Source organism: Fringilla coelebs (assembly GCF_963513975.1).
Source record: "Fringilla coelebs genome assembly, chromosome: 12".
In the NCBI taxonomy this organism is placed as follows: domain Eukaryota; kingdom Metazoa; phylum Chordata; class Aves; order Passeriformes; family Fringillidae; genus Fringilla; species Fringilla coelebs.
In genome coordinates, this window is record NC_140038.1 from 5518588 (window position 1) to 5579535 (window position 60948).

The 60948-nt window shown below is 53.6% G+C and overlaps 4 protein-coding genes across 5 annotated transcripts; 2 read left to right on the forward strand and 2 right to left on the reverse strand.

Annotated features, from left to right (window-relative positions):
• The first annotated feature begins 1500 nt into the window (after nt 1–1500).
• Nucleotides 1501–19677, forward strand: SORD (sorbitol dehydrogenase). 2 transcript variants are annotated; one of them, XM_084213626.1, is made up of 9 exons: nt 1501–1646; nt 4654–4687; nt 5426–5590; nt 8349–8508; nt 11045–11163; nt 11362–11427; nt 16407–16582; nt 17402–17523; nt 18588–19677. In XM_084213626.1, exons 1-9 carry the CDS (start codon nt 1587–1589, stop codon nt 18751–18753), a joined length of 1068 nt encoding a protein of 355 aa, XP_084069752.1. In that variant the 5' UTR covers nt 1501–1586; the 3' UTR covers nt 18754–19677. The 2 variants fall into 2 exon arrangements, with proteins under 2 accessions (XP_084069752.1, XP_084069753.1); XM_084213627.1 differs by lacking the exon at nt 5426–5590.
• A 1471-nt stretch (nt 19678–21148) lies between these two features.
• On the reverse strand, nt 21149–39112 carry LOC311158233 (dual oxidase 2-like; the record flags this gene model as incomplete). The annotated part of the gene is made up of 33 exons (XM_084213500.1): nt 21149–21271; nt 21706–21834; nt 21934–22089; nt 22269–22427; nt 22568–22800; nt 22923–23076; nt 23285–23412; nt 23543–23592; nt 23711–23810; nt 24036–24266; nt 25079–25257; nt 26003–26098; nt 26542–26611; nt 26771–26946; nt 27122–27215; nt 27480–27705; nt 28125–28310; nt 28486–28688; nt 29304–29417; nt 29642–29779; nt 30542–30660; nt 30814–30980; nt 31386–31549; nt 31714–31816; nt 32169–32256; nt 33139–33235; nt 33354–33414; nt 33497–33663; nt 34158–34359; nt 35384–35571; nt 36740–36904; nt 38293–38376; nt 39049–39112. The coding sequence occupies 33 exons, from the start codon at nt 39110–39112 to the stop codon at nt 21149–21151; spliced, it is 4614 nt and encodes a 1537-aa protein (XP_084069626.1).
• A 5585-nt stretch (nt 39113–44697) lies between these two features.
• Nucleotides 44698–49356, forward strand: DUOXA2 (dual oxidase maturation factor 2; the record flags this gene model as incomplete). Its single annotated transcript, XM_084213448.1, has 6 exons — nt 44698–44844; nt 44956–45013; nt 47063–47197; nt 47365–47578; nt 48622–48836; nt 49163–49356. The coding sequence occupies 6 exons, from the start codon at nt 44698–44700 to the stop codon at nt 49354–49356; spliced, it is 963 nt and encodes a 320-aa protein (XP_084069574.1).
• A 2133-nt stretch (nt 49357–51489) lies between these two features.
• Nucleotides 51490–57266, reverse strand: DUOXA1 (dual oxidase maturation factor 1; the record flags this gene model as incomplete). The annotated part of the gene is made up of 6 exons (XM_084213502.1): nt 51490–51698; nt 52261–52475; nt 54909–55122; nt 55290–55424; nt 56207–56264; nt 57120–57266. The coding sequence occupies 6 exons, from the start codon at nt 57264–57266 to the stop codon at nt 51490–51492; spliced, it is 978 nt and encodes a 325-aa protein (XP_084069628.1).
• Between the last annotated feature and the right edge of the window lie 3682 nt (nt 57267–60948).

A 60948-nucleotide genomic window follows, 5' to 3' on the forward strand; every position in this document is an offset into this window, starting at 1 on the left:
GCGATTTTGACTCTGACTCCAATAAATATTCCAGGGAATGATCCTGAAAGAAAAAAAAAAAAAAAAAAAAAAAAAAAAAAAAAAAAAAAAAAAAAAAAAAGCATGAGACTTCATGTGCCTGGGAGGCGAAACATTTTTAGGGAAACTAAATTCATCAATATATCTATTCATGCAAGGAAGAGGACAAAATAATATCAGAAACACAGGCCATTTTTAGCTGGTTCTGGCAATTTTACATGGTAAATCCTGTATATTTTCTATGTTTCCAAGGAAAGCTTGGAAAGCTTTCAGCTAGGGAATGTTCTTAGAATGCTCTTCTCTCTGGTGACCTATGACAGGAGCCAAGGGAACAGCTGGAGCTGTGTCAGGGGAGGGTTAGGTTTGATAAGAGGGAAAGGCTCTTCCTCAGAGGGTGCTGGGGCACTGAACAGGCTCCCAGGGAAGGGTCACAGCCCCAGGGCTGCCACAGCTCAGGGAGAGTTTGGAAAATGCTCTCAGGGACAGGGTGGGATGGTTGGGGTGTCTGTGCTGGGACAGGACTTGGACTCAATGCTCCTTGTGGGTACCTTAAACCCAGGATACTCCATGATTCAGTGACACTGAATAATAGGGGATAATCTATTCAAGGTGTTTGTCAACTCCATTTGAGCAGAAAACATCTTTTTCCCCAACACCCAGAATCCCTGAAGTCTCCATTCCCCCCCGGTAAGCTATTTCTGCAGCTGAAATAACCACATTCCAATTGTGTTGTGTCCAGGGCAAGCCCACAGGTCACATTTTATTGAATTTTAGTCAAAGTGCAGGGTGCAGTGCTGTCACCAGCATGGTCTGGAGCTGGAGCTGAGGCTGGGTTGAGCATGGAAGCAGCGATTAGGGCTGGAATTGGGGTCAGGACTGAGGATGGGGCTGGGGCTGGAGCTGGAATTGGAGTTGGAGCTGGGGGGTGAGGCTGGAACTGGCCCAGGAGCCCAGGCTGGAACAGGCACTGGGGCTGAGGCTGGGATTGGGCCTGGAAGCAGTGATTTGGGCTGGAATTGGGGTCAGGACTGGGGAAGGGACTGGGGCTGGAATTGCACTTGGAGCTGGGGCCTGGGATGAGGCTGGAACTGGCTCGGGAGCCAAGGATGGGGCAGGCATTGGAGCTGCTGGGGCTGGGGTGTGAAACTGGGGCTGGGGTTACAGCCTGGAGCTGGGGCTGGGGTTACAGCCTGGAGCTGGGGCTGGAGCTGGGGCTGGAGCTGGGTGCCCTGGGCCCGGAGATGGGTCTGGGGCTGGAGCTGGTGCCAGGGTCGGGGCTGGGGCTGGAGCCGGGGCTGAGGCCTGCAATCGGGGCTGGGGCCTGGAGCGGGAGCACCGGGGCCCGGGGGTGGGCCTGGAGCCGTGGCTGTGGCTGTGCCCGGCGCTGGGGTCCGGAGCCGTGGGCTCCGGAGCCGTGCCCGGAGCCAGCCGTGCCCGGAGCCAGCCGTGCTCCGGCCGTGCCCGCTCGGAGCCGGGGGCGGTGCCGGGCCCGCGGGCGGGCGGGGGCCGGAGCACGGGCGGCCCCCCCAGCAGCGATCCTTGGACCCGGGGCCGAGCCGAGCCGAGCCATGGCGGTGCCGGGGCAGAACGTGGCCGTGGTGGTTCACCGAGCCGGGGACCTGCGCCTGGTACGGCCGCGGGGAGCCGGGGCCGGGCGGGGGCGGCGGGGCGGGAGCGGCCCCGCGGCCTGCGGGGAGCCCGGGGCACCGGCGGGGTCCGCACGGCAGCCCCGGTTCCTCCCGGTTCCTCCCGGTTCCTCCCGGTTCCTCCGGCTCCGGGAGAGCCTGGACCGGCCCCAGCTGCCCCCGGCCACGGCAGGGGGGGGTCGGGGGCGCGGGGACCCAAATTCGGGGGGGTTCCGTGGCTGGGCCCTCCCCGCCGTCCCCTCTGAGGGGAAGCCCGCGGCCGCTTCGGGCTCTGCACAGCGTTACGGGGAGTGACCCGGACAGGATAAAAATAATAATAATAAAAAAAAGCACCGGCCCTCGTGTGCTTGGGAGGCGCAACATTTTTGCGAGAGAAATAAATTCATAGATACATTCATTCAAGCACGCTAGAAGCATGCTCATTCCTTCTGCTAGGAGGATGTAACAGTATCAGAAGCATGATTCATTTTTAGCTAGTTCTGGCAACTTTTTGTGTATATTTTCTGTTGTTCCAATCTTGGAAAGGTTTCAGCTGCAGACTGCGCTTCGGGGACACAGGAGGGGATAATCTTGAGAACTTTGCCAACACTGGGGGAAGAACCTTTTATCCCTGAAATCCAGGATCCCCAAAAACCTTCTCCCTCCCCTAGTTAGCCATTCTCACTGCTGAGAACGCAGGGAGCAGGTGGAGGTTGGTTGTTGCTTCTTTGGGCTGCCAGAGCGCAGGTGAGCAGCAGGACAGAGGGTTCAGGGGAAGCAGGTGCTGGAGAATCCTCCTGGACAGGAGGAGCTTTTATTTTGTACTTTTTTAATACTTTAAGCTCATTCTGCCTCTCTGCCTGCTAATGCTCTGCTCTTTCTGGGTGCTGAATCACCATGGCGCTGCTGGAGAGCCGTGTGCTCCCGATTGGGGAGTGCCAGAGGGGGGAAGGAAGATTTCCACGGGCAGACATTGGCAGGCAGCTTTCTGTACACAGAGCCCTGGCAGGAGGGCCCTGGGGAGCACACAGACTTTGGACACAGGCCTGGTTCAGGGGATGATTGCCAGGGAAGGGGTTGATTCTTTACCAATCCCGCCCGCCAGGAGCCACACGTGCCCTGTAGGTGGCTCCTGGTGGCTCCCAGGCACCTTTGACACAATTGTGCTTTCCCTACAGCCCCACGTAGCCTGACTACCAAAAGATATCAAAATGGGCTGAGGACTGAGGTGGTTCCTCTAGCTCAGGAGGGCATTTCCAAACCCCTGTGATTTAAAGGTGTCTGAGCTTGTGAAGGTGGACACTGGCTCCATCACATCTGTGTGGCTGGTCTCTAAACTGGCTTACACCCAGATGTGTGAGTTTCCCTTGGATATTTGTGCTACTGGAGACCTTAGAGCTGGTCACCCTGTGTGCTCCTCCTGGGTTTCCCTGAAGTTTCTTCACGTGAGCACGTGGATGGTGCTCACTGTATTGACCCACTGGTGGTAGGAGTAGTCTCAGCAGTGAACTCTGAACTTGTTATCTGTTATTGATACCCAAAGCTGGGTGACTCCATCTTCCTGTAATTCCCACACCTTTCTTGTTTTTTGGGCATGTTTCCCATGGGCAGAGTTGCTGTGATCCCTGTGCTGTATGAAAATGTGTTGGCTTTGTTTTTGTTGAGCCTCCTCTTGTCCTTAGGTAGTTGCACAGGCTCCTCTCTGCTGCCCATGGAGGATTTGTTGGTTTTATACTTGTGCCATGGCTTCTCTTTCCATGTCTCCTTTCACAGAAAATATTTGCTGCGTTTACTTTACCAGTCACCATTTTCTGAACTTTCCAGTGATCAACAGACAAAGAGCAGAATTTGTGTCTTTGGTGCTCTCCACTTTGGTCACTCCTATTTTCTCCAAATCAGGCTGGAGAATTCACTTCCCACCAAGGTGTCTAGGTTTTCTGGGCACAGTTGTTATTGCCAGAAAAAAAAAAAAAGGTGGTTTTAGATTTTTTTTCACACACATTTTCAGCTAGAAGTTGGCTTTGTCTCTCAGTGTGGACTTTCTGCTCAGTCTGAGGTGGGCTGTACCACTGCTGTGTCACCACATTCTTTGCTTTTTGCATTTCTATAAAAGAGGTTACATCCAGATTGACCTCTTTTAGAAATAATGCTGCTCTGGGCTGTGTCCTCAGTGTAACAAAACAAATCCCCCACACAGAAAAATTGCAGCTACAGGTCTGAACATGGAAAATTTCAGTCAGTTTAGTCATATGAGAACATGCTTCCAGAGTTGGTCTTTTCATAATGTTTAGAATGCTGAAGTACAAAATAGGAGTGGAGGAATATGCTGGGATTTAAATAGCTAAAATGCAGAACAGTGCTCCTCAAAGTTTGAGCAGCAAATGAATTTTTAAGGGTTTACTGTTGGCACTAATCTGGGGGGGCTTTTCTTAAAGACACAACCCTCAGGGTAGGTATTGTATCGCCCTGATGTTGTAAAACCCAGTGAAATCATTCCTTTTGGCTCTGTGATTCTGTTATTCTATCATTATGTAGTAAAAAAAAAGTTTTGTATTATTTAAAATAGTAATTTAAGTCCTGCCATACTAAGGTTTTATAGAACCTGTAGTTCAGAATCTTCCTGGTTACAAAAGGTGGGGTTTTTTGTCAGCCAGTGGGATGGATGAAGGATTCAGCTGAAATTTGGGGCTGCTCCAGTGCAGGGAAATTTAGTATGTGTCTCTTGTCTGGGCTGGGAAAGGGAATTTACTACAAAATAATTTGGAGGGTGGATTTACAAGCTGGCAGTGTGCTTACTCCTACAGCTACCTGTGTTATCCACTGTGCATGGAAAGTGAGGGGAGCTTAGGAGCAGGCTCCATGTGGCACAGCTGTGTCTTATGGAGCAGACAGGACCAAAAACCTTGTCTGCTTTTGGATTTACCTGAGCTCACCAGAGCTAAGCTTCCACAGATATCCCCAGGCATCTGAACAAGCAGCTAAATGTTTTTTTTTTTCCTTTTGTCCATAGGAAAACCGTCCAATCCCAGAACCAGGTCCTAATGGTAGGTCTATAGATGACTGATTCTGGCTGCTTCCTTTACTTCTCTCTTTGTTTTCTCATTCTCTTTAGTTGCTCCTTGATAATACAAAATATTTCTGATGAAGTATAAAATTATCCAAAAACCTATTGTGTGGCTGAAACAGATAATGCTGCTTTTCCAGCTGAAGAGAAGAGCTGGAGCAGTCACAGATAAAGCTCTTTATCTGGCTTTTTTTGCTTCCTGTTCCATCAGTTTGTGTTTGTCACAGTAATTGGATCTTGGGACATTCCAGATGATCTTATGCTGGACTAAACATTAATAGAATGGGCATATGGGCTGATAGAAATTCGATTCACCAACTCTCTGGGGCTGAAATCATAGCTTTGGGAGAAGGGAAAATTAAATGAACTTGCTATTTTTTTTTTAATTTTTTTTTTGCTGCTCCAGCAATAATAACATCCCTCTTAAATTGCATTATTTGTTGACCGTATTTTCATTGCCTTTTATCAGCTTTTGTCTTCCCCTGTTTGAGCCTTCTTGCTTTGTGAATCATTGCATAGCTTTGTGTTTCAGCGGGTGGCTCACGATCGTGCCGCTCTCCCAACGTGTGCGCGCACGGTTCTGCTGTGCTGATTGAGCGCCAGTAAATTTGGATGTGTCCATACTGGCTCGGCCTTTGCTCTGGGGCCCACGTGCTGCTCTCCCAGAGCCTGAGAAGGTCGATTTTCCTACAAGGAACCTTCCCTCCTTTCCTGGCAGAGGTGCTCCTGCGCATGCATTCCGTTGGGATCTGTGGCTCCGACGTTCACTACTGGCAGCACGGCCGGATCGGGGATTTTGTTGTCAAGGATCCCATGGTGTTGGGACACGAAGCTTCCGGGACTGTTGTAAAAGTGGGCTCTGGGGTGACTCATCTGAAACCAGGTATCTGGAACCAAACCCATTTGTTTGTTTTCCTCCTAATCAGTTCCAAGAATGTGTCGATAACAGGCTGGGTTTTTTTCTGTCATGTAAGTTTATCTGGAGTTCTGAACTCACAGTGTGACCTCTTTCAAGAAGTGTCACTGTGCTGCTGTTATTCACCCTTCTTGGCCACTGGTATGTGATATTCCTTAGGTAGCTGTATGCTGGGATGTGTTGAGCTGGCCTGGCTGTATTTTATATTTTAATGCAGAGCAGAGTATCTGGTACGAGGTGCCTTTCAAGGGAGCTTGATAAAACTTCAGAAACCACATCTATAGCTCTTGCCAGCAACCTGCTGTGAGTGTTTCTTCTCTGTGTGTGCTCTTGAAGGAGCAAACAGCCTCCTGCAGTGCAGAGGGCACTGGAGCCACTGCTCCAGGCCCTGTGGTGGGACCTCCACAGCTCACTGTGCTCATGAATATCCTAAAAAATGGACTGAGCAGGGAATTTTGTAAAGTTTGCTGATGGCAGCAGCTTAGGCAAGGGGGGGAGGATGCGGGAGAGAGCCAGCAAGAGTTACAGAGAGACCAGAGAGGTGCCAGAGAGATGCAAGTGGGATTCAACACAGGCAAAGTGACATCCACAACAGAACAAACAAAATCAGCTTCATATCTAAAATGCTGTGCTGACCATCACTGCTGAGGGGTGAGACCTTTGGCTCTGACACTGTGCATAGCAGCATTGGATCCACAGCAGTGAAAATGCAAATCACTGTTAGGAAGGAGACAGAGGATGTCAGTGCACATCTGGAACTCTGCATGCAGTTGTGTTCTCCTCCTTTCCAAAAGGATGTAAAACAAGAGAGAAAGGTTCAGAGGAGGACAAGGAGGTAACAACATGTGGAGCAGCATCTCTGAAAATGTCCAAGTCAGGAACTCGAGCTGAGAGCTGGAGAGACAACTCAAAGATGTGAGGGCTCATGGAGGGCTGGCAGAACAGGCTGCCCATTCTCTGGTTGCTCCAGCACCAAAGCAAGGCACAGTGAGGTGCAGCATTCACCTGAGATGGAGCAGACCATGTAGTTTACATGGTGGAAGGAGAAGTTGTCGAGTGTTACTAAATACAAACAAAGCCCTTGAAACTCGGGAGGCCTCTCAGCTGCATATAATGTGAGAGTATTCAGTATGTGCCTGTCCTGCCTCTGTCCTCTCAGACACCTGTTGTTGGCCAGCTCAGAGGGCATGCAGTGGCCTAGATGGCTCTTTACTTCCATCCTGCTTATTATCCCTGTGTCTGCCTGAAAACCTGTTGGTGGAGAGGTTTGGCTCTGATTCTTCTGCCAAATAAATGTGAGGCTTTGTGTCCCTATGCTCACGATGTTTTCTCTGGTCGATCCTGCTTTGTGACTGCAATTAAATAATGGTTCTTTGTCCTGCAGCCTGTGTCCTTCCAGCACCCTGGGCTACTCTGCTGTAGCACCAAGCTGTCTCTGTTCCCAGATAAATCCTGCCAGGCTCCTGGGTGTTCTGCACCTTAAGCTTCCTTCCCTTGAGGGTGGGGAGGCCCTGGCACAGGTTTCCCAGAGAAGCTGTGCCTGTCCCATCCCTGGAAGTGTCCCAGGCCAGTTTGGACAGGGCTTGGAACAGCCTGGGTTAGTGGAAGGTGTCCCTGCCCACGGCAGGGAGTGGAACAAGCTGAGCTTTAAGGTGCCTTCCAACAGAAATTCTTCCATGATTCTATGCTTCCCAAGGAACAGCCCTTTCCAGCTGGCAGGGTGGTGGCTAGCCAAGCTCACCTGCTCCATCCTCAGTGTTTCCTCTTCTACAGATTCAGCAAAATACCTGGTCACAGTGTGATTGCCTGGGGGCTGCCCCCTCATCTGCTGAGGCTGGCTGCCAGGCAGCTGGAGGAAGGCGTGTGTGTGGGGCTGAGCTTGCATCCGTGCCCCTGAAACACCATCTCTTCCCAAGTACCTGGGAAGATCTCAGTGATGAGTTTGAAAAATGTGTATTATATGATTGGCTTTTTGCAAATATTAAAATTAATATTATATGTGTTATGATAGAAAGTTATGCTGTGTTAATTTTTTAAGTTGTGTTATAGTTTTAGGTTATAACATAATGTGAAAGTAGAAACTATGTAAGTGAGAGATTTTTTTAAGGAAATGAATGAGGTACTAGCACCAGATAGCAATCACAGGACACCTAAATCTTTCAGAGAAAAAGAATTTATTGTCCCATTATCAGAAGAAACTTCTTCCTGCCTTGCTCAGCCCTTGACGCAGTCAGGATTATGAGGAAGAATTTGACACTGACCAGACAGAATCCTTTGTTTGAATGGAATTTATGCATCATGTATGAGGTATATGAATATGCAACAGGCTATTGCTTTTAAGACTTAATCCTCTGTTAACTTGGGTCCTTTTTTGGGCTTGTTTTGCCCAGAAAAAGGTATACAGACTGTCCACAACTCTTTGCTCTTATTGTCTTGCATTGTCCTAAATCTCAGATTTTCAAATTTTTATTACTCTAATTCTATTACTATTTTCATAACCATTTGATTATGATTGAACTTTTAAAATTTAAAAAAACAAGTGATTGTCATTTTTCACATGAGGCTGCTGTGAAGGGAGCATTGGGAACCAGCCGGGTGTGTGCAGCCAGACCTTCCTCACGTCCCTCCAGCCCGTATGGTGCCAGTGTTTCTGTGCTTTTTGGTGCCACTCCTGCTTGTGTGCCACCCTGTCCCTGACCCACTCCATCTGCTTTCATCCTGGCAGGTGACCGTGTGGCCATCGAGCCGGGTGTGCCAAGGGAAATGGATGAATTCTGCAAATCTGGGCGCTACAACCTGTCCCCGACCATCTTCTTCTGCGCCACGCCGCCCGACGACGGCAACCTCTGCCGCTACTACAAGCACAGCGCAAGCTACTGCTACAAGTCAGTCCCTGCTCCCTCCACGGGGAGAAATATACACTCCCTGGGGGGAGATTAGCTGCAGCAATCACCTCTTGGCCCTTTGGAACACTCTTTATGTGATCCCAACAGGTTTTATTGCTTTCTGATCCATAAATAACATGCCTAAGCTTGGATGGCAGCCACTTTGCAAAGGGTTTGTCAGGCAGACAGTTTATCCCCTCAGGTGCCAGACATAAACATTTCTTGCATGTCTCCTGGGATGTCACCACTGGTTTACCCTTTAATTATTTTCCTTTTCCCATTTGCTCCCTGCTCTTGGTTTCTCTCCTGTCTCTTTTCATGCCCTTGCCTTTCTAGGCTGGTGCCTGAAGGTCTTTGTCTGGTTCTTTGAGCTGAGTTTTGCTGCTGCTTTTCAGGAAACACCAGGGGAACTGCTGACATCTCACTTGTTTGAAACAAAGTCATCCCACTTTGAGCAGAGCAGGAGCAGAAAGCAGTAGCCCTGCTGAGCTGTTTTTTCATGTGACTCAGAGTGTCTCCACTAAGCTACCAGCATTACAATATATCTGTTTTCACGTCCAGTTCAGCAAACTTGAATATATTATTAATTGTGGCAGCACTGGCACATTTGCTTAGAAGCAAATCTGTGTTTAAACACTCTGGCAAATCATAGAATCCCAAAACAGTTCAGTTTGGAAGGGACCTCAAAGCTCGTCCCCCTCCACTCCCTAGCATGGGCAGGGACACCTTCCACTATCCCAGGTTGCTCCAAGCCCTGTCCAACCTGATCTTGAACACTTCCAGGGTTGGGGCAGTCCCAGCTTCTCTGGGCAACCTGTGCCAGGGCCTCAAATACTCCTAAGACTTGAAAAAACTTGTACAAAAACCTTCTTATACCCACTTAAATGCCTTTAACAAGGAGTGTCCCCCTGAGGCTGCTCTGCCTATGGAGCTTGTTCTTTTTCAGTGTGTATGGAGCTGGTGCTTCCATGAGCAGGAACATCCTTGGGATTGATCTTTGGTGTTGGCACAGAAAGCGTTCAGGATCATGTCAGTCTGAAGGAGGCATTTGACTGTTCTTCTCCTGGGAATCCTCAGGCAGGAAGCTTTCAAAGCAGATACCAACAGCTGCTGTCAGGATGAGGTGCTGGTCTGGATGGGATTGGCATCTCACTGTCATCAATTTCCTGTGTATCAAAATAACATTTTCTGACAGCATCACAAGTTTTTGCTTGAGAGGAAAGGGTTAGTTTGTAGCTGGCTTCTTCTAGGCTTTTGCTTTTTCCCTCCAATTTGAGCAAATATTACTTTGGCTATATATATATTTTTTTTTTTTTTTTTAAACTTTGGGATGCAAAGCCTGCTCCCAGTTTCAGATCAGCAGTGCTGTGGCTGGCTCATGTAGAGCAGATTCCCTGGCACGCAGTCACTCTGCCAGCACAGATTTGCTGAGAACAGATGATGGCTGAGCTCAGTGAGCTTTCACACATTTGGGCAGTTCCTGTGTGTCCTGCTGGCAGACAGACTCTGTGTTGGGTGCTCCGAGTAACTTGATGGAGGTGGGATCATGCCCTCCCCATTGACAGGGCAGTGCCCAGCAGTAGCAAACATGATGCCAGACTCTGTGACAACAGAACTCTTGGAGTCAGACCTTTAAAGCCTCTTGGAAATAAGGGATATGCAGATATCTTACAGCTGAATTCCCACAGCCATCACTTCCATTTCCTTGGCTTCACATTGGCCTGGCTGAGATCTGACCTTGAGCTTCCCAGCACTGTCACTGTCCCTGCTGACCCCCCTGGCAGGCACAGCTCCAAGAGCAGTGTGAGAACTCACACTGGTGGCTTGCTGGTGGGCAGTGTTTTGGGGCTGAGACTGATTTCTTTCTGCAGTTCAGAAGGGTTTCACTCCCTCTGCTTTTTTCTGTCACTTATGTTGGCTGTGTAACGGGGCTGTTTTTGTCCAAAATGTGTTTGACACCCACTGCACAAACATGTTGTCCCTGACTGCTGGGAGGATGCATACTGGGGCCAGTCCACTTGTTAAAACACTTGGTGCATCAGGAAAGGTGATCCTGGTTGTTACCAGGAAGGGAGACCTGGATCTGGCCGCCTTTCCTGGTGGCCTCACCTTCGGCAGCAGGATGTTTTCTAAAAGCTGATTCAGCCCTGGTGAGGGTTCTGGGAGCTCACTGGTGGTGAGCCACAGGGCAGCTTTGGGGTGGTACTTATGGAACTGGGGGGTTTATTCTAAAGAGAATGAGTGGCAAAGGAATCCTTGTTGACTCACCAAGTACTGGAGAGTTGATGTGGGGAAGTTTGTGGGTCCCTGGGTGTGGTGCTTGGGCAAACTCACTGAAAAATGCTTCAGGTGCACTTGATGCTGCTTCAGAGGAGGGAAAGAAGCAGTGGAATCTCTTGAAGTGTATTCCAGCGTATTTCTCTGATCACAGGTGGCAGTGTGTTTTACACCCATGTTTGTTTTTTGAGTGTCATGGCTCTCCCCATCACCCTCATGAACTACACTGGTGACTGTTCCTTGTGTCCCATTCTTGCAGGCTTCCAGACAATGTCACCTTTGAGGAAGGAGCCCTTATTGAGCCCCTCTCGGTGGGAATCCATGCCTGCAAAAGAGCAGGAGTCACTCTGGGAAGCAAAGTCTTCGTGTCTGGCTCTGGTACAGTGAGCACAGTCAGTCCTTGGCTTCCCTGCCGGCTGGGAGGGGATGGGCAGGCTCAGGCTCTGCCTCTGGGCTCTGCTGGAAGGGATGAGGGAGGAGGGAACCTTGGGGCTGCCAGAGCTCTGGGCATGCTCAGAGGTGGGGCTGATGCTGCCTGGCAGTGGTACATGTTCTCTTTCTCCCCTTTGTCCCCAGGACCAATTGGCCTCGTTAATGTGATTGTTGCTAAGATGATGGGTGCAGCAGCTGTGGTAGTTACAGGTAAGTCCTTTTAGCCCTTTCAAAGTGTGCCTGTTTCCCACCGTACAGAATCACAAAATCATTAAGGTTGGAAAAAAAACACTTAGATCATGGAGTCCAACCATTAACCCAGCACTGCCAAGCCCAACCATGTCCATATAAGTGCCTCATCCACATGTTTTTTGAACAGTTCCAGAGATGGTGATTCCTCCACTTCCCTGGACAGCCTGTTCCAGTACCTGACCACGCTTCCAGAGAGGTTTGATCTTAGGTTATATTCACCTCTGGTAGTGCTGGATGATGGCCCAGACAGCGTTTGTCCTCTGCTTTCTGTGTGCAGCCACACTGTGCTTTTCCACTTGTCTTTCTCTGTCCTTCCATCCGCTCCTGCTGGGGGTTTCATTTTTCCCTGGTTATCCACAGTGACTGAAATGGCCTTTTCAGGGCCTCTGCATTTCAGAAATGGGTGTCCCTTGCACAACTGTATCCTGGACATTTCTAGCTGAGCTGCTGCTTGCAGGAATGTCTTTGTCCAGCTGTGTCAGGAAAACCTCTGAGGAAGGAGATCCCACCTATCTCCTATCTGGAAATACCTTCTCCAGGTTTGCATCTCTTAGTGATGAAGGTTTTCTAAGGTCCACTCACAAACTGTCATTTATGGAGCTTCCCCCTTTATGGAAGAGTCTTCATCACCTTTGCAGCTGCCCTTCAGGTTGTTGAGACAGCCATTCCATCCTCCCCTTTTTTGCCATGCTGACCTAGCCCAGCTCCTCCTAGCTCTCCTCTAAGGTTCAGGCCCTCTCTCTCTGTAGCTTGCCCAGAAGGATGGAGGGCTGGAGTAACCTCAGGATGTTCTCTGGTTGAAATTTCCACCTGGGAGTTGGACAGGGTCTGGAAATGGTGCTTCCAGCTCCCACTATGAGTCTTTAGTGTTTCTGAGTGGTGATGGCCAGGAGGAGCAGTTAGAGGTGCCACTGGATATTGAGCACAGACTGCTGCAGTTTTTATGTCAAAGCCCTAAAGGATCTTGACCTTTCAGAAGGCTGTTACCTCCCATACTTTGAGCCAGATGTATTTTTGACCTTTCCATTACTGTGTTACTTGACCCACTTTAGGTCAAGAGATAAAATTCAGGTCCGACCCTCTTGCCTTCACAGAAACATCCTTCAGTAGTAGCTCAGGTCAAAGCAGAAAACACAAGGTTTTCTCCTCCCTTAATCCTTTTGCTGTTGAGTCCAGGGCATTTTTAGCTGTGCTGGCCTCACCCTGCAGGTGTGTGTGCTTGATGGATGTGGTCGGTCCACACCTCAGATTTTGTGAAGTGTTGTCATTTGAGGATGATGTTTGCTGTAGCAGGAAAAACAGCTCTGCCTCCTGAATCATGCACGAGGAACCTCGTGCCCAGCTGGGCTGGTGCAGGGGCTGGGGGCGTCCCCTTCCCTGGGTGGGGAAGGCTTGGTGACTGGGGGTTGGTGGGGCTGAGGCAGCTGGCTCAGCCTGCCCCTCATTCCTGCTCCAGGAATGGGTGTGTCATCCCCCTGGTGCTAGGAGCTGCTCCTGATGGAGACTTTGGCAAGCTGAGCTGGCTGTCATGTGCCACAGGAGGTGCCTGCTGCTTGGTTTGTAGGATCAGCGAGCTTGGGTACATGGAATTACCCTTTCTGTGCTAGCCTAGGTGCTGATTCTGACTCGTGCATGTCTCTTCCACACCAGAGGGGTTTGGCTGAGGTGCTCAAACCATGAAGGTGCTGTCCCAAATCAAATATTTGAGCGTGACATGAGCTGGGGAATGAGTTTGGTTTGGCTTGTGCTGCTGGAGATTTTTCTGCCAGTCTCAAGGAACTGCTTCTTGTTTTGGCTTTAGGAGCCAACACCTGTGAGGTGCCTGTCTGCCCACAGAGGCCCTCTTGTACTTTGCTACCAGATTATCTGAAGTCATTGCCCTGTGTTTTTATCATGTGTCTGCGAGGAGCTTTGTCTGTGCAGCACTTATGGCTTTAAGAGTTTGTGTTTGTTTTGAAAAGTTTCTCACAGATCTAGAAGTATTTTAAAAAGCTTTTTTTTTGTGAGATCTCACCTCCTACAACTTCTGTCTTTGGCTCACCTGGAGTGTTTGATATATTTAATGGACTCCAGTTGGGTGAGAAGATCGATTTGTTTCATGGTTCCTCATTTACTCTTTAAAAAGGTCTGTGTCTTTCTCCACTCCACTCCTGAGTGGGTGTGATTGATATTTATGGGCAACCTTCTCCTGTCCTTCTGCCTTGCTGTTGCTCTGAAAAGCTGCTTTTCTCCTCAGAGGCATGTAAAAGATCAGCCTTTCCCCCCAGTAAGTGAAGGGATGGTTTAGGTGTTCATGTTGGGCTGTCTTGCATTGCACTGTCACTGAAGGTGCACTTAATAATTCCTACTTAAGGGAAATTATTCTCCTTGTTCTATCTGAATCTGAAGTTCTGGGTGTTGATGCCTCCAGAATCCCTGGAATTCAAGGTCAGGGGAGGTGAGTAACTGTACATAGGCCAACTCCTTTGAGAAAGAAGATGAACAAAGAAAATCTGAGAATAATCAAGAGTATTTATTTGCTTGTTAAGTTGGCTCATAAATCATCATGAGAAGCTTAAGGGTAATTTGATAACTTCACTGGAAGCAAACCAAACTTTATTTAGCTCCAGGGGCTAGGAAGTGAAAACAAACTTCTGACTAGAGGCAAGATGCAAGCCATTAATTGTTTAATTGACCAGTTTCCCAAGAGCTGTGTGGGTTTAAATTGCAAAGGACTTGATCCTTCCCAAGACTCACAAGTGTCTGGAGCTCTGAACAATGCAGTGACCTGCAGATCTGTCTGCTTCACTAAGTGCTTCCTGGTGATTCAGGTGTACTGGGATGTGATTGCAGCCCTGGCCAGGGCTGACAGTGTTGCTGCTGCATTCCATGTGCTGCTTAGACCCAGGGCTTCCTTCCTGAGCAGCTCAGCAAACCAGAGGCCAGCTACAGGGAAGATGTGGGATTTTTTTTACTGCCTGGGAGTGATTTTGTGGACGCTTTGAAATGCACTGGCTGCATTGTTACTCTAGGCCTGTGGATTATTTCTGCTAGAGAGAAAGTATGAAATATGTAAAATATAGACTAGAATGTCTCTAATATTTATATATTTATATATTATACATGTATAATATTTTAAAAAATATATTTGTAATTTAAAATACATTAGTGACTCAGGAAATGTTAAAAATAGTAGAATACAGAATCTGTGTCTGCTGTGAGCTGGTATTGCGAGACCAAACTTCACAGGGAGTTTATTCATTACTTCAGAGGACTGTTGTAGCCCTGTGGTCCCCTTGCCATACAATGAGATTTGGGAGACACCAACCATGCTGGGCAGAAGTGTTTCATAGCACTTGAAGTGCCTCAGGAAGCTCCTGGCCATGCAATTGGTGCATGGGAGGTGTCTGAGTGCAGCTCAGCTGGGGTCAAGCATGGGTCTGGAGCCCAATGCTCAGAGCTTGGGAGGGACAGAGGACCGAGCCCGTGTTGGGGCTTCCAGGATGATGCTGCCCTTTCTTTTCAGCCTTGGCTTTTCCTCTTGCTGCATTTTATTACCCTTTGTTACCCCTTCTTGAAACACCCTCCACAGCTCTCCTGGGTGCTCAGCTTGGTAGTTGTGCCCACACTTGGCATCCTGAGCCTTCCAGCTGCCTGTGGGTGCCTGTCCATCCCCTGCCCTGCCGGTGAGTGCCATCATTTTTGCTGTGGGATGGGCAGGGTAGAGCCTCTGGCTCACTCCCAGGACTGCAGCTGAGTCAGAGTGGCTCATGTTGGAGAACTGGCCTTATCCTCCTCCTCTTTCCCTTGATGTTTTCACCCCACCCCATCTCTGACTTCTCTGAAGACTGTGCCCTGGTGAGAGGGGTGTCTTCCTCTTCACTGTGTGTGCCCCTACCACAGACATCGTTTTCTGAGTCTTCAAGCCCAGGACCTCTGGGAGGAGACCACCCCTCAATTTTGGGTCTAGAAAATCTTGGCTATTACATCTTTTCCAGTGCCAGCATGCAGACCCCTGTAGACACTGCTTTAGTGTAGGGAAAAGAGGTGATTCCTTCCTGGGAAATCCCACTCTTCTCCTCAGCTGTCCACATCCTTATCTCCAGAGGTGGCCTGGTTACCAGTGGCGCCTGGAGAGGAATAGGTGGCTTTCCTCCAGGGGATGTGGGGTGCCCCAGCAGGACAGCTTGGTTCAAACCCCCTGTGGATCTTCAGGTGATGCTTACAGCCCTGTCAAGATCCTTTAGAACAGAGTACAGGAGTACAGCCATGCCCTCACAGATGTTTATCATCACCAGCTTTGTTGCTCCATGTTAATGGGGTGTCTCAGGTCCATCTTATTACCAGATCCACTCCCTTTTTTCTTTATGGGCTTGCCTGCTCATTCATCTGTGACAGAAACTGTCTGAGAGATGCTCAGCAGCCTCCAGAGCTGCTACAAGGAGGGTAAAGAGCAGGCCAGGTCTGTGACAGTGCAGACACACTGAGTGCTTTCAATGAATGCATTCTGCAGTTTGCTCAGCTGAAGGCACCTGCTGAGGGTTCCTTGAGGAAGCCCTTGGAGAGCTCATGGTCTGTTCTCATTAGGGTACTCTTAGAAGTGAAATGGCCATGTTAATGATCCTCTGAGCCGGTTGTCTCCTGTTGGAAATATTTCTTGTGCTGTCCATAGCCATGTTTACTGTCTTGATGCACTCTCAGTGTTCTGGCAGTACCAAAGAGAAACCGCCCATGGCAGGGAATGGAACTTCAAAGCGGAGTGGAGCTTTGAAGTCCCTTCCAACCCAAACTATTCCAGGATTTTATGATCATTCTCTGCCTGCCAAGAAGTGGTGAATCCTCACCTCTTCTGGTTGTGCACTGTCCTGCGCACACACGTAGTGAGCAGATGCCAGGTTCAGGTTCTCCCCCCTCTTTCACATAATCCTCCAATTCTTGGCTTGGTTTTCTTTCCACAGACTTATCTGCCTCTCGCCTGCAAAAAGCCAAGGAGGTGGGGGCAGATTTCACCATTCAGGTGAAGAATGAGACCCCGCAGGAGGTGGCCTCCAAAGTGGAAAGTGTGCTTGGCTGCATGCCTGAGATAACTGTGGAGTGCACAGGAGTGCAAGCCTGTATCCAGGCTGGAATTTATGTGAGTACCACTTGTTCCAAAGGCAGGCCAGTGATGGTGTTGGTCTGTTTTTTTCTGGGATGGTTCAGTGAATGAGCTATTTCACTCACACAGTGCTTAATTTAAGTGGGCTTGGTTTGGGGAGAGGAGCTGCTCCTTAGACAATAAACAGAGAGAGATAATTAAAGTGTTAACATCAGCGTGGGGATAATTGATTTGATGCTTGGGTGCTTAACCACTTACCAAGGAGACTCCAGTAAGATCCCCAAACCCAGGGAGTAAGACAGCAGCTTCCATTGAAGTTATGTCCAAATAAGAAGAGTAATCAAGAAAATTAATTCCAGAAGGAATGAAAGAAGCAATTAAGAAAGGGATGTTTTGCTGCCATGAACAAACATCCTAACAGGAGGATGGGGGAAGGTTCCTGTGGAGTTTCACAGCGAAAGGACAGGAAGGGATGGGACAAACTGCAAAAAGAGAAATTCCAGTAGAGCATCAGGCTCTTAGTTTTAAGTCTCTCCCACTGAAATCCCAAAGTACTTTTTGTAGTTCTAAATGCCAGCCATTTTTCAGAATGGGGTTTTCAGAGTAGGAGTTTTGGATTCCTACTAAAATCCTTCAAAGATTTTCAAGAGATTGCCTTTTTCACTTTGATTATCACGTGTTTCACTCTTACAGACTCCTGACAGCATCCTGCCTCTCCCTGGGGCTTCTCTGCTGTGCCCCAGGCAGTCCATTGCAGCCACAAAGCGTGCCTTTAGTTTTGACAGACCCTACACACGCTCCTGCAACTGTGTAAGGTCCTGAAAAATGTAACCAGTTTGTGTGTTTGCTCTCCAGGCCACTCGTTCTGGTGGGACCTTGGTTCTGGTGGGGCTGGGGCCCGAGATGGTGACGGTGCCCATCGTGAACGCTGCCGTGCGGGAGGTGGATATCCGTGGGATATTCCGCTACTGCAACACGTGAGTCTCGTCCAGGGGGGCTGATGTGTCTCCAAGTTAAAATTCCTCAGAGCTCCACTTTCTTGATGATGGAGAAAGTCTCTTTTCTTAATCTGTAGCTCTTCAGGAAGGATTTAGTAGGCAGGAACTAGGATTAGCTGCTGCATCCCTTTGTATCCCTGTTGCTCTAATTTGGCTCACTCGTGGTTGGACTTGGTGATCTTGGAGGCCTTTTCCCATCTCAGTGTTTCTATGATTCTAACAAGAGTGACAACACAACCCCTATGTGTGCCAGAGAAGAGGCTGGAAGCTGGCTGAGGCTTTTCCTTTTTTCTCCCTGCACTGAGTCCATGAGTTTGAGCTCCACCATGGTCAGTGTGCAGGCAAGAGGCTGTGCAAGAGAAGAGCAGAGCATGGCAGTTTTGGTTCTCATTCAGGGCTTCCAAAGTAGTAGATTCCTGTGATTTTCACTTGCTTCCTGTGATTTCACTTACTGCACTGTCTGTGTAGCAGTGCCTGTCTTCTCAGAGCTCAACAGCCCAGAGCTGTTGGCTTGTCCCATCTCCCATACCAGACACTGTTGTGGTGTTGTGAGGTCTCCAGGATGAGGTGAGAGATGAGAATCTAACTCCAAGTTCTTAGAAGGCTGATTTATTATTTTATGATATTATATTATATTAAAAGAAAATGAGATACTAAAACTATACTAAAGAAAGAGAAAGGAGACATCAGAAGGCTAGAGAAGAATGATAATAAAAACCCGTGACAGACTCAGAGAGTCTTACACAGCTGGCTGTGATTGGACATTAAATTAAAACAATTCACATGCTGGGTAAACAATTCTCCAAATCACATTCCAAAGTGGCAAAACATGGAGAAGCTGAAGCTTCTCAGCTTCTTAAGAGAAAATATCATGGTGAAGGGATTTTTCATAAAATATGGTGACAAGACACCAGAAAATTCTTTGCAGGCAAAACTTCTCCGGGCTAGGGAAATAACTGTGATGATCCAGGCTGCTCCATGCTGTTTTCCTGGACTGCAGAGTAGTGGCTGCTCTCATGCCCTGCTCTCTGCTTCCCTTGCAGGTGGCCTGTGGCCATCGCTCTTCTCGCATCCAAGCGGATCAACGTCAAGCCCTTGGTCACGCACCGCTTTCCCCTGGAGAAGGCTCTGGAGGCCTTTGAGACCACCAAGAGGGGTGAGGGGGTCAAAGTCATGCTGAAGTGTGACCCCACCGATCAGAACCCCTGATCTGTCCCAGTGCCCAGCCCTCATCCCTGCTGCTTATAACTAGAAAATCACATGTAATGAGGGTGAATGGTACTGAGAACACTATTAGAGCATTAACAGGTAACTACAAATGGACAACCAATAGTTTGAATCAAAATGCTGAATTAGAGATGATGTGTTGCACAGTTGGTGGCTCTTCTTCACAGACCACACGTGCAGGAGAGCCCTGGCCAGGTTCCTCCGTGCCAGGGAGGAACTGCCATGTGACACAGCAAGGGTGGAGGTGCTGGCACTCCCCCTTCCTGTCCTGCACTGCCCTGGCTGCAGCATTTCCTGCATGGCAGTCCCTGGATGCAAGATAGCCCTATGTGAATATCCCCCCTTCCCTCCTGGGTGCTCAGGAACTGTACAGCCTGTGGAACAAAGCCTGGCCCTCCCCACTGCACGGGAAGCACTGGCACATTCAGGTAATTCTCTCCACGCTCTTCTCAAAGCTCAGAACCGGGGTTTTTGGGAAACTTGGAAGCCAGCTGGGACCATGTCTGCTGTGTCACCCCCCAACAGCTCCTTGTGGGACCACTGTAGGCAGGGAAACTGGGACTGCTGAGAGCCCTGTCCTCACGTGCCTCCCATGAAGGGGCTGTTGGGGGGCACAGCTGCTTTTGACATGGAAAGGAGCACAGATGAGACGTGACAGGACATGTGGTGAAGCATCAACTCAAAGGTTTTACCACTGCTTTGAGTGAGCATCACTCAAAGGTTTTACCACTGCAAACAAATCAGAATTATTTGGGGGTATCAAGCCTTCCTGCTGAGTTTGTGAGCCACAAATAAGGTACTAATGAGGTAGAAAAAAATCTCATCTTTGATTATAGTCATGTTAATTTACTACTGAGAGATCGGTTCCTTCCTTGGTACTGAATTTTCTTCAATAAACTCTGGCTGCCTGAGACCTTCCAGATGTGTCCCTTGAAGTGTGGGGTGGTGGTTTGGAGGGGCTTGCAGGGGACTGTGCAAACCTAAGCCTCACCAGGGTGCAGGTTGAGCTCAGTGCTGGCAGGACTGAAACCTCAAACGACCCAACCATTTGCAAATGAAACCTCATGTTTATTCCAGATGTGGCCAAATTAATCCTGGCAGAGATGGAAAGCCCCAAATCCATGCTGAATTTTACAGGGATGAGACATAACCCAGGGGAACTTTCTGTAACTGGAAGAGGTGGTCAAAATATGTGCTCAGCACATTCCCATGCTGGGAAGAACCTCTTGGCATGGCTGGGGATTCACTGGCCATCCTGACTCCTGTCCTGTGGGGATCCCCATTGGCATGGCTGGAAAACCAGTGGCCATTGCAAGATTGTTCTTACTGGGCCATGGAAACTTGCTCTCTGTAGTCTTAGGGGGCTGTTCAGCATCCTGAGGGTTGGAGTTATTCCCACAGCTCAGCCTGGTGGGCTCCTTGTCTGATCTGCTCCGTCAGCAGGTCTTGCTGGGGGCACTGACACTGCAGGGGCATTGCTGGGGCCCTGCAATGTGCCTGTAACCCCCCACCCCTGATTTCATCTGTGTCACCAGGGATGGGGAAACTCTCTCCAACTTGGCCCATTTTCCAGTGGGCTGGAGTTAATGCTCTGTGCCAGGAGCAAGGCCAGCACTATGCCACAAATATTACAAGTCCCCAGGTGACCAAGACCCAACTACAGGAGGCAAGAAAGTGTTTTAAGACTTCAATCAGCTTTATTTGAGCTCAACCACAGCCTGAAAAAGCAGCAGTGATGCAAAGCCAGGCATTACTTAAACAAGTACAACTGATTCCTGATTGAAGGATTGACACTGCTGGAAGAAGGGAAGGCTTGGAGAGTTAACAAGCAGGCACTGAAGAGTATGTGAGTATGTGAGCTGTATCAAAAAGAGGGATAGCAGGGAGCTTGCTGGCTCCTCACCCCATCTGTTCACCACATGGGTCTTGGAACAAAGTGCTGTGAATTCAGGTTGTGCAGGCACCAAGCTGCTCCCCAGAGCTGGTCAGAGACATTCCCTGAGTCCCCCAGCAGAGCAGAAGCTCTGTCCTCTGTGATTAAGGGGGCAGAGCTGGGTTTAACTCCAGCCGTGGGTTTTCTGGACTGGGACACACCAGCATGGCCCCGGCAGTGGGGCTGCAGGGATGTGTGGATGGTAGCAGGGCTCAGGGGTTCACACTGGGGCCATGTAGGGCAGTGCTGGGATGATAAGGCTTTACTAGCACACAGGTCTCTGCTGTGTGAGTCTCAGTATCCCTGCACTCAGCTGTGCGTGGCTTTCACCTGGGGAAGGTGCTGGGTGGGAGCCTAGGACTGTGGCTGCTGGAAGTATTGCTGCTAGGTGCTAGGGTGAAAAAATGCAGCTGCAGCCAGAGGGTGGAACAGTGTGGGGTAGGGTCAGAAATTCTCATAGTGATGTGCAAAGTAGGTCTGGTCCTTCTTGTTCATCTGCCGGCAAGCCTGCTCCACACTCTTTGTCATCCCGGGCGGGCCACAGCTGAACACGCCGATCTTTTGCACCTGGGGAAGGAGGGAGCCAGAGGGGTCAGACTGCAACACCAGTTCTCCCCACAGTCCAGCCCCCCTTGCTCTCAGACAGCTTTGGGCATGGACGCTGGCTGAGCAGTCTGTCTCAGCCTGCAGAGGCTTTTGGGGAGGTTGTCACGTTCCCATGGAGCTGCCAGGGCCATGGAGGAAGGATGGGAACCCCCAGCTCAGGTCAGTGGTTGCAGCCAGGGTCCTGCAATAGCAGGGGGTGTTTGCCTGGTATGGGCCATTGCTCACTCCTGGCAACAAACTCAGCCTGGCTCCAGAGGGAAAACAGGATTCATTCCCCTCTGCTCTGGTCTTGGTGCAGATGCCACTGAGGTCTCCAGGACCTTGGGGACAGGCTGGGACCAGTCCTCCTCAATGGCCAGTGGGTGCACCTCCTCCTGTCCCAGCCAGACACTGACCTCAGGGTGCACCTCCTGCAGCGAGCAGAAAAAGGGCACGAAGGGAGGGCGCCCAAAGTGGGTGATGGAGCGCAGCCCCGTGAACAGGCTCCTGTTCAGCACCTTCTGGAAGTGCCGCTCGCAGATGTACTGAAAGAGAGATTGGTGCACGTCAGACGGCCCAGCACAGCCCAGCATGGCCTGGCATGGCATGGCCTGGCATCCTCCCCCTTGGATGCCCAGGCTCACCAGCATGGTGGTGCGCAGATCGAACTTCTCAGCCAGCTGTGTGATGTAGATGTGCACAGAGACCAAGCCGTTCTTGTCTGATTCCTCCACCTCCCGGATGATGTCCGTCAGCCACTCAAACTGCCTCTGCGTGCGTGTCACCCAGATGAAATAGATCTGTGGAATGAAGCCCAGAGTGGGGCAGCATCCTTATGGACTCCATGGAGGATTTTACCCCCAAAGAAACCAGCAGCAGCAGGAGGCATCTCAGAATCACAGAATCAATTAGGTTGAAAATAATCTCTGAGATCAAGTCCAGCCTCTCAGGGGGGGGCTTGTCTTTCAGATACTCTTACCTTCTTACACAGCAGCTTGGAGTTTATGGATGACTTGAAGACCAGGTCCTTGAGAATGGATGCGAAGGGAGTCACCCCGATGCCTCCTCCCACCAACACCGACACCTCAAACTTGTTCCATTCCTGGTGGCCCTCCCCAAAGGGCCCGTCCAGGTAGAGCTGGAAAGGGGTCAGCTGTTAGCAGAAGTCTCTGCTTGCCCGCGTCTTGGAAGGGCTGGAGAAGGGCTTCATGCTTGGCACGACACGTTGCCAAGATGCTCTCTCGGGCTCAGATGGGTGACATGCTGAGCAGGGCTCACCTTGGGCAGCGTGCCGAGGAGGGCCAGGCTCTTGGGGGAGTAGAGCTCCCGCAGGCGGGTGGTCCAGGGCCCGACGGCGCGGATGTGCAGGCTCAGCGTGTCGTCGTGCGGGGCCGAGGTCAGCGTGAAGGGGTGGTACTCCGTGGTGCTCAAGCCCATGCAGGCGATGCGCACCCACTGCCCGGACTTGTAGTCAAAGTCCTGTGGCCGCTGGAACTGCAGGTGGGTGACACCTGTGGGGAGATGGGAGGGGGCTCCGGTAAGGTGGAGGTGTTGAGGAGTTGATTTTCCTACAGCGCTGCGGCCCCTGGTGCGCTTGCAGGGAGCCTGGGCTGGGCTGGTGCTGTGGTGGTACCTGAGGGCAGGAGCTCGGCTTTCACCACACTGATCTCCACCTTCTTCCTGCTCAGGCTGTACAGCTTGTCCGCACTGTAGATGAGAGCTGGGATGATGAAGTAGATGTAGAAACGGGGCTGCTGGATCAGTGCGTAGCTGCCATGGATGATGACCTGGGCAGGGAGCAGAACCCTTTAGCAAGGAGAGTCATCCCCCCGGGCATGATTTGGTGGCAGCTCAACAGCAATGGGGAGCCAGGACTGGGGCTACCATCTCCATTGGGACTACCCCAAGCTTTTCCATCTCATCAGCTCCGCTGACTTGACCTACAGGCTTGCAGTGCATGGGCACCATCCCTCACTTCCAGCCCAAATCCTTTACCAGGATGTAGAGCAGCATGTAGAGGTGGTGAGTGATCCAAAAGCCCTGGAAGCTGACCCGCCGGAAGTGGCGTGTGGCAAACACGTACATCACAGCAAGGACCACGAGCAGCAGCACTCCTGTCATGCCTGTGAGAGGAAGAGTTGAGAGGCTCCGTGGGGGAGAACAGGGCAGCCCCACAGGGGCTCTGACTGGACTGGACAGAGGGCTGCCCATCCTGGACACAGGTGTGCAGGTCTGTCTGCTCGGTGTTCTCACCTGGAATAGTCTGGAAGAACCACCAGTAATACTTCTGTGGGAGCTGTGACCTGGAGAAGGAAAAGAGATTGCACCATGGAGTGACCAGAATGAACCAATGGTTTCCATTTTCATTTCTGTCCATGCCCAGGACACCCTTGTCTGGACTCTGCTTCAAATTCCACCTACCCATCATTTGTAAAGACAGTGGGGAAAAGGCAGGACAGCACACTGAGAGGTGTGACTGAGAAGATGTAGACATTCACTACGTGACCTGCGGTGTGGAGCACTGTAAGAGACAAAAACACAGAGAAAGAAGCATCACTTGATGTGGATGGAGATGTGTCAGACTCTGCTGCTGTGCCCTGGGACCTGGAGTGACTCAGAGGGCTCCTTTTCTGTAGTGCAAGGCATCTATGTCTCTGCAAGTTCTTTAAGCTTCTGCCTGGTCCTGCCATGGTGTGATGGGCTGGCCCTCTGCTGGTAGGTGGCAATGCCCCAGCAGCCCACCCACCTGAGAAAATCAGGGCTGCCATGGCAATCCAGCGGTGGAAGTCGACGGCGGCGTCGAAGGGGATGTAGTGATTGAGGAAGGTCTCCCGCAGGACAGTGATGAGGTTGCGGCACATGGTGAGCAGGATGTAGGAGTACATGAAGGAGATGGAGGCAGCTGATCCCCTGGAGATGATGATCCCCACGAAGGTGGTCTGTGCAATTCCAGTGCTGGGAGATGCAAAGGCATAGTCTGGGGAGAGAGAGCAGAGGGGGTGTTGTGTGCCCAGCGCTGAGGCCATCACCCTCCCTGCAGCAAGGGGACAGCCGCCTGTGTGGCTCCACCAGAAACAGGACACCAGGGATGGGTTTGTGTGGGGAAAGGGGCACAATGACCCAGAACTGCTGGATGACAGGGTGTCCTTGGAGACCCAGGGAGGAGAATGTCCACCTGGGAATCTGCACTTGGGACTACTGTGGTCTCAGCTGGGGAATCCAGTATAAAAAGTGTCCATAAACTGGAACAAGTCCAGTGGAGACCACCAGGATGGGTGGGAGCTGCTGGATGTCATAGAGCTGTGTCTGTGTAAGGGAAAGGCTGAGGGAAATGGGCTTGTTCAGGCTAGAGGAGATGGGTCAGGGAAGCTGGCTGTCTGCAGCCGTCTCATGGGCAGCAAGTCTTTCTCTGGGATGGAAAGTGGAAGGATATGAGGCAAGAGAACGAGTTTCACTGTAGAAAACTCAGGTTTGAATTCTTGAAATTCTCCACAGGGAGGATGATCAAAAATCAGCACAGGACCAGCAAGGCAGCGGAATCACCAGCCTTGGTACTCCTCACACTTTCTCTAGACAAGGCCTTCAGCAGCCTCATTCAGCTTTGGAAAAGGGTTTTCTCTGAGGAGGGCATTGGACCAGACCCTTCCAGAGATCCATTCCAACCTTTGGGGACTCAGTCCAGGGCAGAACTGACACAGCTGCCTGAAGTTGTGCCCAGCATGCCCCAGGCAGCCACCAGCATTGAGGCAGGAGGCCCGTGTCCCCTCAGCAGGGCAGGGTGGCACTCACAGTAGGCTCTCTCAGCAAAGACCCCAGCAGTGATGGCAGAGAAGAGGATGACGCAGACGATGTGGCGCCGGTAATTCTCCACGAAGCGCTTGAACTCCTGGATCTTCTGCTGCACTCTGTTCCTCTCGTACTTCTTCCGCTGCGCTTCCGTGTACAGATGCAGCTGGTAGTTGTTTGCCCTGGCAAATGCAGGAGTGCTGGTGTCACTGTGAGGTTTTCCTGGCAAGGAATGGCTCAGGGCCCAGGTTTGGGTTTCCTTTTAAAGTGCTCCTGCACATCAGTGACAGGGGTGACCTGCAGGGCACACACCATCTGAGGGTGATCTCAGGTCAGCCTGCTCTACAATGCCTTCAAAAGCTGGTAGCAAACGTGGAGGCAGTGACTCACAAACGAAACTGTAGATGAGAACTGTACGTTTCATAATAATATTCAACCATCAAAAAATTATCTGCAAAAGGGGAGCTTCCTTAATTGGTGCAATTAAGGCAAACTAAGATATTATAGCCAACAATAACAGCAGCAGAACTGCTTCCTTGAAGAAAGGAAGGACCAAAGCAGGGAGGACCAAATTCTCTCTTGTAGGCAGTCCAGGTGAACCAGCAGCAGCCCAAGAAGCAGAGGAGCACAGGCAGGAGCTGTCAGACAAAACCCCTCTCTAAAAGCCACTATGCCAACCTCTGGAGTCGGCCACTTCATTTCTTTCTTCTTTTTTTTTTTTTTTTTGTAGAGACACATCACCCAGACCCAGCTATGGCACTGTCCTGCCAAGATGAGATTCTTTCTGTAGCTCCTTGGCCAATGAGTGCCTGCCTCCTTGGAACAGTGACATTTGACTAGAGGGCTACCCAGACTGACATGGAGGTGTGAGAAGCAGCAAACAGGATAAGCCCAAGCCCCAGAAGCACAGCTGGTGAGGGGACTCACTTTCTTCCTGGTCTCTTCCTCAGTTCTTGGCCTTTTCTCTCCATGTAGTGACTCACAGTGTCCAGATTTGGGTCTTTCCCCTCCTCTGAGATGGTTCTGTGGAAATAGAGCTATATCTAGCCCACAGTTCTATATGCTAGGAGTGCTTGTTGAAATTTTCCCCTTTTCTCCACTTCCCACCTCAGGCTCAGCTGGGAACATGTCCAGCTCTTTTGTGCAAGCCTGCCTGCATTAACTCCAATTGCATATGGTCTGGATTCCCTCCAAGATAACCCCTCCATCTGAAGAGCAGTGCAGGACTCCCATCCCCACACAGAGGATGCAACAGGGCTCTGCAGGAGGCAATTCCTCCCTTTTGGCTGTGCCTGGGGAGGAGGACGGCAGCCCCACTGCAGCATGCACTTCCCACCCCTTCCCCAGTGCTGGGAGCTCCCACATCTGGTGGGAGCATTTGTTGGAAAGCTTGGGGTGGAGGATAGATGTGAGCCAGGGCAGGAAGAGATGGAATAGCAGCAGTGACACTGAGGAAGGGAGCTTACCTTTTTGGCTCATTCTTTCTTATGAAGGAGACACAGTTGCGCAGATTTTGCTTGGAGATTTCAGGGATACCTTGGAGGAGACAGAAGGACAAACAGCCATTCAGAAGGTGCAAGGCAAAGTTTAGGAATCATCTATGGTCAGGGAAAAGCTCTGAGCTGACCCAAACAGTGGTGCCCACTGCCTCCAGCCTTGCAGGGGCTGGGCTGTGCAGGGCCGGTGCCCACTGACCCTTGACGCAGAGCTGGGTGAGGCGGAGCTCGCTGTCGTGGTCCCGCAGCATGTAATGGAAATTCTCCCACGTCAGCTCATCCCTGTCCTGGAAGCCCGAGGCCCGGAACATGGACTCAGTCACCTGCTCTGCCTGTTCTCTGGACAGGCAGTTGTTGGAGATCTCAATGAAGGACCTGGAGCAAGGAGGAGAGAGGGGAACACCAGCTGAGTCCCTCAAATAACACAGAGCAGTTTCGTGGGAGGAATGGGCTCTTGGTTGCACTTGCGCCCAGAAGCACAGAAACTGGAGCTGCTTCTGAGGACATGTCTATAAACATTGTGAAAACATTAGGAGAGGAGGGAGAGTACCTGAGCATCCTCAGAAACTCCTCCTTGGAGAGGAACCCATTCTCATCAATGTCATACATCCTGAACATCACCTTGGACTTTTCCTCTGGGGACCCTGGTGGGGAGAGGAAGAGGCAAAGTAAGAACAAGATCCTATCTTCAACAACAAAGACGGTTTCATATGTTGTTTTTGAGTGTCTGGACCCTGCAGCAGGGGAGCCTCACCCTTCCACTTGACTTTCTCAAGTGCAAGGTGAAATATTGGGTAGACACACATTTTAACCTGCAGCAGTGTCTACAGGTTGACCTCTGCTCTGACAGAGCCTAGAAATGGGTCCAAGGACAGCAGACAGAGGGATTACCCAGCTCCAGCTCCCACCTTTCATGAAGACCACCAAGATGTCCAGGAACTCCCGAAAGGAGATGTAGCCATTGCCATCTTTGTCAGCCAGGGAGAACATGGACTCCACGAACATGGAGTGCTCTTTGAGCCCCAAGGCTTCAGCAAACTCAGCCCTGCTCAGCTCACAGGTAAGAGACTCCTTTGCCCTCTGTGAAGATTCAAAGCTGAGCTCCCCGGCGTCGGATCTGTCGATTTCCAGCACCTGCAGGTTGCGTCCCACAAAAGAAATGCTGTGAGTGATGGCAGAACAGAAGGCTGGTGTTTTCCTTTCTGACCCATTGCACAAAGACTGGTGGCTCCCTGGCACCAAACTCACAGCAGATACCATGGAGAAAATTCCGCGTCCCTCCTACACAATGTGACTTCTCACACTCCACGTGACTGACCACTCTGGAGACCTGTTACATCACCCCGTAGTTTCTTTACCACTTGAGACACCCGTGTCACTGCAGGAGATCTCCCTTTGTCTTCCAAGGAAAATGTATTTCTTGGAAGTATTGGCAGCTTCCTTGTGTGTGGCTTAGCAGCTCTTCCAGAAAGCACCAGCCCCAATGCTCATTGTTTAATCAATACAGAAATACCTTCCCCCACGCATCAGGGCTTGGCTACACCTCTACACACCTGAGCAAACAGGTGCCTGAAGAAAGTCTCCAGAATTTGTTTTCTCTGCTCCTGGGTGACTGCCCGTTTCATCAGGCTCTTCTCCTTCATCTCAGACAGATGCAGGTCAAATCTGCTCTCCTTCAAGTAGTCTCTGAGCTTCCCAACAAAGATGCTCCTCTCAGCCTCCTCATTGAAGAGCAGCACCTGCAAAGGACCCACAGACTGGCTGTGATCACCAGAGGCTCAGCTCCACTGTATTTGCTGGACATGGTGGCTCTCAGGAGGCCACGACCTCCCTTCAAGGCCTTACAGTGCCCCCAGGTGAGGGGGGCAGAGGGTCCAGGGGAAGGTGCCATAAGCCAGGCCCCAGGGTACTTACCAGGTCATACTCCTTGGGGCTCTTCAGGAGCAGAGCTTTGTTCCCTTTGTTGTTGGAGAGAACCACCTCCACTCTTGGCTGGGCTTTCAGGTTGATGCTCCGGAGCACAGACCCCCTGCTATCCAGCACTTTGAGCACTTTGTCAGCTTGGAGCTGAATGTAGACAGGACAGTTGTCTGTCTTGGGCCCATGCCACTCCATGGCTGCTGGGAGAGAGCACAGGACTCAGCAGGAGAGGGCACAGCACTCTGCCATCTCAGAACCTCCTTCACTGAGAGGCAGTTTGGGAGCGATTTCATAACCAGGAGCATCTTAAAGGAATAATGATGATCTCCCAACTGCAGAACTCAAGCACATGGACACAGGAGGAGCACAGGCTATGGAGCAGGGAGGCAGGATTTTTCCAGTGTGCAGAGTGAGGAGATAGTGTCCCTGTCCTGGAGCTAGTGGTGCAATTGCCCTGCACAGGTTCCCTTCAGGCAAGGTGTGATCTGGGGAGGTTTGGAATTAGCAGGGCACAGGATGACTCAGGCTGGAAGGAGCTCAGGTTGGAAGGGTATCTTGCCCAGCCTCCTGCCCAGAGCAGCACCAGCCACGGGTCAGTCTGCTCAATGCTGTGTCTGGCCAGGCCTTGGGTAGGATGGGCTACCCCAGAAGCTATCCCCGTCCCACTGCTTGACTACGCTCCTGGGGAAGCAGCTCCTCCTTACATCCCATCTGGGTACAAGCCCCAGGCCCTGCCCTGCCTCAGAGTGTGCCTGGCTGCAGCAGCAGCAGCAGCAGCAGATGCCACCTCAGGGCTGACAGAGCCACCTCACCGTGTACGGCCTCGCCGGACACCTCCCTGCGCACGCTGGTGCCCTGCTTCCTCTGCAGCTTCTGGAAATCCCTCTTGCGGAGAGCAGCAACCACCCAGGCAACAAACAGAGTCACTGGGGACACAGGGGAGAAGGGGGCATGAGAGATCACAGAGCTCCTTTCCCCTCGTGGCTCCACCCTGGTGCCCAAGGACCCTGCCAGCTCAAGCACCTCAGCAGAGACCAGGACTCAGCACCTCCAGTTGGGAAGTGCTTTGTCCATGGGCACTCAGCCCTTTTCTCTGGTGGAGAGGTGGAAGAGGAGCAGAGTGACAGGGAGGGGAAACAGAATGACAAACCCAGGGGCAGGCAGCAGAGGACAGCGATGATGATCCCGAAGCCTGCGCCACTGCCTGCGAAGTAGTCCAGCACCACCATGGGCGTGCAGTTGGCCAGGTGCTGAGCTGTCAGCTGCTGGGGCTGGGGGCAGGGGTCCCCTGCAAGGGGGAAACAGGCTGTCAGTGTCACTGCCCCTGCAGCCAGCTCACCTGCATCCCCCCCAGGAGCCTCTGCGTTAAGATGTTGATGGGGGTCATGGCTGAGTGACCCAGCAGTGCAGAATTGGGTGCTCGATTGAAACTCCACATCCTGGGGACAGCCTTTGGGTTTGGGTTCAACTTTTGCCTGCCACAACAAACCAAGCAAAGAACTGGACTCAAGTGCTCTGCAGGTTCAGCACCACCACCTCTCCTGTAGGGATGGGCTGACCAAGAGGCACCCTGGGCCACAGCAATCTGGGGCTCGGAGCCTACGGTCATCTGGGCGCTGCAAATCCAGGAAGTCCTCCTGGTGTGACTACAAGGAACGCACACCAAGGGAATAAAAGCACCCTCCAAGGTCTGGAACGCTGCCCAGATGTAATGCTTACAGTAAATGGGAAGATGTGGCAAGATTCCAAGAGGAAAAGGCATTTTGCCAAACAGTAATATGCATTTTTCCCTTGGGATCATGCCTGCCTGCACCACAGTCCTCTTTCAACATCTGCATCATGCATCAATGTCTTGCTCACAAGGAACTGCATTCTGTGCCCATTTTGCTGGTTTAGGGTCATTGCAGGTGTGAGGCTTGAGAAACTCCAAACCTGGTGTGTTCCCTGTGCCCTTTACTCACCAGCTGTGTCTCTGGGTTGGCTCTGTGTTCCTTGCTGCCCCGCAGGAGCCCTTCCCTCCCTGTGCCCTCCCACTGCAGGGTGCACTCACCCTCTCTCCAAACGAACACGTGGGGCTGGAGGTCTGTGGGTTTGGCAAAGGTGACAGCAGTCAGGACGCTGTGAAAGGTGGTGTTACGGATCTCCCTGATTTCCTCCTCTGTGAACAGCCTGAGGAAAAGGACGTGGAGAGAAGTGGTTGCCCCAGGTGCCACTGAGCAGCATCAGGAAGGAACTGAGGAAGCCAGAGGACTCTTTTTCCTCCAGTTTTCATGTGTAACTGGGGTTTGCAGAGCAGCTCCCAGACAGGGACGAGGCAATTACCCGTTCTTGGTGTTTTCAAACCAAAACCTGTCGCCATCACGCAGGCGCAGAAACTGTTCCAGGATGATGGTGGAGAAGAGGGAGCCATCAGCCTCCAGCATGCCTCCAGGGAGCAGCTCCAGCTCAGCCACGTTGTTGCCATACAGGGCAGCAACCTTCTGCAGGACCTGGTGAGAAACCCCCACCACACATCTGTGAGCACAGGGAATTCTGCCAGGGCACCAGAAAGTGTTGGCAAGCATCAGGAGGTGTAAGGAATGTGCATTTCCCAGGCATCACACACATCTGTGGGCTGGGAGGATGCTGAACCTCACACAGCCTCGAGCTCATGGCTTGAACTTGAGCAACTGAGCATCACTCTCAGAGCATCTCAGCTCTAGGAGGAGCAGAGTGCCCAGTGGGCAGGATGGTTTATTCATGCCGTGAAATTACACAGTTACCCCCAACAGGCATGAAAATCAGCCAGGGCAGGACGAGCACTGATCTCCCTCTTCCTCTGGTGCTGCAGAATTCAGTTCCTGCCTGGGACACCCCATCACCCTTTGGCCCACACACATTCCTTGCCCTGTTACCTGTGGCTCCAGGTGTGGGGCGAGGTTTGACCAGTTTTGGAGAGGTTCCAACCCAAAATGCTGCCGGACTTGGTTATAGGTGGGCAGGCCAAAGTCTCTCCCACGCTGGATCCAGCTGGCCACGTAGTCGGTGCGGGAGTACTTCAGGGGTCCATACCAGTAATCTGTGGGTGGGCATGCTGCAGGTGAGTCCTGCAGCTCTCTGCACCTCCACTAAAGAGGCTGAAGAGTGTGGCTGGGTGCTGACGAAGGAGGCAATGGGACCTGCCTCCCCACCCTGCCCCCAGCACAAGGGGGGCCCCCACCGAGGCACAGCTGCAGTACAGACCTTGGAGATCCTCCACCACAACGTTGTCCTCCCGCTCTGCGATCTGTGAGCTCATCCCCAGCAGGAGCTTGTCCACATCCTCTGCCTGCTGCAGCCCAGGGCTCTGACAGGCATGGGAAGAGCCAGTGATTCCTCTTGCACAAGGGAGGACAGAAAGCAGCCCCACAACCCTGAGCTGGTGCCCCCAGGGGTGCAGGCTCATGGTGTAGGGGAATCAGGGACCCCTTCCAGGCTCATTTTCTCCACATCAGATCAGCCTCGAGGTCTGAGCCTGACACAGCTGAAGGCTGGGGATGCTGGATGGGGGGGATCCCTCACCCCTTGTCTGGCTGTCATGCTCTGCACCCAATTTCCCTTACAGACCCCCATGGGGAGCCCCATAACACAGAGGAAGGGATGAAGCCCCCTGGCCAGCCTGCCACATCCTCGGGACCCCCGCGCTCCTTCCCCTGTACCTCTCTGCTCCAGTAGCTGTTGCAGAGCCTCACTGCTGGGAACGAGGCACCGGAGACAGACACGTTCTGGAACTGGCACCTGGTGTCCCTGGAACAGCAGAGGAGGATGGAGCCCACAGCTCTGAGCCAGGGCTGCCCAGAGCTGCCAGGGCTTGGCTGCCCCAGCTGAGACATGGGGAAGGGACAGAGGCCATCTGTAGGAGTGACATGGGGAAGGGACAGAGGCCATCTGCAGGAGTGACATGGGGAAGGGACAGAGGCCATCTGCAGGAGTGACGGGGGTAGGATGGCTGGGACAGACGGAGATGAGAGATTTTTGGTGTTAGGTTGTGGAATTTGTGGTTTGTTGTAAAGGGCGTGGGTGCAGGGGCCCTGCTTGGAGCTGCTAGTCAGAACTCAGAGCGGGCTTGGGAGAAGAGAGTGGTAAAGAGGATGAGAGAGAGAGAGAGATTAGAGGAGGATAAAAGAGAGAGGTTCTTATTACAATACAATAAATCTTTTTTTGTGTTGAATATTCTCATTTTTACTAACCAACCTGGTACAATATATAAATTTTATAGTATTGACATACAGTTTATAAGAATTTTTACATTACTATACTGTGTTACATTTTAAATTTTAAAAATTACTCTTTGGACTTTTTTTTGCTAAGTTAGTAGGGTCTGCTCTGACTTTTGGACTTGCTTGCAAGCAGAGGGTATTGTTTCACTAAAAGGGGATTACTTTTAGCTGGTCATACTATTGTTTTTTAGTTGTTTACTAACTAAGGTATCTCAAAGCTTGCTTTCATTTCAATTTTGCTTATTGTTTCTATATTCTCAAAACCTTTTGCTAGACAATCATATTCATAAGACTTTCTTTCATCTTCCCCAACAACCATCCCAACAAAGACCATTCCCAGTCACCAGCCCAGCTTGGGCACGCTCTCCCCTCACACTGCAGTCCCACGGTCCCCCCAGGCTGCTCCTACCTCTTGTAAACTCCTGGAGGCACCATGGTGGCCAGGAATTGCCCGGCAGCTGCCACAAATTCAGGAGAGAGGCTGGGGTCCAGGTGCTGCTGGTAACCTGTGGGGCAGTAGCCAGGCTGGAGGGAAGAGGGGCCAAGCTCCCTCTTCCTCCCCACCCACCAGCTCCCCTAGTCCTCCTTCCCTGCTTCCAGCCCTCCCCTGCCTGCCCCCCTCACCTCGGTACTCCGGGACCCGCGTGCCCAGCAGGGTCGGCAGCCACTCGTACAGAACGATGCTCTGGGGAACAGGGAAGTGGGTCAGGGCCAGAACCAGGCAAGATCTGGGGGTGCCAGCAGAGCTGGGGGGTGCCAGCCCTCACCTGGAGGGTGGCGATGACCCTCTTGCGGGCGTGCTGGAAGAGATCCTCATCGGACCAGGCAGGATGCTTCTGGGCCAGGGCTGCGGCCACGTGGTTGTGGTAGCGGAACCAGGCGATGCTCTCGGCCTGCAGGAAGGGGTTCTCATTCCCCCAGGCACTCCCCAGGTCTGCAAGAGCCACCACGACCATCAGTGGGGGATGTCAGCGCTGGCTCTGGCTTTGCCCGTGGCTGGGGGAGCACACCCGGCCCTGTGGATCCAGCCCAGTGTCCCCTTGTCCCCGCGTCTTCCCCGGGCAGAACAGCAACCTGGGCAGGTAAGGAGCCGCACCGGGCCCCCAGCATGGACCAGAGGTTGGGCAGGTGAGGAACTCAGAGCAAGCTGGGTGGGTTTGTGTCAGCAGCAGCCCCTCTGCCCAGAGGAGCTCAGCTGGCACCAGAGCTGATCTCTGACACTGCCACCTGGGCATGAGGCTCTGGAGTTCCTGCTGTGTCCTTGCTGGGGCTCAAATCTTCCACCCCCTTGGGAAACTGCCTGCTCTCCCATAGGTCCATATATCCTCCCTCCCTCTGCACCTTCTGCCCTTTCCCCTGTCCTGGGCTCAGCTCCAGGGTCCCCCTGCTCCCAATCAGGGATGAAGAACATCGGGGTGCCACCATTACCAAAGATGCCTCGGAGACCTCCCTGTCCCGTGGATGGATCCAGGGCCTTCCACATGGGCACCCTCCCGTCCGTCTGCCTCGGGAGGCTCCCGTTGGGCCCTGGTGCCAGCTGTCCCCCCTGGAAGCTCCTCAGGGCATCGCTCCAGGAGTGTGAGGGGCCGTAGATGGAGCTGCCATCCAGCCAGCCTGTCATCTCGTTGGTCTAGGGCAGGCACAGGGAAAAGGCATTAACAGGGGCCAGGGTTTCATGGAAAGGTGTAAAAAAGAGGTCTGGAAAACCTCAGTCTGCCCCTTTTGCTCTTGCAAAGCAGTCTGTTTTAACCCCATTTTAGCAAGAGATCTCAGGAAGCAAATAAATACACAGACAATCTCTGTGCAAACTTCAGGAGTTAGTGTCAGGTAAAGACCAGGTACAAGCTTTTCAAAAGTACATTTGGGATTGTTTTTCCCCAGTTATTTTGACTATGCCCAGAAGCAGACATCTGTGAGTCCCATGTAGGCTGGAAGGGGACTAAACCCATTCTGGGGAGCTGGGAACACCAGAGCTGTCCCCTCTCATCCCACAGCAGGAAATCCCACTGTTCTGGCAGCAGGTTGAGCATCTCCCCTGCCAAATGTTTGCATGGAAACATACTTGTTATTCTGAAAACTTGCTGGAGTTTCCAATTTTTTAAGCTTTTAAATGTTGATGAAAATATCACTTGCTACACTGGTCCCTTCAGCGTTTGTCATGTGAAAGGTTGAGGGGGGTATTTCACTTTGGTGATTTTGGCTGGGAAGATCTCCAGCATGAAAGAAATCTGAGGAACACAAGCAGAACAGCAAAATCCAGGGAAACTGGGGGGAAACCTGGATTTATTTTCCAAAATGACTGAAATTCAGGGAAGCACCACAACTTTGGGGCAGTGCCAGCTCATCCTTGTGATACATTATTAAAGATAGGACTTGGTGCCTAAAACAACGTGCAATAATTAACTGACCTGATTACCTTTTCCTCATTCAGGAAATGCTTTGATCCTGGGCAATCAATAGCATTGCTCAAAGTGAAACCTGGAAGTTGACTTTGGGTTCATTCAGTTGGTTCAAACGCTTGAGAGATGTGTCTTTTCAGGGATGTAGTAGCACTCCCATTTTATTTTTATAAATTATCTTGGGTGTTGCTGACCCTGATGGTGGGTGGAGAAGAATTTGGAGGGAAGGCAGAGAGCAGAGGAAGGCACACCCACCTGCTCCCGGGGGCTGTTGGGGCTCTGCCCTGTCCCTGCTGCCCAGCGGACGCGCTGGAAGGGCAGGACCACATCTCCAGTGCCGGCAGGGTCAAACACAGGGTCTCCAGAGGGGATGTGGATGTTGAGGAACTCAGCGGGGCAGCCGGGTTTCTCTATCTCCAGGATGTCCAAGAGCACATGGAAGCCTGGCAGACATCAAAGTGTGGTCAGCAGCTGTCAGCACCTGGAGCAGGACACCCCGTGCAGCGAGGGTGACCCAGGCCAGGCTGAACGGGGCTGGAAGAAACCTGGCCCACTGGAACAAGATGACCATTGAGATCCCTTCCAACCCAAACATTCTGGGATTCTGTGATTTCCCAGAGACAGACACCTCCAGGCCTGGAGACCTAAGACCCCACTGAGCTCCTGGGAGACTGAAAAACCTGCTCCAACTTGCAGCAGTTTAACCCAGCACGGCTCTTATCGCATCTGTCAGGTGTTTTCGCTGTGGGGCAGCTCCACTGCTAAAGGAAATGAGGAAGTTCCCAACTGACCAATATCAGCACTTGGGTCAGCTGGCAAAGGTCCCCAAAAACCCACATGAACTCTCCTAGCTGGACAGTGCTGTGGTGGAGTCATATCCCTCGGGGGTCTCTGGGTCAGGGTGACCCCGAGATGTGTCAGAGAGTCTCCTTTCCCAGCCTGGCAACTGGGGAAGGAGTCAGGATTCTTCTGTTCTGCTTTTCAAGGCTGTTTATTTTCTATTATATGTAACATTCTTTCTCTGACCCACGGAGGTCTGTCTGGCAGGTCGGGTTGAGGCACACTGACCGCCTTCAGAGGCGGTGTTATCTTTTATACTAAAAACTACGTGTACTTTATTTACAGTAATTTCCCAGTAGCTGTCACCTATGTTGGACAGTGAGTTTTTGCTCTAAACCAATCTAAAAGTGCCAACATCACCCAGAAGATGGAGGCTAGGAAGAAGGAGAAAAAGGGCAAGGCACACCCAAATTCCTGCATCTTGGGACCCCGAGCCCCCATTCCAAAAACCCCCAAATTCTACTTCTCCACCCTGTGACAAACTAACCATCATTCTACTTAAACTTTTGTGGCTTGTAAATCCTCATATAAGGTCAGTAATTTTTTCCATGGATCAAAATCAAAGTCACATCTGTCTTGGGCTCTGTGCCAAGGTTTCTGAGCCCCCTGGCAGGGGTTTGAGCCAGAGGGATGTCCTGGGTTCCGACAGCACCCAGGCAGTGTGATACCCACGGGTGTCTGACGGCTCTGCTGTGGAGGGCTGGGTGAGGAGCACCTCTATACCAACACTTTCCCACCCTTTTTGCAGCGGCTGTGGCCCCCAGCTCTTACCGAAGAAGACAGCCAGCACGGTGGTGTTCCTGCGGGAGGGCAGCCCCGCGGGTCCCCGCGCCACGGCGGCGCTCAGCCGGCGTGCGTTGGGCACACGGGGCTCCTGCAGCGCCTGGTACACCCCGTCCGCGTAGCGCGCCGGCAGCAGGCGCAGCAGCCTGGCTCCTGCAGCACCAAAAAACACGGGGTGAGTTTCACGGGGGTCCTGGGCCACCCAGCGGGAGGCACAGACACAGCGGGACACGCGGGTGCGTGTTCGGGTCCCAGGAGTGGCCAAGGATGCGCAAGGTTTGGGGGCATCGCACAAAGCTGCTTGCAACAGTGGAATCGGTACTCCTAAAGTCAGGAGGGGTCCTCCTCTCTTCCAGCTGTCCTTCTCCTGTCCGTGTGCATCCCTGCTGCCTCCTGGAGGTCTGGGATGGTGCTCCAGTGGGTAACTGGAGTGATGCTGAGCTCTCCCCTATTAACAGTGCAATCCTACAGAAGTGTCGTGTTATCCAGCCCCACAGGGAATAGGAGAGGGAGCAGCCAGAGACAAGTGTGAAGATGAGAGAGAAACACCCTGATTTTGCACACACTGCTGGTCCCAAAACTGGGAAAGCCCAGAGGCAGGAGGTCATTTCTCACTGGTTTTAAAAGGCTTGTCACCAGCGTGGTGGGCTCCATTTACTGGAGCTCCCCAGAACTGGGGGAAATCCTGAATTCCTGCCTTAGTTTGTGGCTTAATTTCTGTATATTCATTTCCAAAAGTTAAGGTCTGCTCTGTCTACTCTAGAAGAGGAAACCTGGTCTGTCAGGGCTGGTTTTTCCTGTCAGGCTTTGGTGTTACTAAAGGCTGGTGACACACACGTCGTGTGGGAGAGCCCTTTGGACTCCAAGCTGGGCAAGTGCCACTGCTTCTTGTGCCAGTGTGTCACCAGAGCAGTGACCAACCTGCCAGAAATGAGGGTTCAGAATCTTCAGTGTTTTAAATAAGATCCTGCCTGATCTGTCCAGGTCCCTGGCTCAGGGACATCTAGAGTTGAGCCCATGGCTGTAGGCATGAGGAAACAGTTCGCCAGTGGCACAGGGAAATCCCAAAAGCCTCTCCCAGTACATGGTATCACCCCTCTGCAGGGCAGAAAATCAAAGGGTTCAGCGTGCCTGGACCATGAACTCATCTGCCTTGTGTTGAATCCTTGTTGAACTGCATGGTGATTTTGGCTAAAGATGGTTTTTTGCAGCTCTGGGATCCCTGACCATCACAGAAACACCCACTGAAATGAGCTGAGTCTATTCTGAGATATCTCACAAAGACACAGCTTTGCTCTGGGCCTGATCCCACACCAGCATGACCTGCAGATTGTGCCTGGGCAGCAGCAAAATGTGGCAATGCCCAGACAGGGGCAGTCTGGCCCCTCCATGCTGCTCTGGGATGCATCTAGGTACCATTGAGGGCCACGGGAGGTGGCACTGTCTGCTGGCCTGCCTGGCTCAGGCTCAGATCAGAGAGCCCAAGGCCCAAGGGGCGGCTCAGCTCGCCCCAGGGCACCCTTCCCATGCCTGGCACTCACCCACAGAGCCGTGGCTGTGGTGCAGCAGGTTGTTGTACCAGCCATCGTAGCGCTGCAGCTCCCAGGAGATGCTCTCCTGGGCTCCTGGAAGGGACAAGACCCATTCATGACCACCAAGAAAAAAGCATGAAACAAGCATCACCACTAGAGAATTATATTTATATTGTGATATTTGTTTTCCCCATATTCTTTCTGAAAATTCCCAATTATGCAGATTTCCAGACAAGTTTTGCATGCCTTTTGAGGGACAACAGCTAAAATTAGAAACTCATGCTTGTGATCCTGATGTCCCCAGATCAATTTGTGGCCGCCACCAGTCTAATCCCAAAAGCCATTCCTTTTCTCCTTCTCTCTCACTGGATCAGAAACCTCTCCTTACTTCTCACTCCTACAAAGTCCATGTGAGTCAAGGAAATAATTGGCACTTTTGCATCAACCTTATTTCCTTCATGTTAATTTTTATTACTTTCACTTTTTATTTTGCTAATACTAGCAAAGACTTCCAGCTCCAGCTAACAAGCTGCATACTCAGCTGCCATAGGGCAGTCTCTCCACCTGCACTTTGCTCCAATTTTTTTCTTATCTCCTCACAAACTGCATCACAGAATCATGAAATTTCACCCTGCTTTGGGCAGAGACACTTCCACAAGAACAGGGCGCTCTGAAATGATGTCCTGTGCGTCAGAGGAAATTCCCCTGAGGGGCACCAACTACCCAGGATCTCCCCTTGGGTTCCCCTCCCAAAATCACACTTACTCCCCAAGGTCCAGGTTCCCACCAGAGCCACCACCAAACTCAGCATCACTGCTGCAGGTTCCATCTGCCACTGGGTCTTTGGAAGCAGCCACCTGCAAATGGAGAGGAGAGGAGAGGGAGGGAGCTGGAGGTGGGCTCTTCCCAGAGGCTGGAAATGTGGAAAGAGCCACCCTCAGCTCCTTTCTGTGGTTTGTGCTGCTGGGTGAAACCTCCCTGCTGCCATCATCCATCAGCAGTGCCTGGGAATTTGGGCTCTGGGAAGGTGGCAGGAGTCCTGTGAGACCCCATCACCTCAGGCTGTGCCAGCTGGCCTGAGAACCCCTCTCTGCTGGACAGGACCAGTGGCCCTGCCTTGGGGTGTGCCAGCTCAGACTCACAGCTCACCCTCCAGCTGTGTCTGCTCCCTCACAGAAAGCCCTTCATTACAGAAACAGGCACATTGCAGCTGGAAATTCTTCCTGCATCGACCCATCCAAGCAAATCCAGCTGTGAACATGATGGAAAAGCCTCAGCTCACAGTCAGACATCCCAAAGTGTGTGAGTCCTGCAGACAGGACAATCTGATCCCCTCTGAGCTAACCTGATGGCCATCCCTCCTGACCAGCCTTTCTCATGGTGCTTTACCAGCTCACTTTCCTGGATCCAGAACAGAATTCACCACTGGGAACTGAACATTTAAAACCCCAGACAACACCTGGCAGAAGAGAGGGACTGCCAGCTCTGAATTGTGAAGTGTCTTAGAGTCACAAATGGTACAATTCCACCTACCACTGCTTTCCATGCACAGAAATGCCAAACCTGAGTTTAACTCCAAGACAGGATTTTCCACTAAAAATGGCTCTTTGTCCCTGGTTCAGTGTGTACCCAAAGATCAGCACTGTTTCAGATTTTTCACCTCTAACTCCCAGTGGTGCAAACTGCAAAACATGAGTTCATGTTGAACTGTCTTCAGGGAAAACAAAGTGGCCTGAGACTTAAATATTGTCATTTGCACTCACATTGATTACATTCATCAATTTAAGCACTCATCACCAGGCTGTGAGCAGGGCATGTAACCTGTGGTCAGTCCTTCTGCCAGAGATTCCTGTACTTTTGGGTTTTTGCATCTCCCCTTCCCCCCTGGGTATCCTCATAGAGTTCCAGCACAACAAGTGTTTTACAATTCCTTCTGTCACTGAGCACACCTCCCTTGTCCTCAGGTATGGGAATAACTCTTGTCCCGAGCTGTGAGATGAGGTGCCAGTTCTCACGAACCCTTCATCTCCTTACACCCAGAAATTAAAATCTACTTATTGCCTTATCAGTCCAAGACTCTGGAGCTTTTCCAGTCTGGATCATGGCCAATGTGACACAGTCACAGTGGTCATCCCACAGACTGACCTTGGAAGCCCCTGGCACAGCTTGCTGAGGGAAAGCTTGGCAAGCTTGGATTATTTCCACAGCCTTGTCAAGCTTCCCAGGAATATTGTAACAATGAGCCCTCCAGACTCTGCTTTTCCAGAGATTCCCTGTGCCACCTTTGGAAACTCCCTCCCTCCCTCTGCATCTAGTGAAATCAGGCTTGTCAGCCTTGTCTCCTCCCATCGGAGAGGATCCCTGTGTCTTGTCACAGCCTGGAGTTTCACACCCCTCCAAAAACCACATGTCAGTGCAAACACAGCTTCCCACAGAGCAAGGATCTCCTGTTCCACCTGATCCCAGTAGATTTGGCTCCCCTAAAGTTAAGGCTTCAGCATCCAAGAGTCCCCTGGGCTCTCCCTGGAGTTGCCTTGGATTGTGGAACACATCAGCATCCTGAGGGAGCATCAGCCCCATGGCAGAGCCTGTGTGGTCACCAGAGGACAGCAGACCCAGGGCATTCCAGAAGCCTGGAGCCTGATCCCTATGGTCCCTGTGAGTCACAGCTAATTTCGGTCTCTTCCCAGCGCTGCTGGGACACACCTGGGGGCTGCCACCTTCCCCCCCACCCAGTCAGTCCTGGGATTTCAGAACGGGCTCCATGTCCCCAGTCCAGGATCCCAGAGTGTCCTAGAGGTGTGCACACCCCCGGACAACCTGCCCACGGGGACGAGCCGTGTCCCCAGCTTCCCCCAGCGCCCCAGAGCACGGCAGGGACTCTGTCCCCTGGAGGAAGGTCGGGGGTCTCTGCCTGTGCCCGCGGTGTGCTGTCCCCACGCAGGGACACGCTCTGTCCTTGAGCGGCAGGGATGGATGTGCGGGGCTCCACCGCACCCTGCAGGTGAGGCCACGCACGGCTCCGTCTCACCGTGCTCACACATCACCCGGAGCCCTCGGGACACGGCGACACGGCGACACGGCCCGACCCTTCCATCCCCCGGGCACGGCCCCATCCCTGCGTGTCCCCACAGCAGGATGTGGGGAGGAGTAGCCCCAGCCCCTGTCTCCTCCAGAAGTGACAGCCCCAGCCCCTGTCTCCTCCAGAAGTGACAGCTCCAGCCCCTGTCCCTTGCAGAAGTGGCAGCCCCAGCCCCTGTCCCCTGCAGAAGTGACAGTCCCAGCCCCTGTTCGCTCCAGAAGTGACAGCCCCAGCCCCTGTCCCCTGCAGAGGTGACGGTCCCATCCCCGCAGGTAGCAGCGTGCGCGGCCCTGGCGGTGCGCGGGGCCGGAGGGCTCAGGCGCGCTCCCGGCCCCGCAGCTCCCACGCCGGCGGGAACACGCGCGGCCCCGACGCCGCGGGCAGGCAGGAGCACGCGTGGCCCCGGTCCCGCACCGTCCTCCCAAGTGCGGACACCACGGCCTCAGACACACGCAGGGACCGCGACTGTCCCCGCTCCACCGAGCAGGACGCGCGTCCCCCCGGGCGCTCCACCTCCCTTTCCCCCACGCCGGTGTCCCCGACTCCTCCCATCCCGATCCCCCTCCCGGGCAGCCACCCGCGCGTCCCGGTGCCGCTGTCCCCCGGTGTGCCGGTGCGGCGGCCTCACCTGCCAGCGGCGCGGCGGGAGTGCGGCGGGGCGGGCGCGGCGCGGGTTACATACGGCCCGCGCCCTATAAGAGCGCCGTGCGGGACGGAGCCGCCCGCAGCCCCAGCAGGAGGAAGAGGAGGAAGAGGAGGAAGAGGAGGAGGTAGGTGGTGGGAGGGGGCGGCATCCCCCCACCCCGGTCCCTGCTGCGGGGGGCTGCGAGGGGAGGATGCTGCCCGTCCGCAGTTAACCCTCGTTTTGCTCTGTTCCACCCTGTTACAGGGGCAGGAAAGCGCAGCCAGGCTCTCCCCTCGCCCCTCTTTCCCCCGCTGGGAATCGCAGTTCTGATGTTTCAGTTTCCAGGGGACAGGATTTTTTGTTTCTATGGAAAATACCAATCTGCAGCCTGGAGCGACCCAGCTAGGATTGCTGTCAGCCCCAGCTAGCATTGCTGCTGGCTCTGCCACCAGGAGTTTTTTGGCTGAGCACTTCCAAAAAAAATCCTTTTATCTTGATTCATTCTGGAGCAGGGAAATGGAGATTCTGTAAGGAGAAACTTCTGGGGTTTGGGCAAACTTTCTGCCTCCTTTGTCTTTCTCTCCTCCAGATTCAGACTATTTTAAAATATAATATTAACTTGTCTGTTTCTGCTGAACTGCTGATCCTTCCTTGAAGGTGTTCCCAGTTTTTCCCCCCTCCATTTGCTGTGACAGAGGGACCCACAGAGGCTCCAAGGTCACAGCAATGCTTCGGTGTGGAGGATGCCTCCCAAGGTGCAACAAGTCCAGTTTCTCCTGCTGTGAGCTGTAGGCATCACTTTTGCACTTGAAAGCTGCAAAAAAGTCCAAAGAGCTGCAAAAATGCTGGAAGGGCAATCAAGGGAGAAAGATGGGCAGGCAGCAAAAGAGTTGTTTCCCTGGAAATGCTCTATAAAACAAATCCCACTGTACAGAAAAGCAAACATCCATTGGTGCTGGTTGAAAGTTAAATTTAGATTTAACAAGACAGCATTCTCCCTGCTATGTTCTGGTTTTTAATGTTTTAAAATCTGAAGAGTTGTGTTTTGGTGAGTATTGACTTGGAAATTTTCCTGCTTCATTGTATCTCATAGGAAATTTGGGCAAAGGTACCAGGAACAAGTGGGATTCAAGCCATTATGATTTAATCTGTCCTGGGTTAAACCACTCATTTATTTCTTTTCTTGCAGCAGCTCTGACTGTCTTGTGGGCACTTTTGCTGGACTTCAGTAACATCAGGAATCAGCTGCAGCTCCTGCTTGCCAGGTAATTGTAGTGATTGAAGGCTGCCTTTCTCCAGGTTTGGCTTTCCAAGGAAATAACCCAAAGCTGTTACAGCAAAATAGCCCCCAAAAAGATTTTTAAGAGCACACAGCAGCTCTGTCAATCTGTGGCAGTCAAGCTTAATTTGGGTCCAGAGCCATTGTAAAATCCCAGTCTCTGTTCCACTCTTTGCTGTTATTATCTGGGTTATGGACAGAAAATTATTCTCAAACCAAATATTGCTTTATGTATTGAAAAGCAATTCAGCTGCCTAAACAAACTGTTTTATGATAATTATTGTGATCCCCACTCATCTCCAGGGATTTGGGACCAGCTTTTTGTGGCTGAATTGCTCTGAGTTGGATCTTACCTAAAAATATGATTAAAACTGGTTTTGGAAAATGAGAACAAAATCACCTGCTCCGTACAGGAACAGAATAATAAAATGCTGCTTGGACAGGAGTCAGATCAGCTCTGGCATTCCCTGGCTTTAGCAAACTTCCTGGGGCAGTTACAGGCAGAGAGGCTATTAAATAAGCAGAACAAGAGGACTAAGAATATTATCTGTTTTGGTGGAGAAGATCAAACCCAGGCACAGGAATAAGGTGTGTAATTGCTGGAAGTGGAGTGCCAGAGGAAGTTCAAGGTCATCTGTGTGACTTACACACACCTTTTAATTTTCTATAATTCAGCTTCCTTTAGCCTAGATGTGCTCACAGGGTTTTGAATGTTCTTTGCACCCTCATGCTGGGAACAGGGGCTGCTTCTGGCCCCTCTCGACCAAGTGCACGACCAATCCTTCCTCTTCCTCCTTCGTCAGACCAGCAGCTCCTGGGGAAAATCTTCTTGGAGGAAATGGGCAGGAATGGGACTAGTGGGCTTTGTTCCTCTTGGCACTGCTGGCCCTTGGCTGGGGATCATTTTGCTATTGTGAAATCCGTGTTTTCAGTGGCTCCTCGTAATTTTGAAGGAAAATGCTTCTGCATTCTTTCCCCGCTGGGAAGTTCCCCAGTGTTCTTGGGCACTTCCACCCCAAAGAGGAAAACCCTGGCTGCACCTGCTGGAGGGAGAGAGCTGGCCCTGTGCAGGCAGGAGCTGCTCGACAGGTTCCTGCTCTGGGGCTGCTCCTCAGCCGCAGCAGGACAAGGGCTGGTGGCTCCTGGGGCTGTCACAGCCCCCGGGGCTGCTGAGCCCTGCCCCAGGCACCTCCTCTCCTCCGCCGAGGGTTTTGGGTGGCGTGTTCCCTGCTGGGAGTGTTCTGAGCGCTCTGCCCGCCCGCTTGCTGGCAGCGTCACATTTTCTTGTCCCTCTGGGGACCCTTTAGGTGAACCTCCCTCAGCTGGTTATTCCAGAACTGAGCCACCACAGGCTGGAGGCATCCGGGCAGGGCAGCGCGGGGTCCCCGCCGTCACCACCTCTCTCCCGCAGGCTCCCGGAGGCGCAGGATGACTCTTTTCGACGGCGTCTACCCCTTCTACCCGCAGCAGAGGAAGGCTGCCGTCTTCGACATCAGCACCATCATCGTCACCGCGGTGTTCCTGACGCTGGCTTGCAGCTTCTTGCTCATCACCCCGGGCATCCGCGGCCGGGCGGTGCGTGACCCCGGGGATGCGGCTGCTCCCGCTGCCCCGCTCGCTGGGACCCTCCCGGGAGCAGGGCAGGGCTGTCCCTGCCCGCCTCATGTGCCACCTCTCTCCCCGCAGAGGCTCTTCTGGACTCTCCGCGTTCTCCTCAGCCTCTCGGTGGGAGCGGCGATTGTCGGTAAGCGCCGGGCAGCGCCCGGGACGGCTCCGGGGAAGGGCTGAGCCCTGGGGCTGGGAAATGGGAGCTGGTGGTGGGGTCTGCCCTAGCCCTGCTCTGCAAAGCAGTCACACAGCTTCCCAAAAGGGCTTTCCCTTCCCTTCCTTTCCCTTCCCTGGGGCTGAGGGCTCTTGGAGGTGCCTGTGGTTGTTTCTGGGGGTTTTGCTGGCTGTAATTCAAACAGCCCCAGCTCCATCAGGCAGCACAGCCCCCGTTCCTCCCGCTGTGTGCACGACCCGACACGGGCAGGGTGCGGGAACAACCACAAAAGCACGGATGAAACGCAAAGAGCAGATTTATTTTCATCACCTCGCCCTCCAGGGGACCCCCAGAGCAGCGCTGGGTGGAGTCTGGGAGGGGACTGGCACCGGGGATCACCAAACCTGCTGTTCCCCCTGCGTTGCAGGGATTTGTGCAGGTGTAGCTCACTGATGCACTTTGATCTTCCCTGTGACAGGGCTGGACCCCGAACTTGTTCAATAGCTGCTCCACTTCTCCAACCCACAAGGCTAGACTGTGCTCACTGTGATCTCTGGGGGTTTCTAGACATTGGCTGAGTGTGTTTACAGTGCCCCTCAGCAGTTTTCCATTATTTCCCCCCACTCTGTGAGCCCTCTTGTGCTGCCTGGGGCTGAGCCAGGCGTGTTTGGAGATTGTGAGGAGCCTTGAATAAAGCACAGGCAGGGCAGACGCTGCAGTAGTGGGGTGAAGACCTCCCAAGGAGCAAGGTCAGAGGAGATGAAAGAGAGGATTTAATTCCGTAAAAACCAGGAAATCTTCCATAATAACTGATGGTGGAAAGCAGGCAGTGGGATTTCCAATTCAGGGCAACAGGATGGGTAAGAAAAGATGTACTGAGGGGACAGAAGATGCCAGGTGGCAAGAGAAACCAGCCCTGACCCTAAACCAAAGCATCCCTCCTGCTGTGAAGGGCAAGATGGATTGCAGGACTGCTCAGAGAGGGATGATGATAACTTAAAAGACTGAGCTCTGATTTGACCAGGCACCAGCAGCCAGACTGGGACCAGCTGTGGGGCACAGGGGCCACCCCAGCATGTGGGGGTGCCCAGGTTCTGGGAGATGCCACCAGAGCCACCTGAGAACGTGGTGCCAGGCTGGAGGAGGCCAGGGCTGGTCCCACAGCCATACCCAGCTCAGCCCTGCAGAGCCACCAGCACCACTCTGGGACAAGGCTCTGCTTGGGCACAGGGAGGAACAAATTGTTCTGGAGCCAGCGTCAGAGTTTCTGTCTGGCAGCAGCAGGGCACACTCACCCCTGCAGCCAAAAAACATTCCTGTGGAGCTCCCACTGCATCAGTGCCCTCACAAGTTGACTCAGCAACTGAACATTTTCTCAGGAAGGTTTTGTTCAGCCTGGCATCAAACCATCGGCTTTACCTTCCCCGCTGGAAAATGAAGCCCACTGCAGAGTGGAAGTGGCTCAGAAAGGGATACCCTGTTCCCAAAAACATGTACCAGAAAAGCTCCGACTTTTCTTTTTTTCCCAGCTGGAATGACTGCCCAAGCTGTGATGGCACTTCCCACCCCTCTTCACCGCCTCCTTTTGACAATGACTTTTACTATTCACCAACAGTGCAATTCAGGGAGCTGGATGTGAGAAATGAGACTCACCCCCGTTCCTGTGGCTGACAAACAGGCTCATCTCCGAACCCTGGCCCTGGGTGGCGTGGTGCTTGCCATGGTGGGCAGCTCGCAGGGAAGTTCTGGAGAGGATGTCCAAGGAGAAATCAGATCAGGATGTCCATGCCTGGGGATCAGAGCTCCGCTGTTCCCGGATCCAGGGAGTGGATGCTTAGCGAGGGGAGGACCTGAGCTCTGCAGGGTGTGGGAGCTGGTTGGGGCACGTCCTGGTGGCTGAATCAGCGTTCCTGCCCTCCTAACACTCCCTTCCAGTGCCATGGTGGGAATGCTGCCACTCACCTGTGATTCTCCCCTTGAGCCCAGCAAAGCCCGGACCTGCTTTAACCCCGGCTTTATTTTTCCTGGCAGTTGTCCAGTTCACCGGGGACTGGGAGAGCGGCTGGGTGCAGGCAAACACCTCCTACAAGTCCTTCAGCCCCGTGCAGGTGAGCGCAGACATCGGGCTGCACATCGGCCTGGCCGGGCTGAACGTCACGCTCAGGGGTGAGTCTGACGGCCCCACCTGCCCCTCGGGCTGCCCCCGGCCCCGGCAGCTCTGCAGCTGCCCTGCAGGGCCCTCGCTCTGCCGGGAGGCGCCGGGGCCCCGCTGTGCCCGAGCTGCCGCCGGCAGCGCCCGGGGCTGGCACGGCAGGAGCCGCTCCCTCCCGCAGGAAACCCGGTGCGGCAGATCAACGAGACCATCAACTACAACGAGCACTTTCCCTGGAGCTCTGGGGCGGATTATGAGCACAGCTACAGCCAGGGGCTGCAGAAGGGGCTGCCCAGCCCCATCCTGTACGTGGCAGAGAAGTTCAGCTGGCAGAGCCCCTGTGCCGGGCACGGGCAGTACCGCATCGCCGGGCACTACGCCTCAGCCATGCTCTGGTGAGCCCTCCTGTCCTGCTGCCAGCACGGGGCATGCAGGGGGCTGGAGAGCTTGGCTGCCTTTCCCCACGGCCTTTGGGATGGGTGGGATTGCATCCTGCCAGAGGGAAGCTGTGTGCATGGAGGGGGCCCTGCCGAGCCCTGGAGACACTTTAGGACGAGCAGAGGAGATGTGCTGGTTCTCCCTGCTGGAGAAATCCACAGGGCTGGGCAGAGGAGAGAGGAACGTGCTGCAGGTCCTGGCTGTGGTGGGGTGATGGTGGCAGGAGTCCATCCCTGTGGATGGAGCTGAAGCTGCTGTCCTTGGTGGCCCAGAGAGGCCCATGGAGACACGAAGAACTCTCCCAGCCCTCCCTGTGAGTGGGTTTGGTACCTAAGATTGGGACCAGGTGAGGAAAAGATGCTGCTGCTGTTATTGTGGAGTTGATCTTGACTCTTTGGCAAGGTCAGAGATCTGTCAGTGCCCCCTTGGGCTGGGGGAGAGCTGGTCCCTTCCCCCACGTGCTGGCCATCAAGAACCATTGCAGTGCTGCTCTCCCTGCCCGGTGTTGGACAGCAGGGACACAGAGACCAGGGAAGGAGCTGGCCATGCCATGGAACAAGAGCTCCTGGTCCACAGCTGAGGCCTCCCTCTGTAGCCCAGCTCCTCAGTGAGTGCAGAGCTGCTGCACATGACCTTTGCCTGCCCCTGCACTCACCTCAGTCCTGGTGCTGCTCTCAGAAACCAGGCTGCCCCATGTCTGGAAGGGCACCTGGGCTGGTCCAGATGCACTGAGGGGGCTCCTTGAGGCTGCTGCAGTCTGTGGGCTGAGCAATGGCAGGAGGAGATCTGTGTTTCTGCTTCTGGATGGAGCAATGGGAGCCTTGCACAGGTGCTTGCTCAGCATGGGGATTAGGGATCATTCCTGCCTGCCCACAGAGCTTCTCCACCTCCTGCAGTGCCCTTGGAGCCCAGACTGCTCCTACCACCTGGAAATCCTCACACAGAGCATCCTAATCCAGGCACTCACCCCACTCATCCCTCGGTCTCCTCCTGCCTCCAGGGTCGCCTTTTGCACGTGGGTCATCTCCAACATTCTGCTCTCCATGCCTGTCCTGGTTTATGGAGGATACATGCTCCTGGCCACTGGGGCCTTCATGATCTTCTCCCTGCTCTCCTTCTCCACCGTGAGGAGCTCCCCAGCCTGCCTGATCCACATTGGGAGCAGCACCCTGCACGTGGCCTACGGGGGATCCTTCTGGCTCATCCTGGCGATGGGTGAGAGCATTGGGGTGCCCCAGGAAACAGCCCTGAGCCCCAGCCCTGGCAAAGCAGATCCTGGCAGGGATGTGGGGAGGGATGGGAAAAGGGGAAACGCCATCCTCATCTCAAGGCATTCACAGCTCCTGAGGTGCAAAGGGGCTGGGATCACTCACCTGGGTTTTCAGACCTGTGCCTGGGGATGCTCAGAACAGCTCACACAATAGAAGGCCACCTTCCATGAGCAGAGGCACTGTCCTCTGTCAGGGGCAATCCAAGGGGAGCTGGGGGCACTGCTGGAGTGACAGCACCAGCACCCCAGCCAGAGTGAGTGTTTGTTCCAGGCCTGCTCTGCCTCGTGGCTGGGATCACCATCGTGGCCATGCACCACCTCAGCCTGGACCTGCTGAAAACTTTCTTTGATCTCCGTGAGGACAAAGCAGAGGAGCACCAGGAGATGCCTGAGGTGTTCAGCAACCCTCACTTTGTGAGCAAGGGCCTGCCTCCCCCTGAGCCCACTGAAATCCACAGCATCTAGAAGAAACCCCTCACTTTCCCCCCGAACATGGACCCAAAAGGGCAGAGCAAATTCTCCTTATGTCCCCAGAGATGCATTTCCCCACCCAGCTGAAGGCCAAGCTGGGATGGGTCCTTGCTGGGAAGTCCTTCCCAGGCTGTGTCTCCTGTGACTCCCTCTGGAAAGGACAGGCTGTGCTGGAGCTGCCACCAGAGCAGTTCACAGCAGCTGGGACTGGGGCTGCAGTCCCCCCTGGGGAGGAATGCCCTCCATGCCCTCCCTGCTCCATGCCCCAAGGGTCTGCTCCCACTGAAACTGAGGAACAGCTCATTTCTGCCTGGGAGCTGCCACTCCAAAAGCCTGGGGTTAAACCTGCTGGTTTCTTTCCCAAACAAGACATTTTGTACTTTAGGTGTATCCAGGAAAGCCAGGTATAGATCCAGCTGCAGGAGCTGGAATAAAAAACCTGCTCCAGAGTTTACAAAGACTGAGTAAATGTACCATGGAGCTTGCTGATTTGATTCTTTTCACCTTCAAGTCTGGCCTTTATTAGAGGAAACTTGTAGCCTAGTGTGAGCCAAAAGATGCCATAGAGAGAGGAAGGAGAGTGGAGAGGGAAGTGATCCCTGTCCAGCTGGAGCACAGCTGGGCTGGCTGGGCAGCAGGGGAGGGAGGGGATCTGTCCCTCTGCCTCACTCAGGTGAGACCCCACCTGCAGAGAAGGACTCAGAGCTGTGGGAGAGAGCCCAGAGGAGGCCAGGGAGATGCTCTGAGGGTGGAGCCCCTCTGCTCTGGAGCCAGGCTGGGAGAGATGGGGGTGCTCACCTGGACAAGAGAAGGCTCCAGGGAAACCTCAGAGCCCCTGGCAGGGCCTGAAGGGGCTCCAGGAGAGCTGGAGAGGGACTGGGGACAAGGGATGGAGGGACAGGATGAGGAGGAATAACTTCCCACTGCCAGAGGGCAGGGATGGATGGGATATTGAGAAGGAATTCCTCCCTGTGAGGGTGGAGAGGCCCTGGCACAGGGTGCCCAGAGAAGCTGTGGCTGCCCCATCCCTGGAAGTGTTCCAGGCCAGGTTGGATGAGGCTTGGAGCTGGGATAGTGGAAGCTGTCCCTGCTCATGGTGGGGGGTGGAACAGGATGAGCTTTAAGGCCCCTTCCAGCCCAAACTATTCTGGGATTCTCTATCTGAATGCTGGAAACCTGGGCACCTTCCTTCCCATTAATTGTAAAGTACATAATTTCAATATTCTGATTTTTCTTCCTGAGATCATTGCTGGAAAGTTACTTGTTTCTGCCAGATGATACTTGTGTGCCACTAATGTGGTTTTGTTCTGCACAGGAATAATTTTCAATAAAACTTTACTAAAACCCCTCTCCTTTGGAACACTGTGGGTATTTAGGGGGGCTGGTTTCTCCAGGAGGGGCCGTGGGCACATCTGAAGGTCACTTCTGGCAAGCCCCCAGCAGCAGCCTCCTTCCCATGGGGACAAATGTCTCCCTGGCATATTTCAAGGTCTGAGAAACCCGCTGAGAAATCTTTGTCATGAGGAACCCAGACTGGAGGTGCTGCTCACCTCTCCCTAACTGGTCACAGCTGCTCTCCAGGCACTGTTGAACCTCCTCTCCCACCTCCTTTCCCACCTCCTCCTCTCCCTCCCTCCCTCCTGGTCTGGTTCCTGCATCATCCTCCTGGAATTGTGCTCCTCTCTGCCATCCTGCTCCTGCCCCCACACTGAGAGGAGCTGTGGGGCACAGGGGGAGCCCAGCTCCATCTCAGCTCCCTGGCTGCTGGTGGGGACAGCATCCAAGGGCAGGGGGGGTGTTTGAGGGTCTGCAGGGTCAGGGGGCTCTTGTGGGCTCTGCTTTTCCTTTGGCTCATGGCTGTGAGTCTGCAGTCTCTTTCTTTCTCCCCAGTTTGTTCTGATTTAATCTCTGCATCCTGGGGAGGACTCGGGGTTTGTTGGGATGGACCGAGGGGAAGGGCAGTAAAACCAAAAAAAACCAAAAAAACACCCCAAAACGGTTGCATTTGAGACACTTTTTCAGATCTGCATATTCTCATCACTTGCTCCTTGCCATGTCTCTTCCCAGCTGGGCTCCTGGTGGGTTTGGGGGGTTCAGGAGCAGCCCCTGCCCTGCCTGCCCTGTGCCTCAGAGCTGGGTGGCTGTGCCGTGGCAGAGCTCCCCGAGGGGCACCATGAACCCGTCCTGGGCAGAGCAGCTGGGCTGGGCTGGCAGCCAGCACCGCTCCCACTGCTCCTCCTGGCTGCTCCTGTCCAGGCTGAAGATCAGCTTCAGCTTCTGCGGCTGCACGGAGTTGAGGATGATGATGGCCAGCCCCAGGAGCAGGCACAGCAGCCCTGCAAAGACACAGTGACACCTCTGCAGGAGCAATGCTGGGCTCAGCTCCCCCAGCTGCACAGCTGGGACCTGTGGCATCGCCCAGCAGGCAGGGAAAGGTCACTTCTGTATCCCCACCTCGATTCTGGCATCACTGTGGGCTGCCCAGCACAAAAGAGAGGTCAGTGAGCTGGGGTAGAGCTGGGGCTGGAGACCCTGGGCTTGCTTAGCCTGAAGAAGAGGAGCACCCAGGGGGAGTTAGTCACCCCCTAAAGGAAAGGACTGGTCTCCCTGGAGGTGATGTTGTGACGTGGAAAATTCTGGTTTGATCAAAGGAAACTGCTGGTTGGAAGTCCTGAAAGGAGAGGGAATCTCTATCCAGCAGGTAACTTCAGACTGTCAGTTCTCTGCATGGCTCAGCTCTCTCTCTCCCCAACCCTGATAGTTCTAATCTACAATCTTCTAACCTAGAATTATCATTTTCTGTGACCAGCCATGGGGAAGGAAGGGATGAGGTGCTGCTGGGCCACCACCTCTGCAGGGATGGAGGAGGAAGGCTCTGGAAGCAAGCTGAGCACTCACCTGTGGCTAACGCCAGCCAGAAGGATTCACCATAGTCTGTGCTCAGGGAAACTGATCCAAAGTGGATGGGGCACCTCGGGGTGTTCCTCGTGGTGGAGAAGAGCAGCAGTGAGGAGAGGATCAGAGTGCCAGTGAGCAGGAGCATCTGGCCACCATAGAGCAGGATGGACATGGAGAAGAGCAGGATGGAGATGAGCCAGGTGCAAAAGGCCAGCCTGCGAAAGGACACGAAACTGAGCACAGAACACCCAGCTTGGAGTGTCTGCTCAGGGTCTGCCCCCCCCATCCCAAGGGAAGGAAAAACCCTGGGACACCTGGTCTAGCTGGGCTTGCTTCAGCCTGATCAAACAACTGCACCGAGACAGGACTGCTGGAGCTGTGGGACACATCCTGCAGCAGTGCAGGGGGATCCCCACACTGGGAATGTTCAGCACTGACTCTCCCAAAGCCCCCAAGCACCTTGGTATGGCTTTGGATCAGCCCTCCTCTGGGTGTGGGCCTGGAGCAGAGCTCTCTGGAGGTGCCTGAAATATTCCTGTATTTCCTGACTGAAATATTAGTGTTTAATGGCTCCAACATTGGCCATTTGCAGAGGCAGCAGGTGCTTTTCAGGGGGGAAGGAGGGGTTTGGGTGTGTGCACAAGAGGAGGAGCCAGCCCAGGAGCTCTGGGTTTTGGGGCAGGTGAGGGGGAAGGCCGATAAGAAGCAGACCCTGGCGAGGCAGGGTGATGTTTGTCATGGTGCCCACGGCCTCCCTGACACAACAGGCTCAGCTGGAACACTCCCCTCCCTTCCCGGGAAAGTCCCGGGCTCACGGGACATTGTTTGTGCTCACACCTCGGCCCGAGGGCTTTCACCCCTTCTGGGGGGTGAGAACTGGTTCGACACCGGTGTGAGAGGCAGGGCCACGTCCCAGGAGGGGCCATGGATCACGGGAGAGCCCCGAGGCTCTGAGCCCTTCCAGGGAGCAGCACCCCTGATCCACAGCCCCGCCAAGGTCCCCTCTCAGGGAAGGTGCCTGGGTGTTCTCATCCAAGCTGAGCCAGCCCTGGGCTCTCCCCACTCTGAGCAGACCAGAAGAGGATCAACAGGACACTGTCTGGTTCCATGGGTGCTCATTTCTTCTTTCTTAATCTCTCCCTCTCTCTCCCCTCCCAGTTTCCTTTTCTATTTCTTTCTATCTTTGTCTACATCATATTTCCTGTGACATAAAATCCATGCTCTGGACTTCAGCATATGGCCTCATCTGCAGCCGAATTTGGGCAGAGGGTGTCTCTAGTAACCAGACTGGAACAGCCCTGACAAAGGAACTTCTTTCCTGAGTCTTGTGGTTGTCCACAACTGGTCACCCCCGGGCAGTTCCCACGTGTTCAGAGGGACAATGGCACCGAGGGACAATGGCACGGAGGGACAATGGCACCGAGGGACACCCTTGTTTGGAGAACTGCACCATTAGCCATGCCCACACCTGATTCAGCACCTGGAGTGCACCCAGCTGCCAGCCCTACCCTGTGCTTGGGGCTTGGGTTTAGCTCCCTGGGAAGGTGAGCCTAAGAAATTTTTCTGATTCCAAGAAAAAAAGCCAACAGAGCAAAAAAGATTTCGTGAGCATTTCTGCCTTGAAATACAGGAATGTTTGAGTGGGGATAATTGAGTGGAACCTGCATTCATGGGGAATTGCAAGGCTCTCTCTTCCCTGCAGTGCCTTTCCCAAGAGCTCTGAGGCTCATGGGGGACTCTGGGACCCCACAGTCACACCCCACACCAGGGCTCTGTGTTCCAGGAGCTCCCTCTTGATGGGCTCTCCTCGGGGAGGACCCTCCTGACCACGAGCTCCCCTCAGGCAGGTGTGTGCCCACGTGGACAGGCAAAAGGAAACCCTTCACAGTGGGTCCCACCTGGGACTCTTCATCCCTGGGAGGGATCTTCAACCATGAGCCCCACAACTGTGTCTGTTTTCCCTTCAAAGAAATTTTCTGACTGCAGTCTTGTAGATCAAGACAGAGGACACATGAGAGGAGTCTGGGGACGTGGACAAAAGATGCTCCAAGGGCATCTTGGAGCAGCCCCTCTGCTCTGGAGCCAGGCTGGGAGAGCTGGGGGTGTTGAAGAGGAGAGAAGGTTCTGGAGAGAGCTCAGAGCCCCTGCCAGGGCCTGAAGGGGCTCCAGGAGAGCTGGAGAGGGACTTTGAACAAGGGCCTGTAGGGACAGGATGAGGATGAATAACTTCCCACTGCCAGAGGGCAGGGTTAGATGGGATATTGGGAAGGAATTCCTCCCTGTGAGGATGAGGAGGACCCGGCACAGGGTGCCCAGAGGAGTTGTGGCTGCCTGTCCTGGTTTTACATGGGAGACATTTAGGGAAGTGATCCTTGGAAATGTTCCAGGCCAGGCTGGATGGGGCTGGAAGCGACCTGAGACAGTGGAAGGTGTCCCTGCCCTGGTGGGGGGTTAGAGCAACATAAGTTTTAAGATCCCATCCAACCCAAATCACCCCACGATTCCACAACTCTATGAATCTGACAGGCCAGCAAGCACGAAAACCCTGCAGAGAGGCTTTGGCACGGCCTTACAGTGACCAGGGTGGCTCCACAAAGCTCCCACTGCTGTCCCTGGTGCTCCCCAGCGCTGGCAGGGCTGCCACTCACCAGAGGGTGAGGGACACGTAGTGCCCGGCGATGCGGTACTGCCCGTGCCCGGCACAGGGGCTCTGCCAGCTGAACTTCTCTGCCACGTACAGGATGGGGCTGGGCAGCCCCTTCTGCAGCCCCTGGCTGTAGCTGTGCTCATAATCCGCCCCAGAGCTCCAGGGAAAGTGCTCGTTGTAGTTGATGGTCTCGTTGATCTGCCGCACCGGGTTTCCTGCGGGAGGGAGCGGCTCCTGCCGTGCCAGCCCCGGGCGCTGCCGGCGGCAGCTCGGGCACAGCGGGGCCCCGGCGCCTCCCGGCAGAGCGAGGGCCCTGCAGGGCAGCTGCAGAGCTGCCGGGGCCGGGGGCAGCCCGAGGGGCAGGTGGGGCCGTCAGACTCACCCCTGAGCGTGACGTTCAGCCCGGCCAGGCCGATGTGCAGCCCGATGTCTGCGCTCACCTGCACGGGGCTGAAGGACTTGTAGGAGGTGTTTGCCTGCACCCAGCCGCTCTCCCAGTCTCTGGTGAACTGGACATCTGTGAAGACCTCAGGGGTTAGTTACAGCCTGGCAGCAAGGTGCCTGGCGCTGGAAGCCCCTGCCAGGATGGTCACCATGGTCTGAGCATCGCCCACCTCATGCCAAGTCCAGCACTGGGCTGTTAGCCCCAAGGGGCAGAAGTCCTGGATGTCCTCCCTGTATCTCTGTGTGTCCTCCCTGTATCCCTGAATGTCCTCCCTGTATCCCTGTGTGTCCTCCCTGTATCCCTGTGTGTCCTCCCTGTATCCCTGTGCATCCTCCCTGTATCCCTGTGCATCCTCCCTGTATCCTTGTGTGTCCTTCCTCTATCCCTGTGCATCCTCCCTGTATTCCTGTGTGTCCTCCCTGTATCCCTGTGTGTCCTTCCTCTATCCCTGTGCATCCTCCCTGCATCCCTGTGTGTCCTCCCTGTATCCCTGTGTGTCATTCCTCAAGACCAACCCACGACCCTGGAAGCCCCTCTTGGGTTGGTTTCTCCCCAGCCCTGGTGGCAGTCTGGGCCCTGCCTGGGCACTGCTTCTCCCCTGAGCCCAGCCAGCGTGCCTGAACTCCCTGGAAGGTGGTGGGGAGCTGTGGGGACTGCCCTGGAGATAAGCACCCATCTCCAGCCCAGGCAGATGGGCGCCTTCCACGATGGCTGGAGCCACCTCCCAGACACGAGACGTGTCCATCCTCCCCAAGAACTCATCCTGCGGGCTGGGCTTGGCCCTTGGCTGATCTCTTCACCCTCCCCCACCTTCCCCCCCATTTCTTGGGCTCCCCCAGGAGCCCAACACTCACTGAGGATCACTGCTCCCACGAAGAGCCCCAGCACCAGCCGCAGGAACCAGAAGAGTCTCTGGAAGGGGGGAGAGAGAGGAGGCACAGGGCTCAGCCAGACCTTACCACGGGCACCTCAGGACCAAGCACATCCCTTAGAAAGGTGAAATGGTGAGAAACAGACCTGTCCCTCCCCTGGGGAGTCACCCCATGGGCTGTGTGGGTGGCTGGCGTGGGGTACACCTGTGGCATCCCTGCTGGGGTGGGGGGGAGGCAGCAGGGAGATCCAGGCAGAGGAAGAAGATCATCAAAAGAACCCACTGGAAAAAGTTGTGACAGCCCTTTTTTGGGAAGGAGGGTGGAAACATTCCCTCTAACAATCTGCAATTCCCACACTTATCCACACCTCGGTGTGTTTGGATGTGTTGACAGCTGGCCACAGCTGTAGCAAAAAGCAGTGACCAGGCATTTGTAGAGTGTCCCCTGGGGACAGAAGCCCCTCAGCCAGCCCTGCTGCAAAGCCAGGCACAGAGCCAGCAGCTCTGTGGCTCCAGCAGGGTCTGTTGGGCACAGAGAGCCCGGGGAGCAGGGCTGGGACATGCCCATACACACCTCCCTCTTTGACTGAGCTCCCTGCCAAGGTGGGGTGAGATCTCTGAGCCTCACCCTGCTATTCCACTCTGGTGAAAGAATTTCGGCTTGTTCACAGAGAAATCCAGCCAAGATCAGATCTAGCTGCCTCAGAAATCTGGGGTGGTGGAGTTTGGTGTTCGCTGGGATGGGCTGGAGCTCACTCAGCCCCATGGCATTCCAGAGATCCCAGAGCTCAGGCCATAGCCCACGGGCAGCTTTGCTTGCCAAATCTGTTCTGGAGGCTGGGGAAGAGGAGGAATGTGGGATGCACGGTCTGAAGTGCCCCTGCCCCTCCACTTACCCTCCTGCCCGGGATCCCTGGCAGGATGATGATGAACGTGGCCAGCATGGAGAGGAATACGGTGACAATGACAGCCCGGGTGGTGTCAAAGGGGAAGGAGGCATTGGCTCCGGGGTAGAAGGGGTAGGAGCCATTCCACAGAGTCATCTTGCTGCCTGGAAGGACCCAAAACTGGCACCCAGAGAGACAGTGGTGAGAAAATCATCTCCAAGCAGCCTTCCCCGCAGAGCCGTCCCCCGCCCCTCGTCCCGCTCCGCCCGTCCCTGGCAGGGCTGTGTGCGCATCCCGGTGCCCCTGGACACGGCAATCCCACCCTGGCCGTGCCCTCAGGGATCTCCCACGGGAACCCTTCATCCTCCTTGGAGCCGCTGGGGAATCTGCAGCCACGCTCGGGTTGTCCCCAAAGAGGGACAGCAAGGCGCAGACACCGCGGGGCCGCTCGCTGCCCTCCTCTGTGCTCCATCCCCAAAATGCGCCGCTCTTCACGAGCAGCCTGGCCCGCTGTGTGAATCACGGCACAAACACGGGCCGAGCCCTGCGCAGTTAACCCCTCACCGCCCGGGAAACGGGAATGACCCGGAGGGGACAGGGACACTGCCCGTCCCGTGTGCCAGCCCCTCCGGAGCCGGCTGGGGACGGCGCTGGGACCCTGCGTGGAGACCAAATGCTGCTTTCATACCACAGCGCTTGACCGGCTCCTTTTCCTGCTGGGAAAGGGCTGCTCAGCATCCCGCGGGAATGGGGGCAGCAGAAACACCCCCAGCCCCTTCTCTTCGCCCAGCCTACCTCCGGTGCCGGGCTGGGAGCCGCCGGGATGCTCCGGGATGCTCCGGGAAGCGCCGGGATGCTCCGGGAAGCGCCGGGATGCTCCGGGATGAGCCGTGACGCCGCCTGCCCGCCCGCTCCCTCCTCCTGCCCAGGCTGCGGGCCAGCAGCCAGCCTGGCTGTGCTGCTCCCGGTGGTTTTTGGAGTGCCCGCCTCCCGAGGCGCTTGGATCACCCAGCCTGAGCCAGAGCTCCCGCATTCCTGCTGGGGGCACCAAGGGGAGCTGCGGGAGGGCACAGCCCTGGGAAGGGTCGGCTTCACCCCCTGGACTTTTCTTGGAGAGCAGTAAAAAGTCCAGTTCCACACGGCAGGCAGAGCCTGGAGCTGCCAGGCCCCTCTGATCCTGGTGGGACCAGAGGTCTCCAAGCCCTCCTGGGCACTGCCCGGTGGAGTTCCCAGCTGAGATCACCCAGCAGGGCCGTCCCTGCCTGGCCTCCTGATGGCCCTGGCTCCATCCCTGGGAAGGTCCTGGCAGGGTCTCCAGGGGTGCTCCCAGCCCCATCGTGCAGAAGATGCTCAGGTTTGTAACCTGGCCACGGCATGGAGATCATGGACATCCAAGTTTTTGGGGTTTGCTCCTGCACTTTGGCATGTCAGCTGGCAGAAGAAGGTTGTATTGATACTGAGAAGGACCAGTGTGGCAGAAACACTCTCCTGACCCATGTTGGGGGTCTTCCCTCTGAAACTGATGGAAATATCCATCCCCTGGATATTTCCTTTTTTGCATCCCAGTGAATGGGCTGGCTGGGTACCACCCCCTTGGCAGAGGGAGGTAAAAATGAGTTTTCACTCATGCCCAATTAGGAATAAAGGCATTTTTGGGGCAAAAGCTTTGCCATTTCCCTTCAAATCCCCAACTGGTCTGACCCAGTCTGAACACTGAATCCCTCCCCTGGAGTTGTTTACAACAATTAAAGGGTGGGACAGGTGATGTGGCTGGGGAATGTGTGTGGAGCTGCCTGGTGGGGATGGGCACCAGCTCCAGCTCTGACAGCCTCTGCAAAGCAGAGGGAGACACAAAACTGCTCACAGCAAATGGAGCAAATCCCTGGGGTGATCACAGGGACACCTGAAATGTGGAACCACACTGCAGGGAGAGGATAACTGAGGGGGTGGCAGGGTGAAATTGATGCAGATGGGGAAGATGCAACCACGTGAAGGGTGGGCTGAGGGTCTAAAGCATCCCTGATTGCACTGCCTGGAGCTGGGAGAGGCAGCAGAGGGATGAGCCCTGCACTGGCTTGGATAAAGCAATGTGTGGAGTTTGCCTTGGGAAGGGGCTGAGGCACGGTGGGTTTGGGGCTGCTCAGACAAGCATCACAAACACATCCTTTGGGGAGAGAGCCTGATCCCAAAAATGCAAACAAAGGGCAGGGAGATCCCCTTCTTCTCTAAAGGTGACCAGCACCACAAGGTTTGTGTGCTCCCAGAAATGCTCTGCGGGAGGGAGCAGCTCCTGTCCCAGCAGGGATGGAAATGGGGAATGGTTTTGGCAGTGGGATGCTCCCCTTCCCTGGAGGACATACCCTGGGAAGTGAGAGAAAACTGCCTGACTTACCCCTCACCCAGCACTCTGCGTGGTGCAAGAGGCTATTCCTGCAACTGGCTGCTTGTGTTTTCCTCCTTTTTGAAATTTTAAATTTTCTGAGTGTTTCTGCAGGTAGCAAAGGTGAGCATTTCATCACACGGTTTCCAGGGAACACTACACATTTTCCAGGGAGTTTCTTCTCCCAGTGTCAGCACCCTGCCCTTGCTGGGGCAGCCCTCTTGCTTGGGAAGCTTCTCTGGAGAGATGGAGCCCCAGATTAGAGATGAGTCACTGGATCCAGGTCACCCGGGGGGGGTGGGGGCAGCTCCCATCACCTCTTGTGCAAGAGGATGTGAGTGCTGGATCAGCCACCCCTCTCAGGGCTGGGAAGTGAGGAAAGAGTGGGGGCATGCCTGGGCAGGGAGGTGATGCTGGGGATGGACAGGGAGGCTCTCTGCCTGACCCACGGGAGCCAGAATGACGGATGTGTGCTTGTCTGCAGGAGTCACCCTGCCCCAGAGCTGTCCCCATCACCCCTCTGTCCTCTGCCCTGCCAGGGACAATGCTGCAGCTGGGGATGTGCTGTGGTGGAGCCCATCCTGGGGATCCTTGCCCTGGAATCTTTGGGCCATGATGGAGCAGCTTGAAGGGAATGGCAGGAGGGAAGGGAAAGGAAAGAGGAGAAGGGAGGAAGAAAGGAGAAAGAAAGGAGAAGAAAGGAGAGGAAAAGGAAAAGGAAAAGGAAAAGGAAAAGGAAAAGGAAAAGGAAAAGGAAAAGGAAAAGGAAAAGGAAAAGGAAAAGGAAAAGGAAAAGGAAAAGGAAAAGGAAAAAGGAAAAAGAAAAAATGAAAAAGGAAAAAGGAAAAAGGAAAAAAGAAAAGAGGAAGAAGCCCCTCTGGTCAGTTCCACCTCGATGAGCACAGAGGTTGCTGTGGCCTTGGTTTGGCCCTAGATGTATTTGCAAGGAGGATCTGTTTTTCCATCTCTCTTTGGAAGTTACACGTTTTGAGAGAAGGAGAAGCTGTTGCTACCACTGAGCAGGGGGTTTCAGATCTGATGGACACAGCTCAGGCTCAAGAGAGAGGACTGCCAGGAGATGGAGGCAGAGCCCAGCAGGAGCCACACACCTTCCCTGTGGGAACTGAACCAGGAGGGGTTCCAGCCTCACTGAGGAGATCCTCAGCTAGAAATTGTGCTGAGAGTTCAGCCCTCTGCCCCTTCCAAGAGCCCTTGTGCAGGACAGGAACGAGTCTCTGACCTTCTGTGGCACAGGACAGGAGGAGCATCTTGCCTTGGGTACTTGATCATCTCTTCTTCTGATCCCAAACTGTCACATTCATATTTTCTGGGAAAATCCCTTCACCCAGGGATGCTGAGGAGCCTCAGAGAAAAGGGAAAACAATTCTTATCTCCTTTGCTTCTCCTGTGTTGTGCTCATGTGGAATGTGTTTGGAGATTGTTTCACTGGATTCTGCT

Excerpts from the sequence above, each read along its gene's own strand:
- SORD (XM_084213626.1), top strand. The coding sequence starts at position 1,587 with ATGGCGGTGCCGGGGCAGAACGTGGCCGTGGTGGTTCACCGAGCCGGG. Across the intron at positions 4,688-5,425 it reads CCCAGAACCAGGTCCTAATG|AGGTGCTCCTGCGCATGCAT; the intron begins GTAGGTCTATAG and ends CTTTCCTGGCAG. Across the intron at positions 5,591-8,348 it reads GGTGACTCATCTGAAACCAG|GTGACCGTGTGGCCATCGAG; the intron begins GTATCTGGAACC and ends TCATCCTGGCAG.